Here is a 72,089-nt window from a genome sequence, read left to right on the forward strand (position 1 = left end):
TGCAAAACACTATCAATTGAAGCTCAAACATAAATAAAGTGTAGTGAATTAGAGTGCAATAAGTGACTAAAACACGGGATTATAGCCTACTATCAACACCCCAAACTTAAACCATTGCTAGTCCTCGAGCAATAAAACTACACTTCACATAGACACGACCTTTTTAAACAACTCTCATAACTCATCACACCAAGAATATCTAAAACAGATTAAGCACAATACCGTAACATCCTCGCCTCAAGATTTGACTCACAAGCACCACACATTATTATTAACCTGCTTACTTACTCTAACACAGAGGTCAAGCATTACCTTTCCTTCATGAATCATGTGCCCTCACACAACAATAGAAAGAATTCACGCACTCTTAGAAACAACATTCATGTGCCACAAAAGATGTATCATAGGCTTGCCCTGTCACGCCCCAAAACTGAGGAGCGCGGCCATCGCTCAACTGAGAGAACCCGGCCGAGCAAGCCTGTTAGATTACCTTCTACCTAAACTCATCCATGAATAAATAGGAGATGTACTCCATTAATCAACACTAAAAAGATTTCATTAATAACTCTCATTCCATTCCCATTAGCAGCTTCATTCATAATTTCCAAAATATTACGTGTTTATAGAATTAATGAAAAACATGATTTCCAAATACCAACATTTCTAGTTCAATTCCCAACATCAACCACAACCCATAACCTGTCTACGGAGCCTCTAAGTACAATAGAAGAGTAATATGGAAATGCCGGCAACAAGGCCCCGGTTATACCTCAAAACACAGTACATGAGAAACAAAAGATACATGACCCCGAAATGAAGTGGGGCTCACCAAATCAGCTGAAAAGAGTGTACTGCTATCACTGATCAATGTCGCCTATTGTAGAACCTCTTGCATCCATTAAAGATGCAGTGCGCCCAGCAAAAAAGACGTTAGCACTGTTGAATAGCACTAGTATGTATAGCTAAAAGTCCTCTTTCAAAATAGAATATCTCATGTTCATGATTCTGGGATTTAAAAGAAATGAGTCATTTAGACATGTGACATATGAGAGGCATGGTCGGGAAGATAAAGACATTAGCGTCAGTTATTCTTGGAAGACTATGAGTCATGAAAAGGACAACAACAATTGTTTCATTCCATATGTGCCTTGTTTGTCAATAGTAGGCTAGGGAAAATCAGTTCAACTCGAAATGAGAATATTTTGGCACCCCGAATGTGATATGGGTTTCAAAATGCATGAAATTACATTATGGTCTTAACATTAACTGACACAAGGAATCTATGTCACAAGCTCATGGGGATGAAAAAGAAGTTGAATACTTGTGAGATTATTATCATTCTCACAACTTAACCTTTGCCAATAGTTGGTCCTATATGAGAGGACTAGAGATACGACAAATTTGTCTTTCAATTCAATATGCTCATCATAAGACTGCTTAAGTTTCAACCTCACACAAGTGAAATCATGTAGCTAGGACATCTTAATATTGGGATGAAATCATGTATTGGTTAGAGAGAATGAATACTTTGTTGTGAGCTAGACATGTTTTTGCCATAACAACCCTTAAGATGCAATACTATGCCACTTCATGGGCAACTACAATGCTAGGAACAATGTGAGTTACTCTCTAAGGCATGATCTAGGTGGACACGAAAGTCATACTAAGATGGGCGAACCATAAGATCTTCCTATGACGAATTTGTGAAAATTTCAAATTTCCTAGAAACTTTATGCAAAGAAGTGACCCCTTTCAATTTACATGTACACACGTGATAGGTGTTGAGATATGCTCTCATGTTACTAGACAGTGGAAAGGTTCCATGATATTACTCACAAAGGAGTAAAATGATTGTTCAAACCATAGGAGCCACATACTCCGGAGACAAAAAGAGTGGCTCAAGAAGGATCTCAACACTATGCTGCTTTACATTGGATTTGATACCATATAGGCAAACATTATGACCGTGCATGCATAAGCACAAGTGAGCAAAAGTTAACCATTTGAATCAAAAGGTTCTGTAAGAAATTCATCAAGTATAGTCCCTTGTTGAGAATATAGGAAAGCAAGTAGGAAGTATTAATCCTAGAGTTTTAACTCAATTCAAGGAAATCATTATAGAATTCAATTCCTCGCGATATTGTAAATATAAGGAATTGTGATAAAGAGGCTTCACGAATATTACGTCTCATTCAAAGAGTAGAAAAAGAGAACGACTCATAAAGTTGTTCCGGTTATATCCCAACTTCCATAGTAACATAAGGAGTGACATATGACAAAGTGGAACCGGAATCAATAAGAGCATACACATCATGAGATTAGACAGTCATTATACCTGTAACCACATTTAGAGAAGCCTCAAACCTTTGACTCCTCCTCATAGCATAAAACCTGTTGGGCCCTCCCGAGCTCTAAATACCACCCCTAGCTGTACCACACCATGCGAGCGGTATAGTGCCTCTAGCTGGGGGAGGCGTTGTGGATGTAGTAGCTACAAAACTGTCTGGATGGGCCATACCCCTACCCACGCTCTGGCGAGACGAATGACAATCTCTCTGAATGTGACCCCTCATATCACACTTGTAACATACATATGTACCATAGTGACATACTCCCGGATGACATCTCCCACACTTCACACAACGTGGATGAGGTCCACTAAACTGACTCGTCCCACTGACCTGATATTTATCCTTTTTGCATACATTATAAGCATCTCCCTTATCCTACCTCCAAGCTTCCAATGCGGGAGTAACAATTTCAGCATCGTTTTGCTGTGTAGGCATTTGGAATCTCCCAAACCTGTCACCCCTATCATGCTGCTTAGCTTACTCACCACACGATGCCAAATGTTCCTTCCCGCACATCGGGTAGACCGGGATGGGTGTACCCAACATAGGGCATTTGTTCTTCTTGTGCCCCCTCTTTCCACAGCCATAACATATTTCAAGGGTCATCCAACATGTTCCCAAGTGGCACTTGCTGCAAATCACACAATATGGTTTATTAGCACCAACAACCCTCTTTCGTTACTTAGATTCTCTTTCGACACGATCCAGTGGTGCGGTGACATTGGTAGGAATAAGGACACTTCCCTTAGCAACAATCTCTTCCAAACCCTCCACGGCTCGATGCATTCTCCCAACGAACTCTTGTGTAATCTCCCCCAGATTCAATGGTGCGGTCATTCTCTCCTCGCTACTTCGAACTCGTGGATTACTCATCTAGAAAATGAGACATGGCGAGGAAATTAGCTTCCTATTTTGAACTCTATCGCGCGATATGGAGTATCAAAGAAGTGTGATAATTCCTAAATGTCCATGTAGCCTCCTCATTATAGATGTGGTCGACAACACACCGATAAGAAGGACTCTACTAGACATGGCTCCGAGATATCCTAGGACACTTTAAAACCTTAGGCTCTGATACCAAGTTTGTCACGCCCCAAAACCGAGGAGCACGACCGGTGCTCAACCAAGAGAATTCGGCCGAGCAAGCCTGTTAGATTACCTTCTACCCAAACTCATCCATGAATAAATAGGAGATGTACTCCATTAATCAACAATGAAAAGATTTCATTAATAACTCTCATTTCATTCCCATTAGCAGCTTCATTCATATTTTCCAAAATATTACGCGTTTATAGAATTAATGATAAACATGATTTCTAAATACCAACATTTCTAGTTCAATTCCCAACATCAACCACAACCCATAACCTGTCTACGGAGCCTCTAAGTACAATAGAAGAGTAATATAGAAATGCCGGCAACAAGACCCCGGCTATACCTCAAAACACAATACATGAGAAACAAAAGATACATGACCCCAAAATGAAGTGGGGCTCACCAAATCAGCTGAAAAGAGTGTACTGCTATCACTGATCAGTGTCGCCTGCTGTAGAACCACCTGCATCCATTAAAGATGCAACACCCCCGGCAAAAGGGACGTTAGCACAGTCGAATAGCACTAGTATGTATAGCTAAAAGTCCTCTTTCAAAATAGAATATCCATATAAGAAAAGGCAGCACATAGAGACAGCAAGTCACAATCAACAATATCCAGATGTCCAGTTAAAACATAAAAATTTTTAAAATACGAACTTCATATAAAATTTTGGTCAGGAGATCATTAGCACCGATATTCCACCGTCTTTGGTAGCACGGAGTCCGATCACGCCCGATCGGCTAGGCCATCTCCCCACGGACAATGTGGTTTGACAGGTGATGTGAAAGAAAGTTGTTACCAAGAGTAGTACTACCATGTGCGCAACATGGAGTCCGATCTCCACCCGATCAGCTAGGACATCTTCCCACATATGCTGTGTGGGTTGACTTTTCTATTCCACAATTATTACTAGCTCATCCTAATTAAGGGGAATAATATCACAATTTCATCCCAAATAAGGGGAATAATCACAATCCACTCCTACACTGGCACATGTAGTTTCAGGTGTGAGCCTTATGACCCACCCTTCCTCTGTTTTACTAATGATGCCCCCAAAAATATTTTTTTTAATTTGATTTGCACACAGAGGTAAGATAATTACAATTGTACTCACCTCAACATCTTTCATATTGTCCAAATTCTCATTAGTATTTCCAGTCATTCATAAAGACAATATTTCCTTGGCTCATTTGGCCATTCAAAAGATTCTTTATTCCTGGCACGATGGCCGTATTTGATATTCCACACTTTCACCTTTTTCAATTTCAAAGATCATCATCAATATCAACATATAGAAAATTTCAGAAATCATATACTTCAAATCCATTTGAAATGGGAACTTCAAACACAAATGGTTTCTTCCCAAAGAATGAGGCATACCAACCAACAGTAGAAACACACATAAAAAATCATAAACAAACACACCATTTACTCTTGCAATACTCTTCCCAAAAAAGGACAATACACAATTTCAACATATGAGTATATAGAACTAGAATCACACTGGATATACTTACAAAGAATAACATTAGTTAAAGCAGCCACTAATGGGCATGAATTGAGTACAAAAGCTCTTAGGAAAATTCTATTTTCCAAATCACTTTTAACACCAGCCCGATTCTCTATAACATGGACGTCTTTGATTGGATTGAGATAGATATATAGAAAGTGTGCAGTGAGGGTGCTTGTAAATCACTAGGTAGCCATACAACACTCGCCCCAAGCAATGGCCAAAAGTCCCATGCCTTTCTTGGTCGGACCAACCCAACCGGCGATTTTCGACAAGTCTTTCTGAATTGGAAGAGCAAGAAGCGGAACTAGAAGAAAACTTTCTTTCTCTTTATGGATAACCAATTCATTTTCAAATATAGTTGGGAGACTTTACCCAAGAAATGGGTCCAAAAAATGGAAAGATCGGAACATGGGAATAGATCTGATACCTATACGGACTACCTATTTTAATTTTTGTGCTTTCTGAAATTGCATACCTATACAAGGGTTCAAGTTTCGATCGATATTTGTGGAGTTGATTATCCCTCTGGAAAATAAAGATTTGAAGTGGTCTATAATTTACTGAGTATTCGGTATAACTCACGCATTCGTGTACAAACCAGTGCAGACGAAGTAATACGAATATCTCCGGTAGTCAGTCTATTTCCATCAGTCGGCCGGTGGGAGCGAGAAATTTGGGATATGTTTGGTGTTTCTTACATCAATCATCCAGATCTACGCCGTATATTAATAGATTATGGTTTTGAGGGTCATCCATTACGAAAAGGCGTTCCTCTGAGTGGATATGTGGAAGTACGCTATGATGATCCAGAGAAACGTATGGTTTCTGAACCCATTGAGATGACCCAAGAATTTTGCTATTTCAATTTTGCTAGTCCTTGGGAACAACGTAGCGACGGATAATTCAGAATCAGAATAGGTCCAGTCCAAGGGACAAATCAATAGGAAATGCTATTTGCTTCGTAAGAATAAGAATTCACGTCTATGAAATGAAAGAGTTTCACGGGAATTGTCTTTATCATCGGATATCATTGAGAAAGAAATAGAAAGAAGTATTATTAAACGATTTCCTGCAATTCTTCCCAGTATGGAATGAGTAAAGAATCAAGCAGAAAGTCTCAATCTATACGAAATGCACTGGTTTTTTTCTTTCGGTTTCATTGATAAAAAAAAAAGACTTACTCTAAAGGGGCGCTAGCGCTTGACTAATAACATATCAAAGGGGCCTGAAAAAACATAATAGGCTGCTACTCTAGGCGCTTCGCTTCTTCAAGCTCCGCCCCTTCTTTCAAAAATCAAAAAATAGCGCTAAAGAGCAAGAAAACGGATGCACTAAGGCGCAACTTTGCGCAGCTGCTACGCCCTTTCTTCTTGCCTTATCTTACTTAGTAAAGCAATCTTTTGCGCTAGGCGCTCACCTTTTTGTCTGGGTAGAAGCTGGCGGGCAGGGCTTGCTTAATCGGATACACGGAATTAGGATCTCTGTTGCATGCAAATCTTTCTATCGGGAAAGCCTCGCTTATTCAAAGGGCTTCTTATTTAGAACCCTTTTTTTTTTGCTTAGTTGTAAGTAAGCGTTGGTAGGAGCGACGGGATGATGATGAGTATATAAATCAATAAAGACCAAAAAATAATAAATGGCAAGATAAATTATATATCTATAGAAAAAATAACGATGTAGAGGGCGACTGAAAAGGAGGCTCGACCTATAGGGAGAGTGGTGGGCAGGGATTCTCTACAATGACATTGTTGTAGACAAGGGCTTCAGATGAGCCCCGAGCAATGCTCGCACTCGGAAGGCCGATAGAACAAACTCCGGTGGCCTTGGCTTTCAGCTGGCCAAGAACCAAAATTTTTAGAATAAAGTGAGTGATTGAGTGATAGTGATAATACAGTAGTTAAGTGGTAGTTGTTCTTGTAGTAGTTGTTCAGACTTAGAAGGGGAATGGGAAATGGGGTTTATATAGTAGTAGAAATTGAACGAACAAACAAGGCAATATAATCAATCAAACACAAATAAGGAAAGAGAAACATGCAAAATCAATTCAGAATCAGTTTAGGAGAAAAATCGGGTAAACCCTAGTTCAAGAAGGAGAACACAAATAACTAAAGAATCTCACTGAATCGGACCCATATAGTCTGGTAGTGAGTGTATCAAGGCAAGAACATGAAGATGGCACAGAATCGGAGTTGAACGAACACCCACTGACTCAGCTTCCATAAATAATCGAGTACCAAATACTGTAACGTTGAGGAAATGGTAAGAACCGTCATGTGTGCAAAAAAGGAAAGGGAATATGGAAGATTTTCCATGTGATTTCTGATTAGGGGTTGGGGTTTCAATGAAGGCGGCTAGGGTTTCTTTCAGAGATGAGTGGAATGTTCGAGAGGAAATGGGGGAGGCTGAAGTGGAGAATGGGTCTCTAGGGTTAGTGGGGAGGGATATAAAGAAAGGGGTCGGCTTAATTTGAGTCGTTGATCATTTAAGATCAACGACTGAGATCGAAAGAAGAGCGGGGCGGGTTAAAGTCGGGTTGTGATCGGGTTTTAAAGAGGGTTATTTGGTCTTGGGCTGCTGAAGGGTGAACTGGGAATGTGCCAAATATTTTGGGCTTGTTTTTGGTCCGAAAATTAGCTTGGAATTGGGCTATGAAATTAAATATGAGAAATAATTGTTAAAAATAATTTATAGAAATAATTAATAAATAATAAAAATACTACCTATGTAGTAAAACGATTGGAAATAATAGCTTAGCATTATAAAAATATTATTTTATTATACAATGTAAATAATGAGTTATGTATAGAATATAGGCTATTATTGCAAAATTATATAAATAGCTCAAAAATATAAATGTAATTATAAAAATAAAATTAAAAATATTATAAAGCATATATGTGGGTTTAAATAGTAAATTTGGATGATTAAGTCATCACAAAATAATTTAAAGGAGTAATTAATAAATATTTGAACAATTTAAATACAAAAAAATCAATTTTAATGCCTTAAAAATTATGAAAAAATATAGAAAATACTTATATGACTCTTGTAAATTGGTGATGATGCAAGAATGATATTTTCAAAGTATATATAATATTTAAAAAATATGAGAGAAAAATTGGGTATCAACAGGTAGAATGTTGTACTCAACTCAACTTGTGTACCTAACTCTCGCAACACTGCTCTAAAAAACTGCGATGTAAACTGTGTGCCCCGATCTGAAATGATGGATATTGGTACACCGTGAAGGCGAACAATCTCGCGGATGTAGATCTCAGCCAATCGCTCCGAAGAATAGGTAGTCCCAACTAGAATGAAATGCGCGGACTTGGTCAACCGATCCACAGTCACCCAAATAGCATCAAACTTTCTCGAAGTCCGTGGGAGCCCAACTATAAAGTCCATGGTGATACGCTCCCAACCTCTGAAGCAATCCGCCCGGTCTCTAATGCTCGTACTTAACCTGCTAACAATTTAGGCACCGAGCTACAAACCCCACTATATCCTTTTTCATCCTCCTCCACCAATAGTGCTGCCTCAAGTCCTGATACATCTTTGCGGCTGGGATGAATGGAATATCGAAAACTATGGGCCTCCTCAAGAATCAACTCACGTAGACCATCTACATTGGGCACACAAATCCGACCCTGCATCTGCAACACCCTATCATTCCCAATAGTAACCTCATTGGCATCATTGTGCTGAACCGTGTCCTTAAGGACAAGAAAATGGGGGTCATCATACTGACGCTCTCTGATGCGATCATATAAGGAAGACCGAGAAACCACACAAACTATAACCTGACTGGGCTCCGAAACATCTAACCTCATGAACTGATTGGCCAAGGCCTGAACATATAATGCAAGCGGTCTCTCACCTACCGGAATAAATTCAAGGTTACCCATACTCACCGCCTTTCTACTCAAGGCATTGACGACCACATTGGCCTAAACGGGATGATACAGAATGGTAATATCATAGTCCTTTAGCAGCTCCAACCATCTTTGCTGCCTCAAATTTAGATCCCTTTGTTTGAACAAGTGTTGGAGACTCTGATGCTCGGTAAATACCTCACAAGACACACCGTAGAGATAATGCCTCAAAATCTTCAATGCATGAACGATGCCTGCCAACTCCAAATCATGAACATGGTAGTTTTTCTCATGGAGCTTCCACTGGCCCGAAGCATAAGAAATCACTCTACCCTCTTGCATCAAGACACACCCAATACCAATCCGAGAAGCATCACAATACATAGTATAAGAACCCGATGCTGAAGGCAAAACTAGAACTAGAGTTCTGGTCAAGGCAGTCTTGAGCTTCTGAAAGCTCTCCTCACACTCATCCGACCACCTGAATGGCGCACCATTCTGGGTCAACCTAGTCAAAGGGACTGCAATGGACGAGAAACCCTCCACGAAGCGGCAATAATATCTGGCCAAGCAAAGAAAACTTTGAATTTCAGTAGCTAAAGACGGTCTGGGCCAACTCTGAACTGCCTCTATCTTCTTTGGATCCACCTTAATCCCCTCACTGGACACCACATGCCCCAAGAACGCCATCGAACTGAGCCAAAACTCATACTTGGAGAACTTGGCATAAAGCTTCTCCTCCCTCAACCACTGTAGTATAATCTCAAATGTTGTGCATGCTCCTCTTAGCTACGTGAGTACACCAGGATATCATCAATAAATACTATGACAAACGAATCAAGATACGGCTGGAATACACTGTTCATAAGATGCATGAATGTTGCTGGGCCGTTGGTCAGCCCAAAAGATATCACAAGGAACTCATAGTGACCATAGCTGGTCCTGAATGTCGACTTCAGAATATCCGAGTGAATCTTCTACTGGTGATACCCAAAGCTTAAATCAATCTTATAGAACACTTTCACTCCCTGAAGCTGGACAAATAGACCATCAATGCGCGGCAAAGGATACTTGTTCTTAATTGTAACTTTGTTCAACTGCCTATAGTCGATGCACATCCGTATAGTACCATCCTCCTTCTTCACAAATAGAACCGGTGCACCCCAAGGTGACACACTAGGCCTAACAAACCCCTTATCAAGAAGCTCCTAAAGCTGCTCTTTCAAATCATTCAACTCTGCTGGTGTCATACAATACGGAGGAATAGAAATGGGTTGAGTGCCCTGCACCAAGTCAATACCAAAATCAATATCTCTGTCGGGTAGCATGCCCGATAGGTCTGCAGGAAACACAATCAGAAAGTCTCGTACTACCGGAACAGAATCAATAGTAGGAGTATCAGCACCAACGTCCCTCACAAAGTCCAAATATGTCAGACACCCCTTCCCAACCATCCGTTGGGCCTTCAGATAAGAAATCACCCTGCTAGAAACATAATCTAGAGAACCTCTCCACTCTATCCTTGGCAATCCCGACATCACCAACGTCACGGTCTTAGCGTGACAATCCAGAATAGCATGACATGGGGACAACCAATCCATACCCAAAATCACGTTGAAATCATCCATACTAAGCAATAAGAGATCAACTCTAGTCTCCAATCCCCCAATAGTCACCACACACGACCGATACACACGGTCCACAATAATAGTATCACCCACCGGCGTAGATACACGAACAAGTAAAACTAAGGACTCACGGGGCATATCCAAATAACGAGCAAAATATGATGATAGATACGAATAAGTGGAACCAGGGTCAAATAATATAGAAGCATCTCTGTGGCATACTGAGACAATACCTGTGATCACTATGTCTGAAGCAACGGCCTTTGGCCTGGCAGGAATAGCATAGAATCGAGTCTGACCGCCACCTGATCGGCCTTCCCCTCTAGGGTAACCTCTAGCTGCCTGAGCCCCACCCCGAGCTAGCTGAGCGAGGTGAAGTAACTGGTGCGGAAGTCACCGCCTGATTTCTCTGCTGAACTGGACCTCCCAAAAGGCGGGGACAATGCCTCTTCACATGACCAAACTCTCCACAATCAAAGCAACCCCGCTCTAACAATGACGACAAGTACTAAAGAGGACCCCGAGAACCAGAATAACTACTAGAGGGGCTTGGAACAGATGAATCCTAAACTGATAGAGCACGAGATGAACTCTGAGCTGGGAGGGCACTGAGAGATGACTAACTCGGACAAGCACTGTATGAACCATGGCTAACTGATGCACCACGATGAACCGGATGAGCCATCTGAGCGGGCCTATAAGGACGACCCCTGCTGTGGTGGGATTGCCCCCATAAGAAACACCGCTAACCAGCTCTAGTCGCTGAGCAATATCAACCACCTTGTCAAACCTAGCACCTGATACATTCTCTCGAGTCATAACAAAGTGCAGTCCACATTTGAGGCCATTAATGAACCTCCTAATCCTCTCCTTCTCCGTGGGAACCAACCAGATCGCGTGACAAACCAACTCTGAAAATCTCATCTCATACTGGGTCACAGACATACCCTCCTAGCGTAGCTGCTCAAGCTGTCTATGCAACTCCTCCCTGTGGGTCGGTGGCACAAACTTCTCCAAAAAAAAAACGGAGAACTCGTTCCATGAAAGTGGTGCAGTATCAGCTGGCCTACTCCGCTAATAGGCCTCCCAGCATAAACACTCGTGATGCACACATGAGCCGAACTGTATACCTAGATGTTCAGGCTTGGATCTTACCACTGAGATAGAATCCTCTGTGCACCTCTTAGATATAGATAAACAATAACTTTTGTCGTGGTAGAAACTTAAGTAAATGCATTTGCTTGATACAAGTCAAGAGAAAGAAAAGGAAAATGAATATTAAACCAATAATAATTCACAAAGTTCATTGATCTCATAATAGCATTCTCATTACCATGTTACAATTGTCAATGGTTCAAACATGAAAAAAGAAAAGGGAAAATATCTTGGTAAAAAATTAGAGCCTCTAGAAAGTTGGATAATAATTGGTTTTCCCCGATCATCTTTCAATTAGTGGTAGCTCTTAGTTGAAACCCTGGCTTGGGCACCTCCTTGAACATATACAAAAATGAGTTCTGAACCAGGTGATAGTATTTTAATCCACTGAGGAAGCTCGTAGGTGTTCTTCTCTAGGCATGGACTGAGCCCCCACAATGATCCTGAAAGGTTTTCAACCGTTAACTTGAGATTTGTGATTGGCTTTTGAGATATGTTCTTCACCACCACCTTGTGCTTGTAGTAAGTTGTTGGTCCTATTGTCCATGTTGAAATTATTGAGTGCAAAAACTTGATCGGGTCACCTGCAAGAAATGTTACTTTTTTATTTTCTAAATAATGTATATAAACATTCATTGCGATGTGAATTTCTAGTACAAGAAGAAACATGAAAGTGCAATGTCAAATTATTGTTGGAACAAACCTGGAGCTTTATTGTAGGGGTTTGATGATTCTGGAGCTTTATGGTAGGGAGCTGCTGTTTGTGGGTGATAGAAAACTGCGGAATACGAAGGCCAAATTGTTTTAAGTTTTCAATAGTTGTGTGAAACTTCATTTCAGTTTTTCAAATGCTGTAAAGAATAATTACAAACCTGGAGGCTTCTGGTAAGGTGTTGGTAATCTATGATGATAAGAACCTGAAATTTAAAGCCGAAACTACTAATTAGATGGCAAGACATTATTGAAAATCTTAAATAGAGCTTGCAATTTTATAAAGGTTTACCTGCAGAGAGGGACTGCAATTTGCAGAAGAGTCCTACAAGAGGAGCTGAACCGGATAATGTTGGCTCGGTTTGTTCGTAGTTGGACCTGTCATCACTGAAGTCGTCGATTTTGCTTGGACCTCCCACAAGGCCACCATATATAATGTTGGGATTTGCCTGAGGGCGGCGATACCAAGTCTCAAATCCTTCTATACAACTAACAGCAGAATGAAGGACTGAGACAGGGGCAATGGAGGCGCCTCTGTGGTGAACATGGATTGGGTAGTTTTGTCCATAACCAACCAAGTAGCTAATAGCCTTGGAATTTTTACCAAGAATGTAATCAGCCTGCAACATGCCGGATAACAAAATAGGTTAAATTAGTGAGAACCATCAAATCAAAAATCTCTTGTCATCACAACTATCACTATCACATTATCAACACCCTTGAAATAGTTCCTTTTTCTTTTTTAAAAATAGTAGAGGGCCAGCTGATGAAATGTACATACCTGTGATTTAGCAAAGGAAAGGACATCTGATGGCCGAACTTGACCTTCCGGACATGTTAATACAGCCTTTCTCTCAGAAAGATAATCGGAGTACACGGCAAGTAGGAAAGCAGCTGATGAAGCGTATTGCAGATTATTCCATTCGCGAACATAAATCAGGCCTCCTGGAAAACATTATCGGGACAAACAAATGTTTACTAACTAATCAACATTTAGACATAATTTTAAAGTACAGTTTTGGGGAAATTCTATCAAGGTGTACTGACCAGGAGTCAGGACTACATTATACCCATCATTTTTCTGCAAACAAGCACAGGTAAAGTAATCTGCTTTAGCCTTGTACTGTTTTAGTGTTGGAGTGTATGATCCACCATCTCCTTCTAGGAGAATCTACAAAGTAATCAAACCAACATCTCATCAGACATTCCACATGCAAAATTGCAAGACCTAATACTCGAATAACTAAATTCTCTGTTACAACAAATTCTAAAAGTATATTTGTTTTTGTTCTTGAAATTAGGACATCTCTAACTATTTTAATTACCTTGGTAAGAAGGATTTGAACACCAGCATATTTATTGTCCCAAGAAAATTCCCTGACTGCCCATCCAGTTCCACCCAAAGATACCGCATTTTCCACCACATATTTTAAATAGTACACATCCTTAGTTGCTCGATAGAGCCAGGCAGCAGCCCAAAGAAGCTCATCCTACACCATGAAGAAAGTTGATTTAAGCAAACTAAGCCAAAACTAGTGGCAGGGAATTGTCTCCGAGTAACATGTAACAAAAATGATCACTAACCGAATAACCAGATGATGTGTAGAATGCTTGAGCATTTGGGATGGAATCATCATACAAACCTCTGAAGGTATCCGCAAATGAGAATAGCTGCAACATTTTCAAAATTTCCAGTTAAATTTAGCCTTGCTAAAACAAGAATGCAAGAGATCCTCTCTTTATACACACACAAGGGCAAAGCTATTAGCCGGCAAAGGTTGGTCAAATATTACTTTTTACAAATATATTATTTAATCTTGAAGACCTTTGGCAAAATTTCTGACATTTACCGCTAACACACATAGGATGTTACCTGTTTCGCGTGCACTAAAAGGAGGGCAGAGTAGGAAGAGTCATAAGGCTTGAATGCAAGAGCGGCAACAGCCAAAGCAGCAGCAGTTTCAGCAGCAAGGTCAGAACCAGGGTGGTTGGGATCAAGTTTATAAGCAGTTCTTGGGGTTGTCATGTCTTCTGCTCTCTCCCAACAATAATGATCAGATTCTCCATCTCCCACCTGAAATTTTGGCCAAGGAAACTAATACTTTAACATCTCATTATTCGAGGATTTTACAGTTTACCTATTACCCTCTTAATGAAAGTGGACTACAAAATTTTTAAACATTCATCTCTTCTTTAAATACAAAAGAAAGTCAATTAATAATAAGCTATAAGGCATCTTGAGACATTCAGATCATTTAGAGAAGTTTCAAATAATATGGATTTGAAAAAAAAAAAATTCTAAAGACGTTTTGTGATACATAGTTGTGGTTTAACAAATTCGTCCTTATTTCTCTTCCTGAAGTTAATCTTTACCTGCCAAGAATATGAAAACTTGCAATGTCAAATAAGATACGCCTCGGTCAAATGAACATGATGTTATGTGTAGGTGATGTACAATTGAATGCCAAAAATTAAAATTCCCTTGATTAGGTGATAGGCGTAACCATTTTTTTTTAATAATTTCATAAGTGATATCGGAGTCAACTTGTACACACCTCAATAGAAAGAGATCAATAGCATTTTTTTTATATCTTTGTTAGGATTTGAATCTTAATCTCCCATGATTTTTCATCCACTTCATCAATTAACCGTTTGGCCATGGTAGCATGTTATTGCTAATTAGCTATAGAAAGTCCAGTTCTTCATGATGCAGGTGACCAAACTATTGCAACTAACTCTATCTACCAACATAGAGAACAAGCAATTGAATGTAGTTGACGTAGAGAAGAAGAGTTCATGCAATTACCTGAGCCCAGAGAACATTTGGCTGAGTATGTGCTTTGATGAAATAATCAGTACCCCACTTAATGGCAGCCAAGGTATTGCCCATCTGATTAAGTTTTACAATTTCCTTGCTGTAGTCAACAGCACTCCATGCTAGCATTGTCAAACTGAATGCCATTGGCAATCCAAACTTTACATGATCTCCTGCATCATAGTACCCTCCTACCAAGTTCACCTGCATGCATTCCCATTTCAACCATCAGCGGTATACAGTGTACTACAAACTTTTTGTAAGCGATGTTATTTGAAAAAGTAAAAAAATGAATATAACAACAAGTGGTGTTATTTGCTATATTTATACGCAATATTTTAGTTATGTCATGTGACATCGCTTGTGTCAAGGTATATCCGCCCCTTGACACCCATAAATATTACTACAATATTGACAAATTTCGCCCATCATATACTCAATTTCTTCCAAATCTTTATCTAATTTCTAGCTATGCATGCTTCCCTCTAAAATATAGAAAGAAATCCATAACCTATATTCATCATTTAAAAATACTTCGGGTTCACTATTAATAAACATTAGAGCGACTGTAAGCTTTGGCAAAGTCAACTTTGTTGACACCCCTTAACCGAAAAATTATATTATCTAGCTAGATGAAAGAATTATGTGTATGTACTACATGTTGAATCTTATTTATTTCTTCATGTGTTTACTTTTTTATATTTTGACTCTCCTTAATAAAATATTTGGCTCCACCACTAGCTCTAAGTACTTGTTCGTTCCTACGAAAAACACCATAAAAGCAAAGAGAGAAAGATGGACTTGCCCCTTGGAGAAAACCATCCTTGAGTCCAGAATCGCCGCGCCATTTGACACGTTGATGTGGAGGCAATTTTCCAGACCTCTGTGCCTCAAAGAAGAGCAAAGTCTTGTCCATGGCATCTCCATAATCAAAATTAGCCCCTGCCTGCAAAGCCAGTAGGCCAACTAACAACAAACCAATAACTTGTAACTTTGATGATATTCCCATTCTTCTTCTTCTTTTTCTTATTTCTTCTTTCTCTAAGAAAGGAATTAGAACAAAGAAGATAATATAGAAAGAAGTATGTGCATGGATATATATATATATAGAAATGGGGTTTCGTTTCTATAATTATTAATGTGCATTAAGGTGGTAGCCTACACGTTCGTAGACTAATATCGAGGTTTAAGCTCCCCACGTCTTCTTGCCTTATACCCTCATTACATGATTGACGCCTTGTGAGGATTTGTACGCGCGTCTCACCTCTATCAAAGATAATGTGGAATCTTTTTAAACGATTATTTGTATTTGACTTTATTTTTGTGCTTTACTTACCTTATAAAGCTGACATTTTGAGGATTGTTAGGTGGGAGCGGCTCCGCTCCATTAGTGCTTGCTCCAGTAGTTATCAATGCATGTTTAGATTAATTACACGTGTCCATGTGAATCTTCAAAGGATGAGATTGTTTTTGTTAAGTCACTATTATTATACTTATATTTCCGTTGATAATAAGAATTGAAAAAAAAAAACCTAAAATCTATGAAAGATGATACCCACTAGCTACATTATATCTGTTAAATTGCTTATTTATTTCATAATCGGGTGAATATATTTTATTTATTCAGAAAATAGAGTAATTATTACATAGTTTTTGAGCTTGGTTTTATTTGTCAATGTTATCTTTATATATGTTTAATTGCTTATTATATTGATACTGTAAAGTACTAGTATTAATCGACTTTTTGGGTTATAACTTACTACCAACGGAAATATAAGCATAATAATAGAGAATTGACAAAAACAACCTCATCCTTTGAAGATTCATATGGACACGTGTAATTAATCTAAACATACATTGATAACCACTGGAGCAAGCGCTGATGGAGCGGAGCTCGCGGACTCTTTCATCAAGGCCCATGCCGGGTCCACTGTCGACATATTCACCATTGCGCAAGGAGAGTCTGAATTGCTGCGAGAGTTCGTGACCAGGTTTCAGAAGGAAAGGATGCTACTACCGGTCGTGCTAGATGAATGGGCAGATGAGGCATTTACGAAGGGGTTGAAGCCGAGGAGCTCCGATGCTTTCCGGAAACTGAAAGAAAGCTTGCTCGAGTTCTAGCCAACTACATAGGCAGATGTCCACAACCGCTACGAATCAAAGATAAGAATAGAAGATGACCAGCTCGATTTCCTAGCATCAACCAAGGGTCGGGATCGAGAAAAGAACAAGGATAAGTCGAAGGACGATTTTGACACAGATCTCTGATCTTCTAAGGGCTGGTTTTTACTCTACAAAAGGGGCGAAGGACGCGACAGAGATTTTCGGTTAGCGGACAGGTTCGCTACCGATAGGAGAATTGACCGTGGCCGGAATAATAGATCATTGCAGGACAAAGAGATATCAGGCTCCCGGGATTCCACATATCCCAGATTGCCCGAGTATAATTTCAATGTCAGCATGGTGGAGCTGGTATCGACGATGAGGAATATTAAGGAAGCACGAATCCCGAGGCCGATGAGATCCGATCCCAGTAAGAGGGATCCTAATCTATGGTGCGAGTATAATGGGACTAACGGCCATCGGACTGGGGACTGCCGGCACCTGCGCGAGGAGGTGGAGACATTGCTGAAAAATGGCCATCTTAGAGAGTTCTTAAGGGACCGGGCTAAAAATAACTACGGCCGCAACTGGGATATTACAGAGCCCTTGAAGATAGGAGAAGATCCTCCTCGACTAACGATTAACATGATTTTCGGTGGGGGGAACGAGATTAATGGTGTAACCTTTTCAACAGCAAAAAAGACAAAGGTATCAGTGACTCATAGCAAGAGACTCCGGGAAGTCGCCGAGGGTGATATCACTTTCATAGAGGAGGACATTAATGGACTCCTACTACCGCACAATGATGCCCTGGTAATTTCTCTTAATATTTTAGATTTTAAAATTAAACATGTTTTGGTGGACCCAGCAAGTTCAGCCAATATCATTCAATGGAGAGTGCTGGAATAAGCCAAGCTAACCGGAAGCATTATTCCGGCCACAAAGCTCCTCGTTGGGTTCAACTTAATAAGTGTGACAACCTAAGGGGAGATCCTGCTGCTCACAAACGCCGAAGGGGTTATGAAGACTACCTTGTTTGAAGTAGTAGATGACAACATAGGCTACAAAATTATTCTTGGCAGACTGTGGCTACATAAGATGAAGGTTGTGCCATCAACATACCATCAACTTCTGAAATTTCCAACTCCAGAGGGAATTAAACAAATAAGAGGGGATCAACCGGTGGCAAGGGAGATGAATGTGATCTCCGTTTCCAGCAGTAAAGGGAAAGAACATGCGACATAGAAATTATAGGAACCGACGGCTCCTCCCCTTTGTCGATTTCGTTTGATTCAGGAGCAGGCATCGGTTCCTATAATTGCTATGTCACATGTTCCTTCCCTTTAAGGATGAGAAACACTCCCTGAGACCCTCTAGGGCCTACCTAGCAATATGATCCTCAATATTAAGGATCGGAACGACCCCACACTTAAGCTCAAGCATGCTCCTCAACTTCAACTTCGGGTACTCAAACTTCCCCTAATCTGCAAAACAAAATAAAAACAAAACGTGACACTATAAAAATAAAATAAAAAAATACAGACTGAGTTTTCTCCCAACAAGTGCCTGATTTTACATCGCGGCACGGCGTAGAGCCACGCTTACTCATCAGCGAGTATTACTTTGGACTTCTGACGATCAATGACACCTCCCCAATAGTGTTGGACTCTTTTCCCGTTCACCAAAAAAAATTCCTTATTTTACAGTGTACAACTCGATTGCACCATATGGGGTGACTCTCACCACCTCAAATGGACCTGACCACCTTGATTTTAACTTCCTAGGAAATAGCTTGAGTCTGGAATTGAACAATAGTACCTTTTTGCCTGGTTCAAAGTGACGGGGCTTGATATGCCTGTTATGCCATCTTTTAGTTTTCTCCTTGCAAAGCTTAGCATTTTCATAGGAGTGCAGCATGAATTCATCTAACTCATTCAACTGCAAGAGCCTCTTCTCGCTCGCCACCTCCAAGTCCATATTCAACTTCTTGACCGCCCAACACGACTTATGTTTAAGTTCAACCGTCAAGTGACATGTCTTCCCATACACAAGCTTTTACAGAGACGCTCCAATTGGTGTTTTGTATGCAGTTCTATATGCCCACAAGGCATCATCTAGCTTTGCAGCCCTATCTTTCCTGTTCATACTCACTGTCTTCTCTAGTATCTGCTTTATTTCTCTGTTGGACACTTCATCTTGTCCACTTGTTTGTGGATGATATGTCGTGGCAACTCTATGGTGGACCCCATATTTGGCTAGAAGTTTATTCAACAACCTATTGCAGAAATGTGTCCCTTCATCACTAATCAAGGCACATGGGGTCCCAAACCTCGAGAATGTATTCTTCTTCACAAAAGCGGCTACCACCTTGGCATCAGTGGTTGGCAATGCAACAACCTCCACCTATTTTGATACATAGTCCATCGCTAGCAAAATATACTTATTTTCTATAGACAATGGGAATGGTCCCATGAAGTCTATGCCCCACACATCAAAAATCTCTACCTTATTGTTCAAAGGCATCTCATGCCTCCTCGTGATTGTTCCTGTTCTCTGACACTAGTCATACTTCTTAACAAATGCATGGGCATCCTTGAACAATATTGGCCAATAGAACCTCGACTCCAAGACCTTTGCAGCAATCCTATCGCATCCATGATGTCCCCCATAAGGCAAGGCATGACAATATATAACACTAGTTCCACCTCTTTTTTCGGAATGCACCTCCTCATCAACTGATCAGCACACTGTATGTACAAGAATGGCTCATCCCAGTAGTAAAAGTTTACATCATGCAAAAACCTCTTACTAGCCTCAGATTGGATTTCAATAAGAAGAACCCCACTCACAATATAATTCACATAGTATGCGTACCATGGGGCAGGGTCATGGGTGATGGCAAAAAGTTGTTCATTTGGAAATGTCTCCTTAATTTGTCCACCTTCCTCCACGTGCTCATGATTTTCCAGCCGCGACAGGTGGTCAACCACTTAGTTTTCTGTGCCCTTCCGATCTCGTATTTCTACATCAAATTCCTGCAACAACAAAACCCAGCGCATCAATCTAGCCTTGGATTCTTTTTTCAAAAATAGATACCTGATGGCTGCATGATCGGTGTGGACTATGACTTTTGTTCCCACCAAGTAAGCCTGAAATTTCTCAAAGGCCCATACAACTGCCAACAACTCCTTCTCAGTGGTGATGTAATTGAGTTGCACATCATTAAGAGTCTTACTTGCATAGTATATGGAGAAAAACATCTTGTCCTTCCTCTGGCCTAGCACTGCTGCAATAGCATGGTCACTTGCATCACACATGACCAATCTAGTGCCACAATGATGGGGGCAGCGACCAACTTCTCCTTGAGCTCCTCGAATACCTTCAGGCAGGCTTCATCAAAATTGAAAGTCACATCCTTTTCGAGCAACCTGCATAATGGAGTAGCAATTTTAGGAAAAACATTAATAAAGCGTCTATTAAAACATGTGTGTTCTAAGAAACTCCGGACACCCTTCACATAGATGGGTGGAGGTAATTTTGCAACTGCCACCACCTTCGCCTTATCAACTTCAATTCCGCTCTTCGATATTCTATGACCCAAAATGATGCCCTCTTGAACCATAAGGCACTTTTCCCAATTTAGCACCAAATTTGTTTCTTCACAATGTGCCAACACCTTGCCCAGATTCTTCAAACAATCATCATAAGAAGACCCGAAGATTGAAAAATCATCTATGAAGATTTCTACAAATGTTTCCACCATATCAGTGAAAATAGCCATCATGCACATCTGGAAAGTGGCCAATGCATTACAAAGACAAATGCCATTTTCTTGAAAGCAAAGGTTGTCACGCCCCAAACTTGAAGAGGTGTGGCCGGCACCCGATGCCATACTCGGCCCGAGCGTATCACTCTGTAACTGTGAACTCTGGAGGGGTAACCCTCAACTTAGGCCGATGAGGCCATATTCTAAATCATCTCAAAATAACGTCTCTCTCATCTGAGGGGTAAACATACTCAAAATCTCAAATACATAACTATGCAGGCCGACGAGGCCGCTATGAACGTTTACAACCAGCAATACCAAACTGAACATGCACACAGGGCTAGCAAGGCCACAATACTAACATACAAAATATACAGGACTCGTCTACAAGCCTCTAGAGATAACAAAATTGTATTGTGGTCGGGATAGGGCCTTGACCTACCCATCAAACCTGTATATATAAAATAGACTCCGAGGTCTAGACCTGGTAACTCCGAGGAAGTGGAGCTTACCAACCGAGCTGATGTTTGACTCTGTCTACTGGGAAGGTCTATCCAGTTGTCTATCAAGACCTACACGCATGAAATGCTGCGTCCCCAGCTGTTGATACCCAATTTTGCCCTCATATTTTTATATATACTTTCAAAATATCATTCTTGCATCATCACTAATTTCCAAGAGTCATATAAGTACTTTCTGTAATTTTTTATAATTTTTAAGGCTTTAAAATTGATTTTCTTGCATTTAAATTATTCAAATATTTATTTTAATTATCCTTTCAAATTATTTGTGATGACCTAATCATCCAAATATATTATTTATACTCACATACCTATTTTATAATATTTTTACTTTATTTCATATAATTACATCTGTTTCTTTGAGCTATTTACGCAACTTTGCAATAATAGCAAATATTCTATACATAATTACATTATTTACACCAAAATAGCATTTTATATTTTTTATAATGTTAAGCTATTATTTTCAATCATTTTACTGCATAAGGCATATTTTTATTATTTATAAATTATTTTTATAAATTATTTTAAATAATTTTCGTGTATTTAATTCTTAGCTCAATATAAGGCTAATTTTCGGACCAAAATCAGGCCCAAACAACTAGCCCACTCCATTTTAACTCTTCAGCGGCCCCAACCAAACGACTCCATTAACCCAACCCGGATGCAACCCGTTCATTTGACCCGCCCTGCTTCTCCTCTAATCTTGGCCGTTGATCTCAAATGAACAACGACCCATAACCCCATTCCCCCGTTTTAATTACACTCACCCAAACCCTAACGCCCATTCCTGAGACAGTTGTCCCCAAATCCCCTCATTCTCTCCCCTTTCTCTGAGAAACCCTATCCACCCTCATTCAAACCCCAGCCCTAATCCGATATCACATGAAAAATCTTCCATATCCCATTTTCTTTTTTGCTCACACGATGGTTCTTACCATTTTCTCAACGTTACAGTATTTTGTACTCGATTATTCATAGAAGATGAGTCATTAGGTGTTCGTTCAATTTTGATTTTGTACTATCTTTATGTTTCTAACTCGATACACTCACTACCAGGCCATATGGGTCCGATTTAGTTAGATCTTTTACTATTTTTATTCTCCGTCTTAAACTAGTGTTCGCCTGATTTCTCTTAAATTGATTATGAATCAATTTCACTTGCTTTTTTTTCCCTTTTTTTATGTTTAATTGATTGTTTTCCTTGTTTATGTGTTTAATTTTGCTACTATATAAACCCCCTTATATGTTCCCCTTTGAGGTAAAATTGTTTTTCATTACTTAACTACTGTTACCACTACTCTAATTCTTCTATACTTTCTGCACTCTTGGCTCTTGGTCGGCTGAAAGCCAAGGCCACCGGATTTTGATTAACTGGCCTTCTTAGTGCGAGCACTGCCTGGGGTTTATCTGATACCCTTGGGAACACTGACATACTGAGTCTTGGGTTCTACGGTTCTTGCTACTGTTAACGATTGAAGTATTGTTGGACTTATTCTTCTTGTTTACCCGTTTGTTAATTTGCAACTGGTATGTGTCTTTGGCTCTGTCAATTTCATTCCCTCTCGTTGTGTTCGTGTTTTATACATCTATATCACTTAAACTTTGTGAATCTATATGCTACTGTGTTACCCTTGTCATTTTATGACTCAAAACTTTTCTAGCATCTGAACTTGTCCAACTTCTAACTCTGATATATGCCTAGTGTATGTGTTCAGCATGAATGATTATCACTACCTTAAGCATGCCCAGCCTAGTATGTTTTGTGTATTTGAATGTTTATACCTGCCATTGAATGTTTATACTTGCCACTCACCCTGAGTTTATCTCCCTGCCTTGTTCTGTATCTTTGTGATAAATCAACTCATTTGTGAATGATCCAATAGTAATTAGAACACAAAGATAAACTCACAAATATGTGTACTTAATACCCTACTAGAGTTAGTTCTTAGCCAAACGTATTGCCCTGCTAATTGTGAACTTTAAGGTGTGTTCCCTGCCTGACTTAATCCCATGCTGTCTAGTACTACCTATGGTTTACAAGGTGAAAGTGCAACATCCAGCTTTTCTCTTATGTGTAATCTGATAGTCTAGTTTTTTATGTATCCTTGCCTACTAAGTTCTGGTGTTGCTTAAGCCTCTTGTGCTATGACTGGTACTTAACATATTCAAATTAACGTTTGTTTGTAGACCCTGTCCACCAATTTGTTTGGTTATGCTATTTTCATTAGTTTCTGATGTTATACATCCTTATGTGAGGGCTATACTCTGTTGGCTTTCTGTCCATGATTCTATTAGACTCTCATGTTAAAATCTCATGACTAAGTTCTTTATGCTAATTCTGGACCATGTTTGCTTTGAAACTCTACTTGAAGTAGTATGCTATCTCGTGTTGTCAATCCTGTCACTTTAGCTTTGTTCTCAAAGAATGCAAGCATGAACCTGCCTTATGTATGCCTTATGAACTTATCAATACGCTTTAGTGAAAACTGCTGTTAGATACAGCTTTGAGAATTCAGTGTGTAGACTTCAAAAGGCTATTTAATTAATCTAATATGTAGTTTGTTACTTGTATGGTTAAGCTTGGCATCCGGATGGATAAGTAAGTCATCCATTTGGGCCTGGTTTTGATCCATGTGTGTCGTTGGATTTATACCTTGTAACTGGCACACTTTGATGCCTTGGGTGAGCCTGGGATTTGAGTCTGCTGTTTGTGCAATGCATGGGGCTGCTAAAGACCCAGAAGTGTCACTGGGTTATTTTCTTTGGGCCTGTAACTGCTTATTGGGTCTGTATTTGTTTCAGCTTATAATTTGGTCATATTTGAAGCATGTATTCTTCCACTTGGTCCTGTAATAACTTGTAATAAATAACAACTGGAGATTAGTGAAAGCTGGGGGATGGGATGCTCTATCTTCGCATGAATGGGTAGAAAGCATGTCTATAGGGCTTTAATTGTTTATTTGCTTTCCATATCCCACCTTTGGGAATTATCTGCACAACGTGTCGATTAACTTGTCTATTTACTTAGAAAGCATGACCTAGGGTTAATATAAATCTTTAACTTGCTTTAGTAAGTATGCCTATAAGGTCTGAAATTGGACTTGTTGCGCTTAGATATCATGCCTATAGGAGCTCAATGCAATGACTGGAAATGCATGCTTTATTGTACTTCTTTCAATCATGTGACTCATCTAGATACCATATCTATAGGATCTCGAATTGATTAATTAAAAACTGATGTTGTTGTTGTTCTCTTCTTATTGCATAGTTCGTCTAAAAAGCATGCCTATAGGGACAAAAATGAGTAATTCTACGTTTCTAATGCCTCACTACCCAAACATAAAATGTGTAGAGATCATGTCTATAGGGTGCTGTCACTCGCCTAAAAATTATGCCTATATGATATTTAATTGAATTATATGTTAAAATCAACCGCTTTGTCAAGATGATCTGCCTCGAAATACTTCTTATAGGACTCGTCAACTTTCGAAATGTTCAATCGCATAGAAATCATGCCTATAGGTCTTGAACGATTTAATATACCTTGACTCCACGCCTGCCTATATATTGTTGCCTGCCTAATAATCTGAACGCCGTTAGCATAAGTTCATAACTGCCTGTGTGTATTTGTGTCTATATGAGGAGGCAAACTTGAGCCCTTATGTGTTAATTATGTGTAGTCTTATATGTTTTGAATGTGCATTAGTTTTATCACTTTTGAGCTTCTTAAGTAGAGTCTAGAATCACCTAATAGTAGGTCCAAAGCCTCCTGGACCATAGGCATGGGACGGGTAGTGCACGCATAGGACACGGCTTATAAATGAATTAGAGCACCTTTAAGTAAACAACTTTAACATAATAATCGGGTAGCAGGAGATGATAGTCTGTGCCCGCTGAATAATATGAGCAACCCCTACCTTAAGGGAGTTACGAAGTATTATTTATGTTGCACGGGGTGATTCTTTAGGCTAAAAAACCTAGGATCCCCCCTCCTCGGTCCCCTTTTATATGTTTGTTGTTCACACTTAGTCATCAACTATAGAATAGTTGTACCTTGTAACCTCTAAAGACTTGTATTGATATAGTCTAATTATTGCCCTATTTTCTTTGCATGTGTTCATAATAGAACCTTTGAATTCCATGTCTTCCTTCACTTATATGATCGCTTAGGACAATTGTAATTCGATAATCCGCATAGTGTAAACTTCAGCCGGGACCCATAGTTATGGACCTCGAAGAGTGCCTAACACCTTGTCTTTGAGGTAACTTGAGCCCTTACCCGATATTTGGTGGCACAGATTAGTCAAATCAGAATTATTTGCAAATAGGTTCCCTAATGCACCTTTAAAATCGTTAGGGGGCGACTCTTCTTTTCTAATACCCATTTAAGAGAGTTGTCACACGTTAAAGCCTGCTTTCGTGAGAAAACGGGGCGCGACACCAGCAAAAGGGACGTCAGTACGAAATAATGTACCGAGTATGTAAGGCAACAGAATAATTGAAAGCTAAAATTGAACTGATAATATAATAATTGAAAGTAACTAGAAGTCAGAGATGATCTGAAGATATACTTACCTGCTGATACCGATTCAACTCTCTCAATATAGTAAGTAAAATAGATGTACGGCCCTATAAGGCTCGATATGTATAACTGCTCTGCCGTAGTAGGCTCGCTCATAGGCGCTCCGCCATACTAGGCTCTGTATCTTGGCCATTCTGGGCTCGCTCATAGGCGCTCGGCCATAGTAGGCTCGGTATGTAACTTACCATCTGATCAGAGGTTGCCCAATAGGGGCCTGCTAACCGATTATAGCTCGATGGTGGTGAAAATACTGTAATACATATATATATATATATATATATATATATATATATATATATATATATATATATATATACCCTTTGCTTTATTAACTGGAAGAAGTCAATACTTAACATAATATAAAGTCCCGATAAGGGAGAATATGATAACTTGTGAGATTAGGATAATGTACATAAATTCAGGAATATGAACTTCTCTTTATGTCTTGTTATCAAACACATGTGGTTACGGGATCATGCCAAAATAAAGGAAAGGTTTAGCCTTAACATACCTTAACCCTGTTGAGTCCTTAATACCTTCCAAGCAATTCTTCAAACAACTCAACAGAATCTACCATAGCATAAGGAGATTCAAAATCAGTGCTAAGTAAAGGCTAAGTCCGCAACTTAAACTAGTAGCTCGTTTATGTAAATTTGGGCAGCATCTCCCCTGTAACAAGGTCCTACTCTAATACCATATACCAACAACAACAACCAGAGTTATACAATAAGAACAACATGTAACACCCCGGAAAATTTCGAAGTACTTAGGTATAAAGCCCGGTAAAATTTGCAAAGAAAATAATGTTTCATGTTGCCGGACTAGGCTTACGTGTTGAGGATTATAGAAATTAAAGCTCTCCGCGGATCGGATTTTTTGGGTTGAACAATATACCGGAAAGTAAAGAAAAATTTTTGGCGGAAAAGCGCGTTTATGCGGTCCATTATGCGACCGCATAATCACTCTATGGGGCGTATAATAGCCGCAGAAGTGAGCAGGAGAGGGCCAAATCTGGCAGCAGCTATGCGGTCGACTATGAGACCGCATAACTGTTATGCGATGCATTATGCGACCGCATAACAGTTATGCGGACCGCATAACAGTTATGCGGACCGTATAGTGATCGCATACACAGACAGATTTTTGATCATTTTGTCAGCAATTATGCGACCGATATACGGTCCGCATAACCACTATGTGGTCGCATATGCGACTGCAAAACCGTTCCGGAACTCCATTTTTGGGTTTTTAAAACCCGACCCTACTTCGTTAAAAATACTCTTTGGGTCTTTTTTGAACTATAATCTGACATTTTAGAGTGAGAGAGAGAGCCCTAGAGTGAGAAGGTGTTCTTCAATAATTGTTCTTCAATTCTTGCTCAAGTTTTGGAAGATTAAGAAGGGAAGCTCACTAGGTCTTCATTCTAGAGGTAAGATTCTACACCCTAAACCCTAATTTCAAAATTTTCTGAAAATGGGTAATTAGCAAGATAAGTTTTGGGCGTGAGAGTTATTTATCTTACATGCATGTGTTATCAAAGGGTGTAGGAAGATTGTTGAGCTAGGAATGGTAAAGATTGGATTGTGGGATGATGGAATCCTCCATAAAAGGGCTTTGAAACATTAATGCACACCTAGTATTTGATAAAATGCTCAAACGAGCTAGAACCATAATCATCTTCCTAATTTTGGTTCCATTTGTTATATTTCTAAAATTGATTGAAGTTGCTAAGAATTCCGGAACGTTTTAGAGTTTAAGGAAGCTCAATTGAGGTATGTTGGCTAAACTCTTCTTTAAGAATTGGAATTCCCATTATCCTTGTAAGTTCCAAGATGTTGATTACAAACCGAGTATTCCGATAAGTTTTGTGATAAAGATATATGTTCAATTTGTGTTTCAAATGCTCTTATCATATTGCATTATAAATTGAGTATGTGTTTCAAACTATGGATTGTGTATCCACATGTTATAATTTCAAGTCGTGATTTATGTGAAAGTTATTATGCCAAGTTGTGTAGAGATTTGGATTTTGATACACCTCCACCCGCATATATTGGGGTGAGACGGCATGACCGCTTTGTGTAGGGATTATGGTATTGTGGGACTGCACCTCCACCCGCATATATTGGGGTGAGGCGGTACGACTACTTTGTGTATAGTTTGGTATTGTTGTGGCACCACCACTCACATATATATATATATATATATATATATATATATATATATATATATATATATATTGGGGTGAGGCGGCATAGTCGCTTTGTGTTGGTATTGGTATCGTTGATGCATTTCCACCCGCATATATTGGGGTAAGGCGGCATAGTCGCTTTGTGTTGGTATTGGTATCGTTGATGCATTTCTACCCGCATACATTAGGGTGAGGCGGCATAGCCGCTTTGTGTTGGTATTGGTATCGTTGATGCATTTCCACCTGCAAACATTGGGGTGAGGCGACATAGCCACTTGTGTAGGTTCTTGGTACTGTGGTTATACATCCACCCACACACATTGGGGTGAGGCGGCAGGCTGCTTGAATAGAGTTGTGGTATTGTACATACACCTCCACCTGCATATATCGGGTGAGGCGGCGGGGCCGCTTTGTGTGAAGATGGTTACAGAGGATCTCATCTTAAATCCTATAAATGTTATTGATAGCTCTTAATAAACTTGCTCTGGTTTAAATGGTTATCTATATTATACTATTGCCGCACCGGTTTATCATATTCATCTTGTATTTCTGAATACTTAAATTGGTATTTAGTTTTCATACTAGTACTATTCGACGGTACTAACGTCCCTTTTGTCGGGGGCGCTGCATCTTTAAATGGATGCGAGTGATTTCACAGCAGGAGATATTGATCAGTGATAGCAGTACACCTTCTTCCCAACTGACTTGGTGAGCCCCACTTTATCCCGGGGTCATGTATCTTTTGTTCTTTGTGTATTAAGTTTGAGGTATAGCCAGGGCCTTGTTGCTGGCATTATCATTGTACTCATCTTTATCTATAGAGGCTCCGTAGACATAGTGTGGGTTGTATAATGGTGCTGGGGAAGTCAAACTCGTGTGTTGTGCTTGAATTACTATTTCCACTTCAGATTATGAAAAATGTGTTTGGAATTGAGACTTCAAAATAAAGTAACTGATGGTAAGAAATTGGTATTGTAGACATGATCACTTTATTTGTTGATTAACGAAAACATATATATTCTCACTATTCATGAATGAGTTTGGGTAGAAGAAAATCTAATAAGCTTGCTCGGCCGGGTTCACATGGTTGAGTGCCGGTTGCACTCCTCGGTTTTGGGGCGTGACACAACATCAACAATAGGGTACAAAAAATTTCATTAACAAGTCATAAACATATCACGACGAGCGGCAAGGTCGGATTGAATCCCTTTAGCACCCTTCAACCCCATTATCATTCATTCTTGAACTTAGAAATATATCCAGTATAATAACTAATACCTTTTAAAGGATTTCCAACATTGTACTCAATTTCAAAGTTATCTAAAATAGCCCAACACAAGATAATATCACTGTCGACAACTTCCAAGTGCTTTATAGCAATTTTCTTTTCTAGTTACCAATTTCCTCAACAAGATTGATATGTAAACTAACATAATCATACTAAAAATATCATAGCCAACTTATGTTCCATAATTCCCATCCACTTAAAGTTCATAAGAGCAATTTTCAAATTATTCCATCAAGAACAACAACATCTCAAGCTAATCCAAGTATTATCTTGTAGTTTATGCTCCTAACAACTTAACCAACATACAAGAAAGCTTAAGCACAATTAGTAGGATGTTATGCTCACCTTAGCCAGTAGAAACAACTTGAAATTTCAGCAAAACATAGCCCACCATTATCCTCAATGACAACACAACCTCAAAGAGGTGTTGTTCTTCACTAGAACTAACTTTTGATATTGAAATATGGTGTAATCACTTTGGAATCACTTCAAACCCTTATGATATCTGTGTATAAGGGTTAGGAGGAGTGTAGGGACGAGATTGGGTCGAAAATGAGAAATAAAGGTCGTCCAAATCATTTTTAAAGTGAAGTAAGTCGACCACCGCGTAAGTGGGTCCCATTTGGAGCTGCTTGCACAGTCTTGCAAAAACGTGAATATCTCTCTACTCTAATACTATATTGATGAACAGTTTAATAATTTAGAAACTAGACTCATAGATATTCAATTTGATAGGTAGATCATCCTGTAACACCAAATACATTGGGAGAAATGATCAGCTACATTTGACCTAAATTTCAGCATATTTATGAATGTAACTTGTGATGACCTTTGCCAACTTTTCTTCCACAACTTGCTTGACTTCAAACATAATACCTGGCTATCATATGACTAAAATAACTCATAAAATAACCTCCTTGTCATGTAAAACACCCTAGTATCACCCCAAAAGTACATGTTATAACATCCCCAACTTGTCAACTTTCGACGAAACTTATCTTCTTCAATTTGTTTAGCTTCTAGGTCTTCCAACCCTCTTGGTACTTGTTATCCATGATCTTAAATATTTGTAACCTCCATGGTAACATTATTAACTTACTTTATGTACTTTCAAAGACGATCTCATTTTTGAGCTTACATTAATTGACTTACGATATACTCTCACGTATGGAAACATGGGGTGTAACAAAAGTACCATAAGGGCACGTGAAAGTCATTTTCTCCTGATCCTCTGAGCATATGACAGTCTGGTTGTACCCCGAATAACCATCAAGGAAGCAATAATACTCATGCCTAGCCAACCTGTCCAAGATTTGGTCAATGAATGGAAGTGGAAAATGGTCCTTGCGGGTTGCTTTGTTGAGCCTTCTATAGTCAATGCAGACTCTCCACCCCATCATGGTGCGAATAGAAATTAGCTCATTTTGCTTGTTTTCCACCACAGTCATCCCGCCCTTTTTAGGCACACATTGCACTGGGCTTAGCCAATTGCTGTTAGAAATAGGGAAGATAATACCTGCATCAAGCCACTTAATTACTTCCTTCGTCACAACCTCCTTCATAATAGGATTAAACCTCCTTTGTTTCTCAACACTGGGGCAGTGTCTATCTTCCAGAAAAATTTTATGCATACAGAATGATGGACTGAATTCCTTGATATCATTAATTATCCAACCAATAGCTTTTTTGTGCTCAGGAAACACTCTTAGCAGCTTTTCTTCTTGCACATTGGTTAAGCTGGTTGAAATAATCACTGGCAAAGTTTCAGAACTCCCCAAGTAGGCATAGCGCAGGTGCGCTGGAAGAGGCTTGAGATCTAGCTTTGGAGCATCTTTAACAGATGGTTTAGGAGGGGTCAGAGTAACATGTATGTCCAACTCCTCAAATCTCCCAAGCCCATGGACATACTTGCAAGCCATGTTAAGGACTTGCTCAAATTCTTCCACCATCTCATCTTCACTTTCTTCTTCATCCCCCATCAAAACTCGTTCAAGGGGGTCTGTGGGGCTCATATACGGCACCAATAAAGTCACATAACTTTTCACCACAAAAATCATGGATAACGCTTCATAGTGGGCTGGCAATTTAATTTCTTTATAAACATTGGATACCTCCACTCAATCACCCACTCTCATTGTGATCTAGCCTCCACACACATCAATAATAGCTCGACTTGTGTCTAAGAATGGACGCCCCAAAATAAATGGGACTTCCTGATTAGGCTCATAGTCTAAGATAATGAAGTCAGCAGGGAATATGAAAGAACCCACTTGGACTAACAAATCTTCAATTACCCCTTCTGAATTAGCAAGGGAGCGATCAACCAACTGTAAAATCATCATAGTTGGGCGCGGCTCACCCAACCCTAACTGCTTAAAAACAGATAGCGACATCAAATTGATGCTCTCTCCAAGATCACACAAAGCTCGCCCAACTGTGTGCTTACCAATCGAGATCTGAATAGTGAAACTGCCTGGATCCTTAAATTTTTGAGGTAGCTTGCTTTGAATTCTTGAGCTATATTCTTCAGTGAGTGCTAGTCTCGAACTCGGCCAACCTCCTTTTACTTACCACTATGTCTTTGATATATTTTGCGTATTTGGGCACTTCTTACAAGATGTCTACCAGCGGAATATTAATTTGCACCTGCTTTAAAATATCAAGAAATTTCTTATAAGCAGCATTATCCTTCACTTTCTGCAATCTTTGAGGGAACGGAGGTGGTGGCCTCAGAACTATTCGTTGAGGTTTCTTTGTCCCCATCTCTTCCACTGGCTTCTCTGACACCTTTGCATTTACTTATTCCACTTCTATGGTGGCCTATTTTTTATTAAAAATTACTTATTTTCTTTGTTTCGATGGGACTTCTTCTAACTGTCTCCCATTCCTCAATGACACAACATTAATAGACGCCTTGGGATTAGCCTCAGTGTTGCTTGGAAGAGCCCTAGCTGGTCGAGTATTTTGGGCACTAGCCTGATTATGATTATCAGTTATAATTTTCTTGAGCATCTCCTAAATATAACCCATTGGATTTGCGAACTGATCAGCTTGCGGTGGTCTATATTGCTGCTGAGGAGCTTGTGGCCTATACTAATTCTAAGCACCTTGATTTCCACCCCAAGAAACGTTTGTGTGGTTCCTCCAGCTGGGATTATAAGTGTTCCCATACTGATTTGTCTGGCCCCGATTTGCATTACCCACAAAACATATAGACTCCGAATTTGCTGGGCATAGATCACTCGTGTGGCCCTCTCCACACACTTCACAAAATAACTGAACATGTTGCACTGACTGAGCTTGTTGCTTATTAATAACCAAGGTCATCTTATTGACTTGGTTGGCTAATATGGAAAACTACACTGATAATGCAGAAACAGCGTCTAACCCGAGGACCCCTGCAGATTTTTGAACTATGTGTCCATCTCTCCTTGCCAGTCAGGATTACTTTTGGAGAATTTGTTCAATAATGCATAAATTTTATCAAAGCTTTTCTCCAACACTTGACATCCAGGTACAGCGTCCACCATAATTTGTTTCTCTAGATGTAGCCCTTCTGTGAAGTTATGAGCCAACTCTTCATTTGTCTGGTTGTGATGAGGACAATCTCTAAGCAGCCCCTTGAACCTCTCCCAAGCTGAATATAAAGACTCACCCAATTTTTGTTTAAAAACGACTATATCACTTTTGATCTTTGCAGTTTTGCCTGAAGGTAAAAGAATTAGTCGGTCCGCCTTCAACCACTGCTTTGCTTCGCCTAACTGAGAAAACAGGAACAATGTGAGCCTCACATAGTCTGGAGTGACTCCGTTAGTGATATAAGTATCACTAATCTCCAAGAAATTGAGAATGTGTTGTTGTGGATCCTCGTGTGGAAGACCCATAAACTGCCCATTTGCATGTAGCAACTGGATCATGCTCTGTTTTAGCTCAAAGTGCCCGGTGATTCTGGGCCTCACAATACTAGAGGTGATATTAGCAATGCTAGGCATCGCCACCTCCTGAATAGCCATATGTTGCTCATCTACCATGTTCATAGGTAATTGAACAAGTGTCTGAAGATTATATGTGTCCCTTGCTTCTCTCAACCTGCTTTGAAATGTTCTCTCAGGTTTTGGGTCAAAGCCTTGAAGTCTATCTTGGCTCCTGACCATTTGCATTCAATTGAAGTTCCTAAGAGTAGAGCAACCAATAAGAAACGTTAGACTTGACAAAATAAACAACTAAGGTAAAAGCTAGTAAAGTAGTCAATATTCAAGTTCCCGGCAACGCCGCCAAAAAATTATTGCTCCCAAAGGCACATGCAAGCATACGTGGTCGTACAAGTAATATAATGATAAGAAGAGTATCGAACCCATAGAGACTTGTGTTAACTACCTACTAATTTCACCAAAATTATTATTCAATCGAGTCAACAAGAGTTGAATTATGTGATTATAACTAAGCCATGAATGTCACAAGTAATTAGTTAATCAAGCAGAAAATGGTTATTGAGAATTCAATAGAAATAAACATTCCAGGGTTGTGATCGATTTACCAATCCTATTGTGTTCTAATTAACTCTCCCTTTCATACAATTCGCTCATGGTTGCTAAATAATTGAGTAATTGCTCTCGTAGCATTCTCCCGAGTTACTACTCGCCTATTCAAAATAGATTAATGCCTATTTTCCTAGGGAATCAATCTATTAAGAATGCATTAAGATTATGATATTTAATTAAGCACGGTGACTAGGTATATTCCTATCCTAACCACAAATCTCCCACCCCTCCCCCCCATAGTTAAGATCATGCCCTCTTCAATTCTTCTCTAATCTAGACGTAGCTTTCCCAAGCATAGCATAGATAGTAAATAAAACCTAACTATTGGCCAGACAACTAAGCAATTAATCACAGAATTGAAGAAACAACCATATATTAGCGAACTATAATCAATGTAAAGTCAACTTCGAAGAACAATATTCATGGCTAAATCACAACCGCAGAACTTATGGGTTTTAGCCACTTATAATAAAGTTAAACAATTTCACAAGTGTTTGAATAATTGAAAATACTGAAAGATGAAGAAAAACTGAGAATCCTTGCCCTGAGTGTTCTGTGTAATGTTCTCTCCTCCAAATAATGTCCCCCCCCCCCCAAAGAAAAATAGGTTTAGAACCCCTTTTATACATGTTGGGGACGTGTAGGGTTGAAATAATCAAGTCCCAGTCGAATTAGGACAAACTTCGCCCTTGGGCGTCACGCTTTGCGCCTTGCACGAAGCTGGACACTGAACTTCTTAGCCTGCTGTCAATGGCGTTTTGGTTGGTTCCTGGGCACCAAACTTTTTTCACTTTTGTGCTCTGCTGCCCTTGGCATTTTGGTTGGTGTCTGGCGCGAACCTGGGCACCAAACTCGTACTTCCTCCAAATTCTTCTGTTTTTACTTCAATTTGCATGCAAACTTTTCAAATCACTTCTAATTGACTCCTACATATAAAAATACCACATTATAATAAATAATTACATTACACATACTAAACCCATAAAATATGAGTCAAATGAGATGCGATATGCACATAAATATACATACTTTAGGCCGAATATCATTGGACTTGTCAGATAGTTCTCTCACGTGTTTATCTTTCCATCTTCAGATATGTTCGAGTTGTGCTTGCTGGGTACGGATTGCGACTATGTGACTAGGTGGTGCACGGTGTGGCTGGTTGGTCAAATAGCTTATACTGGATGAGATGAGATGAGATAAGATCATTGGACCTAGAATTAGTGCGATTGGACTTGGATAATGTATGTCTGGACAAGAATGTTGTTGATCAGCTTAGAGCTGGGGGTTGGTTCTTGTCGGGAGAGAGAACTCCATGGCTTATTGCTTAGGTGAGTGGTTATGAGTTTCCACACGTTTCTTGCATCATTAGCAGTGTTGTGAAGGTTTAGAATAAGGTTTTATTTGATATGAGGTTATTTACCGGTACCAAATTTGGTAATGGGCAGCTATTGTGGTCGGAGATGTTGCTATGGGCATATGAACGATAGGTTACGTTGTGTTGCTATACCTTGTAAATGTATAGAATCGAGTCTTAGGAGGAGTCCTGGATATTGAAATTTAGTTCTAAGGCTTATTAATTAAGGTTGAAGGAATAATCTTCAGTCGAGATAGTGTTGACGGGATTACGTGGATTGAGGTGACGTGGGATCACCCCTGGGTATGTGCATGATGAGTTTATTCAGTGATTTGTTGGCTCTAGAGCGACTCTTGGTGCATTCGAGGACGGACATTTGTTTAAGAGGGGGAGAATGTAACAACCCGACTGGTCGTTGTGAGCTTTAGCGTTCCGTTCGGTATTTTGAGATATTGAGTAGCTTTATATGATGTATCATGAATTGCGTGTATGGTTGTTTTGGAGTTCGAGAGGTTCAGAGTTTATTTGGAAAAGAAATTCTCAATTTGGACGTTTTAAGTTGGAAGAGTTGACCGAGATTTGATTTTTGTGAAAACGACCCCGGAACAGTATTTTGATGGTTCCATTAGGTTCATATGGTGATTTTGGATTTAGCATATGCCTAGAATCAGCTTCAGAGGTTCCTAGGTTGATTTCGATCGTTTTGCCGAAAGTTAGCAATTTGGAGGTTTAAAATTTTTCTAAGTTTAACCATGGGTTGACTTTATGGCCATCGGATTCAGATATTGGTTTTGGGACTTGAAATAGGTACGTTTCTTCATTTGGAATTTGTGTGCAAAGTTTGGTATCATTCTGAGCTGGTTTGGTAGGAATCAGACGCTTGGTTGTGATTTTAGAAGTTCTTGAGTTTCAATGCGATTTTTATGTGTTTTGGTGTTCAATTCATGGTTTCGGATATTATTTTGGTGTTTTAAGCTCGCGGGCGAGTTCATATGATATTTATAGACTTGTGTGGATGTTTAGTGTGAAGCCCCGGGGGTTCGGGTGAGTTTCGAACACGTTTCGGAGTGATTTGAGTGAGTTTCACATTTGCTGGTTTTGGGCTGATGCTGCAGGTCTCGCAAATGCAAGATCATGTTCGCATTTGCGAGGTTGGCTGGTGCTGGGGTGTTCTATTTTGCAAACATTTTGATCGCATTTGTGATGGGGCTATTGGGCAGGGGTGACCGCAATTGCAGGGGTCGTTTTGCGAAGGGGCTTGTCTTCACATTTACGAAGATTGTGTCACTTTTGCAACATTCCCTAGGCTACTGAGGCGTCGCTTTTGCGATGCTTTTGTCGCATTTGCGTACCCCTGGTTGCAAATGCGACATCTGCATTTGGTTTAAAGGGTGGGATTTCGGGACTTAGTTTTATTTTATCACATTTTGATCCCTAGACTCGATGGGAGGCGATCTTAGGAGGGAACTACAATGCTATTGGGTAAGTGATTTTGCAATTTTGATATTATAACATGATTATTTATGAATTTTAACATATAATCCATGAGATTTGAAGAGAATTTTTGGGGAGTTTTGACTATGTGTTGAAAAATAAAAATTTGGGATTTGAGAATCGATTTGGATTCGGATTTGAAAACCAAACACATATTTGGACTCATGGGGTTATGAATAATCAAGATCTACCCTTCGACTCGAATTTTGACCGAGCGGGTCTGGGATTGACTTTTATTGAATTTTTGGGAAAAGTGTAAAGATCTTAACTTTATTAATTAAAATTAATTTCTCTCGCAATGCTTGATATTATTAAGTTATTTTGGCTAGATTTGAGCCGAGCGGAGGTGAATTTTAAAGGAAAAGCATTTTTGGAGTACTGATTGGGGGCTTTTGAGGTAAGTATCTTGCCTAATCTTGTGTGAGAAAAATTACCCCTTAGGAATTTGGCTTAATTGCTTATTTGCAATATGTTTGAACGACGTGTACACGAGGTGACGAGTGTGTACACGATCGTATGTATGATTTATGATCGGATGTGACCCGAGGTTGTTCTTATTGCCTTGTTTGGATTGAGAGATCTCTGCATTACGCGTATTAACTTGGTTGATTACTTGAGCTTATCTTCCATGCTAGAGATCATGTTTTGGTTTTATATTTTCTTAATTGGCCAAGTTGGGCGTTTGTGAGATTGTTGCTATTTGGGTTAGCCGAATTCATGTTTATATGTTGAACACCCATTCACATTCCCTTATTGATTTTTCCTTGTGCACTTCATTGGCAGATTGTGAGTTTTTGTCTTAATGACAATTGTGGCATATTGTGTTATTATGATTATGGCACATGTAGACTTGTTGGGCGGATTGTTCGAGTATTTGCACGGAGTTTCTGTCGTGCTATTGTTATTGTTGATATTGCACATATGGCGAGACAAGACGGGTTATATCGGATGTAGTAAGACAAGGTGGGATAATTGTTAATACAGGTGTGGCGAGACAAGGAAGGCATTTACTTTATTGTTGCGCACGCGGTGAGATAAGGATGGTATTGTAGGATGTTGTATGATTGCATGGGGTCGTTGTATTGATTATGTTTGTGTGGTGGTGAAAAGGGGGTATTCTCGATTGTGCTTATAACTTCTTTATGTGTGACATGAATTTTTACGTGCTTCTATGTGTGGTTTCTAACCTGCCAATCTATGTTTCTGTTGTTACTTGATGATTTGATTGTCAAAATAGATTTACCTATGTGGAGTAGATATCTCATATTCTATTGAGTTGTTGGAAGCGTAACGGATTGAAATAAAAAGAAAGTTGTTATCATCTATTACTTTATTTGATTCTTGATAAATTCCTCTTGAACATGTTATTGGTAACTGATACGGGTATGATACACATTGTGGCACGAGGTCTTTGTCATGCGGGTATGGTATATGTTGTGGCACGGGGTCTTTGTCGTGCGAAGTTGATTGATAACGTGGGTACGAGGTACCCTATGTGTGCGATTCTATTAAATGACTTGTTGTTGGAACTGAGTCTTTACTTGTATTAAGTTGTTATCGCCTATTTTGACGAGTTTACATTAATTGCCTTATTTATACTTTATGTTGTTAGCTATTGATATATTGCACAGGTTTTGTCTAATGAGTGTCTTGACTACTCCACCGAGGTTAGTCTTGATACTTATTGGGTACCGATTGTTGTGTACTCATACTACGCTTTTGCACATTCTTTGTGCAAAATCCAGGTTCTTCGGATCGGGTTGATCGTTAGGTGACGTACGAGCACCAGTTGGAGACTTCAAGGTATCCATGTTGTCCCATTCGCAGGCCTCAAAATCACAATCTTTACTTTATTCTCTACTGTTTATGTATTCCAAACAATATTGTCCTATTCGAGACTTGTTATGTATTCATGAAGAGCTTATGACTCAGTATTACCGGGTTTTGAGAAATTGCTTATTGTATCCACATTTGGCAGTTTTAATATATTTCTCAGTTTTTATTAAGTTAATAGTTGTTGTAATCTGATTAACATCGTTATGTGATAGGCTTACCTAGTCTTAGAAACTAGGTGTCATCACGACCCCTACGGTGAAATTTTGGATCGTGACAAGATGTGTGTTCAAATTCTGATGTTTTAATCTTAATTAAGATGTTCAAATGTATATTCAGAATCAGTGTCTTAATCTTTAAAAAAAACAAATGAGGTCATTTTACCACTGCGATATCCATCATAGTGTTTTCACTAGCATGCAAAATTCTTAGTTACTTAAAAAAATTAAACATTTTCAAATTTAATTCTAAAAGATGCATTTGTTATACAAAAATTAAGCTAAGTTCAACGCATAGTACTGTAAAAGTAATTCAAGTAAAGCTCAAGATCAGATCGAAACTCGTTTAATACGAGTCATACTCAAATGTTGTTTCACATTTACAATACATGCATGCATAGGACATAGGGACATGCTTAAATCATCAAAAGGAATAGAGGCCAGACTTCCATTTGTTCAATATTATCACCTTCCGGTTCAAGTGCTGCCTGTTCCGATGAGGCTGAAAGGTACGATAAGGGTCGAGTATCTTGGTTTCATGAGTGATCTCTCCTACCTGTATACCAAGCTTATCAACGGAGACAAGACATAGCTAGCTAGAGAGGAAGGAAACAAAAGCGCAGCTTTTTAAAATTAAAACTGAGTATACAAAAGGTTTGTGTGCCATATCCTCAGAGTTATGTTCTGGAAGGTCGGGGTGGTAGCTCATTTTCAAATCTCAGCGTCTTTCTTTGCTTGTTCTCAGCAGTTCTTCCCTCGAGCTAGTTAATTGAATGGACTAGGTCAGCCACGGCCATCTACTGACAGGGTTGTCAAGAGATAGGCCTTCCGAGGTGCTTGCACGAATAATATGAGTCTTAACTGATGTGCGAAAACAGTTCACATCTTCCACTCCTAAACGGGTTTTATATTTTAATTTTATTAATTTTATTTTTTGCTGCTATTTTATATTTTGTTGTTAAGACGTATAGATTTTTACATCTAGCTGTAAATATTTTACTTTCTGATGTTAATTCTATTCCTGACATTTTCCAGTATAATACTAATGATTTATCTATATTCCTATCATTTATTGCTATTGAATAATTGGCACTTATTATGAATTTGAATTTTTGATATATGAGATTTTCTTTTATTGCACTTATTATGCTTTTCATCCTTATCTACATCTCCTGTATTTATTTCTACATTTTTTATTTTTTCTATATTTTCTAAGAGTTCTGTATACGTTTCACTTATTTCACTTGATTCTGACTTTTAGTCATTTATATTGTTATCTATTTCTTCAATTCTATCTATTTCATCAATTCTGGGAATTTCTTCTGGTTGTAATATTTGTTTAAATTTATTTATCTCATCTGTTAATTCTATTTCTTTATTTTTCTCTCTTTGCTTGTTTTCATATAGTGCTTTTAACATGTTTAATTCTTTTTCTAATGCTATAATTTTTGTGTTTTTAGTTTCTTCTAATTGTTGTATTTCCCAGTTTGCTTGATTTTTAATAATTTCTATTTCTTTTTTCTTATCAATTTCTTCATTTTCTTTACTTATTCTCGTCATAGCTGTTAAGCTATCTTCTAATCTTGCTGTTTCTTTTTCTATCATTAGGTATAATTGGTCTCTTATCTTTTTATATCTTCTGCCTAAATTTGAAAATATTATTTTTATTTTCAATCCATCTTGATTTTCATATGTTTTTTCGTCTATGGCAAATTCTTCTTTGTTCATTTTTAATCTATAGCTCTGATACCATTTTTAGTATCCTTTCTATTTTTATTTAATTTCATTTATAATTTAGTCAAATGTAAAAGCTTTTTCATAATATTCTCTTTGTAGTGGAATTAGTCTAATTATTTCTTTTAAGCTTTCTAATATATATTCTATATATTCTATATCTTGGGTTCTTTGATATTCTTCTATATTAGTTTTTACTAGATTTGTTAGTAATTTTATACTGTCGGTAGTTTGTTTCACGAATGATCTAGCTGTACAATTGTAGTGTTGCTGATTTGCAACCAGACAAGATCAGTAGAGAAGGAGAGAGTAGGGGTGGAAAGAATAAAAAGGACAGGAAAAAGAAGGCTGGCAGATAGAAGAAGTCAAGGCTGAGACTAGGACAAAAGTACATCAACCGTATCAAGTACCAAGTAGAAGAAAAAAATTAGAGCAGGATTATACCTTGGCAGAAGATTTTGTCCTCTGTTAGTTCTTTCACCTCTTTCATTAGTTCGTTCAGTTCTTTCACCTCTTTCATTAGTTCGTTTGCAAGAGGCACTGAACTAGTCCCATGTTGGCTGAGCACATATATACAGATTGAAGATCCTCGACAGAAAAAAGAATGAGAAAAGGCATAGAGGAAATGTGAAGAAGAGAATTCGCAGCAGCAGCAGCAGAAACTGAGTTCGCGGAACCAATAGAACAAGAAGTGGTAAGACACATTCAAAAAGTACCTTTGACGATTTAGAAAAAGGGGTAAATTAAAGTTTTCAGGAGAAAAGAAACAAATTACGAGAGCGCTCCACTGTGAAATATAAATACATTAATTTTAGTATGAAGCTTCATTTCTTATGTGTCTTAACTCAAATTTCAAAGTGAGATGGTTTTTGTTCTTTCTTCTTTTTTTTCCTTCATCATAATACAGAAAAAGCGAATGAAAAATCAAGAAAACATCCAGCAGAGAAATAACACATGCAGAAGATGGGATATGCAGATCTGAGTACTAATAACCCACCAGAACCATGGTATGCATTAGCAGATAGATAGAAGGGACCAAAACTAACTGTATCGTTACATGCATTCTGACCTTGTGCTTGGCTTTTAGTCCACTTGTATGAACCATCTTTTTTTTGCTAAAGTTTCTTTTATAAGTTATCTGAAAAAGGAAAGGAACTAACTGCACCCAAAAGAGGTAAATATAGTTAGAGAAACCAAGTTAAGCAGCAATAAAGAGAAGCTAAGAGTTGTATTATACTCTATACCTTTTCTACACTCTAGTATTTTACGAGGACTGGCCTTATTTTCCCAACTTAAAGTTTGCTAAGCGCTCCGAATACGTCTCACTGATGAAGTCCTTATCTGGAAATCTTTTCTGCTCTGAAGCAGTTCAAGGCACTTTGATATTCTGACTCTAAATCTCAGATTTGGGAATTGCAATCATAATCAGGAATAATCAAAGATTCAATACAGATGGTTTCTTAATCAGACAAGGGCTCCCTCACCATAAGATTTATTTTCAGCTGAAGGAATTCAAGTACATCTTCTCTCCCTTCCTTGAGAAGTAACTGTCTTAATTTTTCAAATGTCATCCTACCAGGACGCATTCCTTTCTCTATCATCTCTTCCATCAACACACAGGCCTTAGAAACATCAGCATTGTCGCACAGCCCATTAATAAATGCAGAAAAGGTGTGCATGCCTGGAACAAATTGCTTGCGTTTCATATATTTCCACACTTTATGAGCCATCTTCAGCTCATTCCTCTCGCAAAACATCTTAATCATCATAGTGTACGTGTCTGCATCAGGATCGAAAATTTTGAGCATCCTACGGAAAACCTTAAAAGCATCATCAGTCTCACCTCGAGCAATCAAGCCACTCAGAATGATATTGCAAGTCCTTGCGTTCGGGGTCACCCCCTTCAATTGCATGTCATTTAGAACCCTATAGATATTTTTGAATTTATTTACCTTACAGAAAGCACTAATTAGAGAATTATATACTGCTACATCAGCCTCAACTCCATTTTTTTCCATCTCAAGGAATGTATCTATCGCATCTTCAATCCGATTTTCCAGCCCATATGTATGAACTAAAACACTATAAATGAAAGATGTTGGCCTGCAACCGCTGAACTCCATCTCCTTGACAATTTCAACGGCCTTGTCGACCCTACCAGCCTTGCAAAGGATGTCAACCATGATCCCATAAGTCACAATATCAGCATTACAGCCCACCTCAATCATTTCCCTGTAAACTTCCCTTGCCTTAGGCAGATTGGGAGCCCTTCCCCACCCCTCAATCAATATGCTATAAGTTTTTGTATCAGGAACAAATTCATGTTTCTTACTATCGAAAATCTCCTGAGCTTTTCGCACATTTTTTGATTTACATAGAGCACTCAATAAGCCATTAAAAGCGGCCAGGTTAGAGGGCACATCGAACTTGTTCATGATATTGAAAGTGTAAACAGCTTCCTCTACTTTTTGCGCCCTAGCATATTTTCTCATGATTATGCAAAAAGTCTCAATATTAAGCATTCCCTTGGTTTTCATCTTATTTACAAGATCCCACATAATCTGATATTGCCTTATCTTGGCAAGAGATTCAATCATGATGTGGTAGGATCTCGTGCTATGTTCATAATTATGTTGCTTCCCAGCCCATTCAAATAAACGATACGCAAGCATTCCAGCATTCTCAAATCTCTTAAGGGCATCGTCAAGCATCTCTGATGAAATCCTAATCCCACTTTGGTCAAGCTCTGTGTCAAGGCCCAATTTTGGACAAGACATCATAATTTTACAAAGCCTATTCAGCGGATCGAGTTTGTCTTCCATTGATTCTTTAGAACTATACATTCGGGTAACAATCACCTTTCTACCCCACAATTTCTGATGAAGTTGGCGTAGCATGGTCCTCCTGTGAAAAGCAGATCACACTTTTACAGTATCTGGAAAAGTAGAAAGCAATGAGTAACTCATCTGATCTTTTGGGTTATTGGTATGTGAAAGTGTAACATCATTCTTTTGTTCACTTTCAGATCGAAGTAATACAATCAAGCCAATGATCTTCACACATGTCAAGAGAAGAAGAATAGAATTTCAACTATTTACAACTCAAATATGGACTACCTATTCGACTTAGGTATTTCTACGAGCAACGGGCAGTAGCAAACACCAGAAACTGTAATAATCCTTTTTTCCTCATTTGGCGCAGACTTGAGGGGAATGCTTACATTTAGAAAAGAAAAGAAAAATGTAAGTATTCCGCATAAGTGAGTAAGATTAGGCGATACTTCCTGGTACATGAAGGAGCATGCCATGCTCGAAAATCAAGTGAATATTCTTTAAAGGAATAAAATAAAAACAGTTTCTCACATCACTAAATACCCGGATTCCATACCAAAAACCTTCACCTTAATCTCAACAACTTGACTCTCTAGCTTATGATTTACAACATGTAAATTCAAGAAAACCCATTGAGACAACAGAAAGATCTATCAAATTTCCTTTCAAAGGACTCATCAAATCAAATTTCACAGAACAAAAGAATTCCTTCAAATTACAAAAACGGGTTGCAAGAACTGAATCAAAATTCATGTAAACCATATGGATAAATGTAGATACACACATGAATGCAACTTACCCATCAATTTCGCCGGAGAAAGAGGAAGCTAGGAGTTCGCCAGAGGAAGATGCAGGTAGGCTAAACTATACCCTAAGCTTAAATTTTCATAATTTGAATATCCAATAACCGTTAAAATAAAATAAAAATCCCTAAACATTTACAAAATGAGCAGGCGACCAGTGATTTCTACAGTGATAAAGAAGTTTGGCAAGGTCTAAAACTTGATTTCTATGTCGACCCACCAAAAAAAAAAAAATCAAATACCCACATCCCCCACTGCCGTAGGTATCTAGAAAAAAGTTATGCTGTAATAAATTGAAATACTAAAGAACCTCAAAAGGGGTTATCATTGTAAAAAGAGAACAAACATTCCAAGGTGAAAGAAAATATGGGCGAACGAATGAGTTCAACTGAAGTGGGGTGGACAGGGGAGTGAAAGAAAAAGGAAAAGATAGAAGAAAAAGATGAAACAAACTGGTGGGAGAAGGGCTTACGTGTCTCATAGCGTTGCCCATGAATCTCCTGTCAATAAATATAAATTTACTAAAATAATATACTCCCTTTGTTATAAAATATTAAATTATAATGGATGTTAAAAACCACTAAAAGAGAAATACTCACTACTCTTCTTCATTATCTTCATAACTTTCACTACTCTAATACTTATGGAGTTATGATTGTAACTCTCATACATCCATAACCTCGCCATGATATTCCTCCATGATCTCAAATGTTTAATGTCATGTTTATGGCTTTTTTTGTATACTTCTATATAATACTATAAATAAAGGATGAGAAGTGATATTGTAGAGACTTAGAAAAATATTTGATGAAATAAGAAAATTCTCTCTTTCTCCTTTATATCTCTTGTCTATTTTTTTATTTTATATTGTTATTTTTAACTTAGTTTTTTAACACGTTATCGGCACGAGTCAGGTTGTTGCCTTCAAATTGAATTTGATTTTCTCCTTAAGGTTGAACCGTTTGATGGTGCGGCTAATTGAAGTAAATCCGGTGATATATTCCAATATTACTTTATCCCCTTTTTGGTTTGCTAACTCTTTCTAAAAAAAATTCTTTGGAATAAGGTGCATGTGTTTAAAGTTATGCATTTTTATGTGAAATCTGCTTTAAGTTTTATTTGTAATTATAATCACTTCTATCTAATCATACAAAGCAGAGTGATCACTTCTCATATATAAAGCAGAATCCATTTATAATATTTGGTTGATGCCTTGATGGTTCTAATTTATCAAACAGATAGTGACCACACTTACCAGACTAATATGTTTAAAGAATGTATAATTGTTTAACTTTTCTCTTTTTACATGGCTCTCAGCCCAATAAAATTTTATATATTGCCTACATTTTTTGTTCTTAACCTTCTCTAAGCATTCGTTCCAGAATGTTTAATTATTTGCAAAGAAATTTGTTAATACAGTAGTTAATTCTAGTAGTTCACAAAAGATATTGCTAATATAGAGCTTAATAGCTATTGAAACAAGTTAACCAGTAACACTTAAGTCCAATTACAAAGTATTTTGTTACTTTTAGTTTGATGTAACATTCAGTGTGATGATTAGTGTTTATTGAAATTTATTTTCTAAATTGTTTTAAACGGTCAGAAATTTTTTTTACCCATTCTAATATTTTATTTAAGATTACTTGCCTTCCTAGCTTGAATGCAATGTCTATTACATACTTTCTTGTTCTGACATATATATCTCTTTTAATTATGTTATAACCTATTCATCTGCATTAATCTTTTTACTGCTTGTGAAGGAAAAAAGGAAAGAGTTTGATATCTTTCACGGGCCACGAATGAAGATAACATTTGGCTTTGAATGCTTTTATCAGTATTTTGTTACTAATGAAAATAGGTTTTCACCATATTAAGAGATCCAAATTAGAGAAAAAAAGTAACCTAATTTGACTCCACATTTAGTTCAAAATACTAAACTAGAGTTGACCCGTATGTGCTTATTATGTCAATATATTACATCTGTTCACTTTGGCACTATATTACTTGGGTTTTATGAATAATCATAAAGTGATAATATTTCTTAAGATAAAACCTAAGTCTTATTGTGCTTTGGCCTATTATGCCATTGATTAAGAAAAAAACGTATAACATGATTTTAATTGAGGGTAAGACGGTGGGTTCAAGTCCCAGCGCACCATGAGGGTAAAATATCGGGTTCAAATCCTGGTACATCATGATGATAAGAGTTGGGTTTGAGTCCCAACTCATTATGGCCTAACATGCCTTTATATGGGTAAGACATTGGGTATGAGTCTCAATGCACCACATTGATGATATAATGATGACTAAAGAAAAATAATGTATTTTTCATGAAAAAGCATGAAGCTTGTCCCACTTGATATGCTTCATTCAGTGAAGCGAGTGTGTTAACAGTATATGATAAGTCTGAAAGAAAACAAAGTAATTTTTCATGATTGTATGAATGTACGAGGGCATGGCAAGGGACGGAATAATAATTGTCATCTCTATGGTAACTATAAAAGGAGAACAATAAGGGTTCTCGAAGTAATCCTTCAAAGGGTGAAGAAAATATTTACCATCAAATTGGTATGAAAAATTTATAAAGCACGTCGCGATAGTTATACTCTAATCTTTGAAGAGAATGTGACTTGTGATAAGCATTGAGAATGCAATCTCATTCCTGAAGGTGAATGTAGCAATATGTGATAAAAGTAATGAATAAAGATGTGCAATGCATGATTGGATACATACCACAACTCACCTCTAAGGGAGGTTTGAGAGAAAGAAAGATAATGAATATTAATGTGTGGTTACATAAATATATCATTGGTCGCATACATGTGATATGCCAAAAATATTTTTCCGTGCCTTATAAAAGGTTATTAAAGATAAAATTAAAGCAAGAAATAATTTTGCTTATGATGATTTTGACCATGACAATTATTATGATATGATTTTCTCTATGAAGGAGACAATCACCATATCGATGGTGTGACAAAAGATCTTGTAGTACAAAAGCAGTTTAGAGCTCCGAAAGAACTAATTTGTTACTATCCGGATGAATAAAATTATTCATGACATTAATATTGTAGTAAGTCTCAAAAGAAACTTTTTGAGTTTCAAATGTATTAGCCAAAGTGGTTGGCATATTGAGACTATAAATGAAAGAAAAATTGAATATCTTCATATTACTATAATCATACTGGGTAAATATGAAAGGTTGTTACTCGGCTTTTCTTCTATTTGTACTACACAAGTATAAGCATGATGATGGAATCACATATCACAAGTAAACTGTCACGACCCGGAATCTCCACCTTCAGGACCGTGATGGCGCCTAACATTTCACTCGCTAGGCAAGCCAACGCTAGTGTAAATCGTATGCCATTTTAAACAATTCAAGTAATTAAAACTCATTTAAACTGAAACAAAACAAGAATGATGTGCGAAAAGGTAAAATAACCAAAAATATCTAAGTACAATCCCGGATCTGGAGTCACAAGTGCACGAGCTACTAGAAGTTTTACAAATAGAGTCTGAAATAAATACAACTGTTTCGAATGAAATGAACAGTAAATGAGGAAAGAGGAAGGGGACTTCAAGGTCTGCGGACGCTAGCAGATCTACCTCGAGCGCAGACACATGGAACACCGGATGGACTGCTGATAAACTAGGTGGCAATGCGAGCCTGTAGGACACCTCACCCACTCTCTCAAGAATCTCAAAAGGCCCGATATACCTAGGACTCAACTTGCTCTTCTTCCCGAACCTCATCACACCTTTCATGGGTGAAATCCAGAGCAATACTCTCTCTCCAACCATGAATACAATATCACGAACTATACGGTGGGCATAACTCTTCTGCCTAGACTGAGTTGTGCGAAGTCGATCCTGAATAATCTTGACCTTATCCAAGGCAACAACTGAACCTCCCCCGGCTCGAACCATCTAACTGGAGAACGACATCGCCTCCCGTATAATGCCTCATAGGAATCCATCTGAATGCTCGACTGGTAGCTGTTGTTGTAGGCAAACTCCGCAAGCGGCAAGAACTGATCCCAAAAATCCCTAAAATCCATAACACTAGCGCGAAGCATGTCCTCCAATATCTAAATAGTGCGCTTGGACTGTCCGTCCGTCTGGGGATGAAGTGTTATGCTCAACTCAAACTGCGTGCCTAACTCACGCTGTACCGCCCTCCAGAACTGCGAGGTGAACTGCGTACCTTGATCAGAAATGATAGACATGGGCACACCGTAAAGACGGACGATCTCGCAGATGTAGATTTCAGCCAACCGCTCTAAAGAATAGGTAACTGCCATAGGAATGAAATGTGCTGACTTGGTCAGCCTGTCCACAATGACCCATACAATGTCAAAATTCCTCTGAGTCTGTGGGAGTCCAACAACAAAATCCATAGTGATACGCTCCCACTTCCACTCAGGAATATCTAACTTCTGAAGCAAACCACCAGGTCACTGATGCTCGTACTTTACTTGCTGATAATTTAGACACCAAGCTACATATGCAACTATATCCTCCTTCATCCTTCTCCACCAATAATGTTGCCGCAAGTCCTGATACATCTAGGAGGCACCCGGATGAATAAAATACCGGGAACTGTGGGCCTCCTCAAGAATCAACTCACGAAGTCTATCTACATTGGGCATACAAATACGACCCTGCATCCTCAAAACCCCATCATCTCTAACAATAACCTGCTTGGCACCACCGTGCCACACTATGTCCCTAAGGACAAGCAAATGAGGGTCATCATACTACCGCTCTTTGATGTGCTCATACAAGGAAGACCAAGCGACTGCACAAGCTAGAACACAACTGGGCTCTAAAACGTCTAACCTCATGAACTGATTGGCCAAAGCCTGAACATATGATGCAAGCGGTCTCTCACAAACTGGAATGTACGCAAGGCTGCCCATACTCACTGCCTTTCTACTCAAGGCATCGGCCACCACATTGGCCTTCTCGGGGTGATACAAAATGGTGATATCATAGTCTTTCAATAGCTCCAACCACATCCTCTGCCTCAAGTTGAGATCCTTTTGCTTGAACAAATACTGTAGACTCCGATGATCCGTGAATACCTCGCACGACACGCCGTAAAGATAGTGCCTCCAAATCTTCAGCGCATGAACAATGGCTGCTAACTCTAAGACATGAACACGATAGTTCTTCTCATGAACCTTCAACTGCCGCAACATATATGCGATCACCCTGCTATCCTGCATTAATACTGCATCGAGCCCAATACAAGATACATCATAATACACCATGTAAGATCCTGAACCTGTGGGCAACACCAACACTAGCGTCGTAGTCAAAGCAGTCTTGAGCTTCTTAAAGCTCAACTCACACTCGTCCGACCATCTGAACGGGGCACCCTTTTGGGTCAATCTGGTCAATGGGGCTGCTATAGATGAAAACCCCTCCACGAACCGGCGGTAATACCCCGCCCAGGAAACTCTGGATCTGTGTAGCCGAAGTGGGTCTAGGCCAGTTCTGAACTGCCTCAATCTTCTTAGGATCCACCTTTATGCCTTCTGCCGATACGACGTGCCCTAATAAGGCAACGGAGTCTAACCAAAAGTCGCATTTTGAAAACTTGGCATATAACTGGCTATCTCTTAGAGTCTGAAGTACAATCCAAAGATGCTGCTCATGCTCCTCTCGACTGCGGGAGTAGATCAAGATATCGTCAATAAGTACAATCACAAAGGAATCTAGTTAGGGCTTGAACACCCGGTTCATCAAATCCATAAAGGTTGCTGGGGTGTTGGTCAACCCAAATGACATCACTAGAAACTTATAATGACCATACCGAGTTTGAAAAGCTGTCTTAGGGACATCAGATGCCCTAATCTTCAACTGATGGTAGCCAGACCTCAAATCAATCTTCAAAAACACCTTGGAATCCTGAATCTGATCAAATAAGTCATCAATCCTCTGCAATGGATACTTGTTCTTGATGGTGACTTTGTTCAACTGCCGATAATCTATGCACATCCTCATCGATCCATCTTTCTTCTTCACGAACAACACGGGCGCACCCTAGGGCGAGACACTAGGTCTAATAAAGCCCTTATCAAGCAAATCTTACAACTGCTCCTTCAATTCTTTCAACTCTGGCGGGGCCATACGGTATGACGGAATAGAAATGGGCTGAGTGCCCGGAGCCAAATCAATACAGAAGTCAATATCTCTTTCGGGTGGCATCATCAGCGGATCTGCAGGAAACACCTATGGAAACTCACTAACAACTGGTACTAAATACATGGAAGGAACGTCCACACTAGAATCGTGGATATAAGCCAAATAAGCTAGACACCCCTTCTCGACCATACGTTGAGCCTTCACATAAGATATAACCTTACTGGTAGAATGGCCAGGAGTCCCCCTCCACTCTAATCAAGGCAACCCCGGTAAGGCTAAGGTCACTGTCTTGGCATGGCAATCCAATATAGCATGATAAGGTGATAGCTAATCAATACCTAAGATGACATCAAAATCTATCATATCAAGAAGTAGGAGATCTACGCTACTCTCAAGACTCCTAATAGTAACCACGCACGAACGATAGACATGATCTACAATAATAGAATCTCCCACAGGTGTGGACACATACATAGGAGCACTCAAAGAATCACGAGGCACAACCAGATATGAAGCAAAATAGGATGACACGTAGGAATAAGTAGAGCCCGGATCAAATAGAACGGAAGCATCTCTATGAAAAACTGGAACAATACCTGTGATAATAGCGTCAGATGACTCGACCTCAGGCCTAGCTGGGAAAGCATAACATTGGGGCTGGGCCCCATCACTCTGAACCACATCCCTGGGACGACCTCTAATTGGCTGGCCTCCACCTCTAACGCCCTTACCTCCACCTCTGGCTGCCTGACCCCTGCCTCTAGCTAGCTGAGCGGGCGGTGGAGCAATCGGTGACAAAACCATGGCACGAGAACCCTGCTGTTGTGTGCTGCCCGGTGCCCTGGGGAAATATCTAGCAATGTGCCTCGGATCACCACAAGTATAATAGGCCCTCGGCTGCTGTGACTGCTGACCCTAGAACTGGCCCTGTCGACCTGGGTAACCACCTTGATAACTCTGGAGTGGAGGTGCACTAATAGGAGCTGGTGGTACACTGTAGGCTAGGTGGTCGGGATGAGACACACAAGGGCTGCAACTTCCTGAAGCACTATAAGATGCTTGGAGAGCTGACTGAAACGGCGTAGGAGGATCGCATCTACCAAAAGTACCCCTGCTCCAGACGAGGCACCACTGAACCCACCGAAATGACGAGGCCTCTTATTTGACCCTTGCCCCCTCTCTTGATCAAGAACCATCTCGATCCGCCTAGCAACATTTGCAGCCGTCTGAAAAGAAATATCACCCCCGATCTCCTTGGCTATCAGTAGCCTGATAGTGTAAGTGAGTCCATCAATAAATCTCCTCACCCTCTCCCTCTCAGTAAGAAACAAGATAAGGGCATAACGAGCTAGATCCACAAAACGGGTCTTGTACTGAGTAACAGTCATACTGCCATGCTGGAGATTCTCAAACTGCCTGCGGTAATCCTCTCTCAATGTGACAGGGAGGAACTTCTCTAGAAATAGCTGTAAGAACTGATCCCAAGTAAGTGAAGGCGACCCAGCTGGTCTGGTCAACATATAATCTCTCCACCACCTCTTGGCGGAACCCGTCATGTGAAACAAAGTAAAATAGACCCCATTGGTCTCAACTATACCCATGTTCCACAGCACCTCATGGCAGCGGTCAAGATAATCCTGTGGGTCCTCAGAAGGTGCACCACTGAAGTGAACTAGAAAGATCTTAGTAAACTTGTCCAATCTCAATAAAGCTTCAGAAGACATGGCGGGCCTATGTCGCAACAACTGGCTAAACTACCCCAACTGGCGGGGCTCCTGAAGTCTGATACTGGGGGAGCCATCTACTCCGGAGTGTGAGTAGCGGGAGTCTGTGCTCCTCCCCCAGCCTGAGAAACGGCTGGTGCCACCGGAAATATATCGACCTGGGCCACACTCTCCATAAGGCCCACCAAATAGACCAGAGCGTCCTGAAGCACTAGAGTGGCGATGAACCCCTCCGGGACCTGAGCTGGTCCAACAGGTACAGTCTGAGCTGGAACCTCCTCATCAAAATCTACCTGAGGCTCCACTACTGGTGCTTATGCTCGAGCTCTAGGCTAAGCCGTGCCTCTGCCTCGGCCTCTGGCGCGACCTCGGCCTCGACCTCTGCCCCTAGTAGGAGCTGCCACTGGGGGCTCCGGCTGCTGTCCAGTTGTAGATGCAATACGTAACTTTGCCATCTACGAGAAAACAATAATAGAAGAGTTCAATCATCAGTGATAGAATAAAATCGCAAGACATAGAAGAATAGAAGTGAAATTATTCCTAAACTCCATAGCCTCTAGAAGATAAGTACAGACGTCTCCGTACCAATCCTCCTGACTCTACTAAGCTTGCTCGTGACTCATGAGACCTAGGAAACCTAGTGCTCTGATACGAACTTGTCACGACCTAGAATCTCCACCTTCGAGACCGTGATGGCGCCTAACATTTCACTCGCTAGGCAAGACAATGCTAGAGTAAATTGTATGCCATTTTAAGCAATTCAAGTAATTAAAACTTATTTAAACTGAAATAAAACTAGAATGATGTGCGAAGAGATAAAATAACCAAAAATATCTAAGTACAATCCCGGATCTGGAGTCACAAGTGCACGAGCTACTAGAAGTTCTACAAATAGAGTCTGAAATAAATACAACTGTTTCGAGTGAAATGAATAGTAAATGAGGAAAGAGGAAGGGGACTTCAAGGTCTGTGGACGCCAACAGATCTACCTCGAGTCTCCAAATGTGATAATTCGAGCTGATGCACCTCACGTACTACTGGGACCAGTACCAAAATCTGCACAAGAAGTACAGAGTGTAGTATGAGTACAACCGACCCAATATACTCCATAAGTACCGAGCCTAACCTCGACGAGGTAGTAACGAGGCTATGACATGACACTCACGTAATTAAACTTGAACTAACGTAGATATATGTACAACATGGTAACAAATAGAGTTTTAATACATACAATTGGGAGGGGACATGAAAAAGGGGAACAAGATACGATAATACAACAGGAACGACAACAAAAAACAGTCAAATAAATCATCAACCAATGAAAACGGATAAACATAATGAATAAAGACGGCACGACATCACCCATCGTGATTTTACTCTCAACCTCACCATGAAACAATAACAATGGCATGGCATCACCCTTCGTACTTTTACCCTCAACCTCTCCATGAATCGATAAATATGGCACGACATCACCCTTCGTGCTTTTACTCTCTTCCTCACTATGTATTAATCAATAAATGAAATAATAAGCAGCATGGCATCACGCTTCGTGCTTTAACACTCTCCCTTACTACGTAGTAAAGAATAAAAAAAAATTGGGAGATAGATAATGCAAGAATAAACCTTACATCGATAATGTTTCCAAGATGCCAAACCTCAACTTCCGAAAATACTCAACCATCACAATTAATTCATAAACACGGAAAGAATGATCAAGTAAATAATAATCTAATCTAAGCATGGATGTCATAATTAAAGAGAGTAATAAATCACAAGGAAACAAGTTCCACCCGTATGCTTTTAACCTAACAACAACGCATAAGTGCTCGTCACCTCACATATACGTTGTACCCACACATTTAAACACATAGCAAATAGGCAAACAAGTCTTAATCCCTCAAGTCAAGGTTAACCATGATACTTACCTCACTCCGCAATCAACTCAAAGCTATATCAGGGCCTTTCCTCTAGAATCCGCCCCCAAACCAATCGTATCTAACCAAAATCGACTTTATATCGTCGAATAATACTAACAGAATCAATTACAATACATAAAGTTAGGATTTTTTTTACACTTTTCCCAAAAAGGCAAAAATGTCAACCACGGACCCGCTTGGTCAAAACCCGAGATTCGGATCAAAACCCATTTACCCATTCACCCCCGAGCCCGATTATGTAATTAGTTTTGAAATTCGACCCCAAATTGAGGTCTAAATCCCGAATTTGTAAAAATCCCCAATTCGTCCTAAATCCCTAGTTTTCTACCATGGAAGAACAAATATTAAGGCTAGAAATTAAAGAGTGATGTTAGAAATGGAAGAAAATGAGTTAAAGTATATTAACCTATGAATTGGTGATAAATTTTCTCTTCAAAATCGCCTCTAGGTCGAGCTCAAATGGAAAGATGGTGAAAAATAGGTGAAATCTCGTCTTTCCGAAATGAATGGGCGTCAGGTGTTCATCGTGTTCGCGAGACACCTGACGCGTTCGCGAAGGGCACTGCCAAGATGGCTTATGTGATCACGAATTACTCTACACATTCGCGTAGGCTTAGCCCCCCTAGCCTTCGCGTTCGCGATCCTGAGCTCGCGTTCGCGTAGAGTAAGTCCATTTCCCATCCCCCACCTATCTAACACTACACGTTCGCGATTGAGTGGTCATGTTCGCGAAGAGAAGACCCCCCACTACTCCGCATTTGCGACCAATGTCTCGTGTTCGCGATGAATTAAATCCTCCCCAGTCCCAGATTCCCCTTCGCGATCGCGAGAAACGCTTCGCGATCGCGAAGCACATGACACCAGATACAACAGAAGCTCAAGAAACCAGAATTTTCTAAGTCCGAAACACCCGTAGCCTATCCGAAACTCACCCTAGCCCTCCGGGGCTCCAAACCAACTATGCACACAAGTCCAAAAATATTTTACGACGTGCGATCAAAATACCAAAATAACACCTAGAACTACGAATCGGACACCAAAACGAATGAAATTTCAATAAAACTTAAGAACTTTCATTTTAGCAACGGGCGTCCGAATCATGTCAAATCAACTCCATTTCGTACCAAATTTTGTAGGCAAGTCATAAATACAGTAATGAACCTATACCAAGTTCCGAAACTGAAATCCAGACCCGGTAGCAACAAAGTCAATCATCGGTCAAACTTGAAATTTCTTTAAATATTTAAACTTCCAAATTTCAACAAATTGCAATAATTCGAGTTAGGGACTTCTGAATTCGATTCCGGACATACGCCCAAGTCATCAATAGCAATACGGATCCACCGGGACCGTCAAAACATGAATCCGAGTCTGTTTTCTCAAAATATTGACCGAAGTCAACTCAAATAAGTTTTAAAGCACGATTTCACATTTTAATCAATTTTTTTCACATAAAAGCCTTCAGGAACAAGACACGAACTGTGCACGCAAACTGTGGAAGGCTAAAAGAAGCTATTTGAGGTTTCAAAACACAGAACTATGGGTTAAAGCTCTAGATGACCTATCGGGTCATCACATAAACTAGAGGTTTACTGAAACAAATACTAATTGGCATGACCGGTTGGCCATCCCAGTTCAATTATGATGTAAAAAGTTAATTGAGAATTCACATTGGCATATATTGAAGATATAGAAGATTCTTCAAGAATTCTCTTGTGCTGCTTATTCTCAATATACCAGTTAAGGTTAGGATTGAATCCCTTGATTTCTAGAACGAATAAAAGGTGATAAATATATGGGCCCAGTCACCTGCCATGTGGAACGTTTACTATTATATGATTTTAATAGATGCATTTATTATATGGTCACATGTGCATTTGTTATCAACTTGCACTTTGGCTTTTGCAAGGTTGCTTGCTCAAATTATTAGAGCACAATTCCATAATGTAAATTATGATAATTTATCTTGATAATGCTGGTTTAAATTCAAGTTGGTTTAGCAGAAATTGTATGCCTTCAATTATAGCTTAACCATTGGTTATGAGAACAAAACTCCCAAAATAAAATTTGGTATGAGATGTATTATTTAATATACAACAACACTTGTATGCATCTAGTCAAGTTACGATAAATTCTACTTATCACAATTGGTTCAGGGTCAGGAACCAAATAATTTTCATCTAGAAATATTGATGTGCTATATGATTTAATTATGCCACCACAATGCATAAAAATAGGTTCCCAAAGAAGGTTGGGATATGTGTTGGTGATCCCAACATTAGGGGGAGAAAATGGGTAGCTAAAAAAGTGATACGTAGAATGAATTATTATGAGTACATCTAGATCCTCGTACAAGAAAATACGAACTTGAAGTTCAAGAAATAATTCATTTGTAAAATATTGCCAGGGACATTTGCTGACCTAAAGCTAAATATTATATTTCAGCTGCTAATGCTCCAAATAGTATAAAGTTCATGATGGATAGAGTCTATGGCACACATGAAGCGTAATAGACTAATCGGTTTCAAAGATAAAACTCCTTGAAAAAAGAGAGAAGCAAATGTTAAAGATGGTCATAATAAGGAGGCAAGTGCTCTAGAAGAGCACCATGACATAACACTTTATAAGACCTCACGGGAGAGGCTCAGGTACCTGAAAATAATGAGATAAATAGATCTGAATAAGTTATGTCTTTATTGAGTGATGATGGAACCGATTTAAAATGACCGTCGACGATATTGTTGATATAATGTAGTGCTCAATTTTATTAATATTGACGAGGATCTTGAGCTCAAATCTGTCATAGAATATGGACAGATAAATCATTGGTCAATGAAAAATATGCAATCAAGATTGACTTTGCTTGAAAAACGTAAAGTTTTGGACTAATAGTCCCAACACCTGAAAGTATAAAGCCAGTGGCGTGAGATAAGATTTTTCTTAAATGTCCTGGCATTGATTATATGAAAACATGTGCTCTTGTGGTGGATGCAGTTGCTTTAAGATTTTAGTCTGGCAATACCTGAAAAACTTGATATGCGTATATAAAAATTATTGAAGGATTTAAATTGTTCTGAAGCATACTAAGGTTCCCAAAATAATTATTAAATAAAGCTTCAGCAATTCCTTATGTGGATTAGAGCAATCATGGAGTACATGATTTATTCTTGTGTCTATTGCAATTGGTGCACTAATGTATCTTGGTAGAACCATGAGTATAACAATATGCTAGCGAGATATAGTTTTATTCCTATATGAATATATTGGAATACTCTTAGTATTATATTGCAAAAGGAATCCTTTATATAGATTTATTTATTCTAACAAATATTATCAAGGTTTTGTTGGTTATACAAATGCAAGTATTTTCTGAAGTTCGTTTTTCAAACAATCTATTTGTATGCGAGGGTACTACCATATTATTATTTCGCAAGGCAGGTAATTGTTGATGCTTATTCAAGTCATGTCAATATACTAGCAACTGATAAAGCAAGTGACTCAACACACAACAAATGACTTTTTTTGAAGAGAAGATTCCAATAATAGTGAAGATGATGATGTTTACTTATCTCAATTGAAAGAAGGATATATTGAAGAAGATAGGATAAATAATATATTTAATCAAAGTTCTTTATCACACACAATGTTCACCGAACGGTGAAATAGATGTTCAACAAATTTATTCGCTTGATAATTCGGTGGTTCTGTTCAATGAAGCATGAGCAACCTCAACATTTGAGAAGTTGATATACAGGATCGAAACACGTCATCTCGGAGAAATAATGTCACGACCCGAAATCCCAACCTCGGGGTCATGATGGCACCTAATATCCACTTGCTAGGAAAGCCGACGTGAAACAGAAAATTAACCGATTTTAACAGTTGAAAACTAAATATTAATAACGATAATGATATAAATATGAAGTAGAGAAATATAATATAGAACAACAAAATCTAAACATATCCCAGAACCTAGAGTCACGAATACATGAGCATATAAAGTGCTACAAACAAGGTCCGAATAAAATACAACTGTTTTGAAACTCAATAAAATAGTAAGATAGAAGGGAAGGGGACTTCAGGGCTGCGGACGCCGTGCATCTATACCTCAAGTCTCCGACTGAATCCTAGCTGAAAGCTACTGAGCACTGCTAGGACAAATACCAGTATTTGCACAAAAAGTGCAGAAGTATAGTATGAGTACAACTGATCCAATATACTCCGTAAGTATCGAGCCTAACCACGACGAAGTAGTGACAAGGTTATGATAGGACACCTACATAAATAAACCTATACAAGTGTATATAAAGCAGCAATAAAGATAAAATGATAACGTACAAACTGGGAGGGGACATGTGAAAAAGGGAAGATATAACAACTACAAAAGATATGAAATCACGAGATAACCAAGTAAATCACCAAAATCAAGAAAATCGGTCAAACCAATAATATGAAAATGACACGGCATCACCCTTCGTGCTTTTACTCTCGTCCTCACCATGCAATAATATGAATATAACGGCATGGAATCTCCCTTCGTGCTTTTACTCTCATCCTCACCATGTAATAATAAAATGAATGAAATGACACGGCATCATCCTTCGTGCTTTTACTCTCTTCCTCGCCATGTAATAATGATAATGTAAATACAACGGCACGACATCACCCTTTATGTTTTTACTCTCTTCCTCACCGAATAATAATGATAATATGAATTCGAATAATTAATAATATAGAGAATAACTTTAACTTCAAATATAGTGCCATGATACCAAGCTTCAACTTCCAAAAATATTCAACAACTTTGAAATAAGCAATAATTACAAAATGAATTGTCAAAGAAGTAATAATTTAACCTAAGCATGAATATCATAATTAACAAAGCAATAAAATACAAAGAAACAAGTTCCACCCGCATGCTTTAACCCAATAATAATGCATAAGTATTTGTCACCTCACATATACGTTGTTTCCACACATAAAAATACGTAGCAAATAGACCAACAAGTCCTAATCCCTCAAGTTAAGGTTAATCACGACATTTACCTCACTCTGCAACTAAATCAATGCTCAACCCCGGCTTTTTCTCTAGAATTAGCCTCCAAACCAATCAAACCTAACCAAATATAGTTCAAATAATTCAAAATACGCTTTAGAAACTAACCACGAGTGAAAAAGATTCAATCTTTAAAGTTTTTAGAAAAAGTCAACAAAAGTCAACCCCGGGCCCGCTTGGTCAAAACCCGAGATTCTGACCAAAATTCGATTATCCATTCACCCCCGAGCCCGGTTATGTGATTAGTTTCGAAATCTGATTTCAATTTGAGGTCTAAATCTCAATTTCTCAAATTTTCCAATTTCTACCTAAATCCCTAATTTCTACCATGAAAAAGCATAGATTAAAGGTTAAAATCAATATGGGTGTTTATGGAAATGTAAGGAAACAAGTTAAAATCTACTAATTTATGTAGTTAGAATGAAAAACCTCTTCAAAATCGCCTCTAGACCGAGCTCAAACATGAAAATGGTGAGGAGTGGGATAAATCCTAACTTTTGGGTCTGTTTTAATCACTAGTGTCAGGTCTTCTTCGCATTCGCGAAGGACCTGACGCGATCGTGAAGCAGCAGCGGCCCAAGGCCTTTGCGTTCGCGAGCCAATCTTCACGTTCGCAAGCCAATCTTCGCGTTCGCGAAGACTTTCTCCCACCTGCCTTTGCGTTCACAGACCAAACATCGTATTCACGAAGAGTATTGGCAAGCTCCCTTCCCAGGCCCCATAACCCTACGTGTTCGCGAGAGGCTGGTCGCGTTCGAAGGGTAAACCTCCCAGTGCTTCACGTTCGTGACCAAGCCATCGCGTTCGCGATGAAGGAGTTTCTCCCCTATCCCAGTTTTCCCTTCGCGATCTTTGTAGTACCTTCGGGATCGCGAAGCACAAAATCTCAGACACCAGAAATCAGCAAAACCAGCAGATCCTCTAAGTCCAAAATCGATCTATAGCCTATCCGAAACTCACCCGAGCCCTTCGGGCTCAAAACCAAACATGCACACAAGTGTAATAATATCATACGAACTTGCTCGCGTGATCAAAACACCAAAATAACACCTAGAACTATGAATTGGACATCAAAATGCATGAAATTTTCAAAGAAACTTAAGAACTTCAAATTCACAACCGAGCGTTCGAATCATATCAAATCAACTCCGTTTTGCACCAAATTTTATAGACAAGTATTAAATAGTAAAATGAACCTATACTAAGTTCTTGAACCAAAATCCGAACCCGAAAGCTATAAAGTCAACCTAAGGTCAAACTTCAGAATTCCTTAAACCTTCAAATTACTAGTTTTCAACAAATCTTGTCAAAATAAGTTAGGGACTTCCGAATTCAATTCTGCGTACACGCCCAAGTCCAAAATCATGATACAGACCCACATGGACTGTCAAAATACCGATCCAGGTCTGTTTACATAGAAGCTTGACCATAGTCAACTCAAATTATTTTTAAGCCTAAAATTCATATTTTTTCAATTTTTCATATAAAAAGTTTTCGGAATAAGACACAAACTGTAGACGCAAATCGAAAAATGCTAAATAGAGCTAATTGAGGTCTCAGAACACGTAAGTAAAGGCTAGAACTCTAAGTAATGGGACGGATCACCGTGATACTTCCGGAGCATGGAGACATGAACACCGGGTGAACTGCTGATAAGCTAGGTGGCAATATAAGCTTGTAGGCTACCTCACCAACTCTCTCAAGAATCTCAAAGGGTCTGATATACCTAGGGCTCAACTTACGCTTCTTTATAAACCTTATCACACCCTTCATGGGTGAAACTTTGAGAGAAACACTCTGTCCAACCATGAATGCAACATTACGATGTCTACGATCGGCATAACTCTTCTGCCTAGACTGAGCTGTGCGAAGTCGATCCTGAATCATCTTGACCTTTTCAAAGGCATCCTAAACCAAATCGGTACCCAACAACCGAACCTCTCCCGGCTCCAACCAACCAACTGGCGAACAACATTGTCTCCCATATAATGCCTCATAGGGAGCTATCAAAATACTCGATTGGTAGCTGTTGTTGTAGGAAAACTTTGCAAGTGGCAAGAACTGATCTCAAGAACCCCTGAAATCCATAACATAGGCGCAAAGCATATCCTCTAATATCTGAATGGTGCGCTCGGACTGTCCGTCCGTCTGGGGGTGAAATGCTGTACTCAACTTAACCCGTGTGCCTAACTCACGCTGTACGGCCCTTCAGAAGTGTAATGAGAACTGCGTAGCCTGATCAAAAATAATGGACACCGGCACACCGTGAAGACGAACAATCTCGCGGATATAGATCTCAGCCAACTACTCTGAAGAATAGGTAACTGCCACTGGAATGAAATGGGCCGACTTGGTCAACCTGTCCACAATGACTCATACTGCATCAAATTTCTTCGAAGTCAGTGGGATCCCAACAACAAAATCCATGGTAATACGCTCCACTCCTACTTTCACTCGGGAATCTCAAGTCTTTAAAATAAACCGCCAGGCCTCTGATGCTCATACTTTACCTGTTGACAATTCAATCACCGAGCCACATATGTAACTATATCTTTCTTCATTCTTCTCCACCAATAATGTTGCCTCAAATCTTGATACATCTTGGCGGCAACTGGATGAATGGAATACCACGAACTGTAGGCCTCCTCAAGAATCAACTCATGAAGCCCATCCACATTGGGCACACAAATCCGACCCTGCATCCGCAACACCCCATCATCTCCAATAGTAACCTGCTTGGCATCACTGTGCGGCACCGTGTCCTTAAGGACAAGCAAATGGGGGTCGTCATACTGACGCTCTCTAATGCACTCATACAAAGAAGACCGAGAGACCGTGCAAGCTAGGACTCGACTAGGCTCCGAGACATCTAACCTCACGAACTGATTGGCCAAGGCTTGAACATCTGATGCTAGCGGTCTCTCACCAACTGGAACATATGCAAGGATACCCATACTCATAACCTTTCTACTCAAGGCATCGGCCACCACATTGGCCTTCATAGGATGATACAAAATGGTGATATCATAGTCTTTCAACAACTCCAACCACCTCCGCTGCCTCAAGTTGAGATACTTTTGCTTGAACAAATACTGAAGACTCCGATGATCCGTGAATACCTCACACGAAATGCCATAGAGGTAATGCCTCCAAATCTTCAATGCATGAACAATGGCTGCCAACTCTAAGTCATGAACAAGGTAATTCATCTCATGAACCTTTAACTATCATGACACGCATGCAATCACCCTACCATCCTGCATCAATACTGCACCGAGACCAATATGCGATGCATCACAATACACTGTGTAGGATCCTGAACCTATGGGCAATACCAACACTTGGGCTGTAGTCAAAGAGATCTTGTTCTTTTGAAAGCTCAACTCACACTCATCGGACCACCTGAATGGGGCACCCTTCTGGATCAATCTAGTCAATGGGGCTGCTATGGATGAAAACCCCTCCACGAACCAACGATAATAACCCGCCAAACCCAGGAAACTCCGAATCTCTATAGCTGAAGTAGGTCTAGGCTAGTTTTGAACTACCTCAATCTTCTTAGGATCCACTTTAATGCCCTCGGCCGATACAACATACCCCAAAAAGGCAACCGAGTCTAACCAAAACTCACACATCGAAAACTTGGCATATAACTGACTATCTCTCAGAGTTTGAAGTACGACTCGAAGATGCTGCTCATGCTCCTCTTGATTGCGGGAGTAGATCAAGACATCATCAATGAATACAATCACAAGAGAATCCAAATAGGGCTTAAATACCCGATTCATCAAATCCATAAATGCTGCCTAGGCATTTGTCAACCCAAATGACATAACTAGAAACTCATAATGCCCTTACCGAGTCCGAAAAGTTGTCTTAGGGACATCCAATGCCCTAATCTTCAACTGATGGTAGCCAGACCTCAAATCAATCTTCGAAAATACTTTGACACCCTGAAGCTGATCAAATAAGTCCTCAATCCTCGGCATAGGATACTTGTTCTTGATAGTGACTTTGTTCAAGTGCAGATAGTCTATACACATCCTCATCGAACCATCCTTCTTCTTCACGAACAACACGAGCGCACCCCAAGGCGAGACGCTAGGTATAATGAATCCCTTATCAAGCAAATCCTACAACTGCTCCTTTAGTTCCTTCAACTCAGGCGGGGCCATACGGTATGATGGAATAGAAATGGGCTGAGTGCCAAGAGCCAAGTCAATATAGAAGTCAATATCTTTGTCGGGTGGCTGGCATCCCCGGTAGATCTGCTAGAAACACCTCTGGAAACTGACGCACAACTGGTGCTGAATCCATGAAAGGACCTCCGCACTAGAATCGCGAATATAATCTAAGTAAGCTAGACATCCTTTCTCGACCATATGCGGGGACTTCACATAAGAAATAACCCTATTGGTAGAACGGCCAGGAGTCCCCTTCCACTCTAATCGAGGTAACCCCGACATGGCAAAGGTCACCGTCTTGGTGTGACAATCCAGTATAGAGTGATAAGGTGACAACCAATCCATGCCAAAAATAACATCAAAGTCCACCATATCAAGAAGTAGGAGATCTACACTAGTCTTAAGGCTCCCGATAGAAACTACACATGAGCGATAAACACGATCTACAATAATAGAATCTCCCACGAGTGTGGACACATATACATGAGCAATCAAAGAATCATGAGGCATAACCAGATATGAAGCAATATAGGATGACACATAAGAATAAGTAGATCTAGGATCAAATAGGACTGAAACATCTCTATGGCAAACTGGAACAATACCTGTGATGACGGCGTCAGATGACTCTACCTCAGGTCTAGCTGGAAATGCATAAAAACGGGGTTGGGCTCTACCACTCTGACCTCCACCTCTCGGACGGCCTCCAGCTGGTTGGCCTCCACCTCTAACGGCCTGACCTCCACCTCTAATGGCCTGACCTCCACCTCTAGTAGCCTGACCCCCGCCTCTAGCTGGCTGAGCGGGAGGTGAAGCAACCTGTGCCGGAACTATGGCACGAGAACCTTGTTGTGGTATGCTACCCTGTGAACTTGGGCAAAATCTAGAGAGGTGCCTCGGATCTCCACAAGTATAACAAGCCCTCGGCTGCTGTGACTGCTGACCCTGGAACTGGCCCTGTTGACATGAATAACCACTCTGATAACTCTGGATCGGAGGTGCACTAATAGGAGCTAATGGTGCACTGTAGGATAACTACTCAGGATGAGATACATAAGGACCATGACTACCCGAAGCACCGTGGGATGCCTGAAGCGCTGACTAAAATGGCTTAGGAGGATGGCCTCTATAAAAAGTACCCCTGCCTCCAGATGAGGCACCACTGAAACCACCAAAATGATGAGGCCTCTTATCAGACACCGGCCCCCTCTCCTGCCCATGAACCATCTTGATCTGTCTCGCAATCTCTACGGTCCTCTAGAAAGAAATATCATCTCCGTTCTCCTTGGCCATCTGTAGCCTGATACTGAAAGTGAGTCCATCAATGACTCTCCTCACTCTCTCAGTATCAGTAGGGAGTAAGATAACTACATGGCGATCTAGGTCCACAAATCAGGTCTCATACTGGGTGACAGTCATGCTACCCTGCTGAAGACGTTGTGATACTCCTCTCTCAGAGTGAAAAGTATGAACTTCTCTAGAAATAGCTGTGAAAACTGATCCCAGGTAAGTGAAGGTGAACCAGTTGGTCTGGTCAACACATAATCTCTCCACCATCTCTTGGCGGAACCGGTCATCTGGAATACTGCAAAGTCTACCCCATTGGTCTCAACAATAACTATGTTGTGCAATACCTCATGGCAACAGTCCAAGTAATCCTGTGGGCCCTCAGAAGGTGCACCACTAAAGTGAATAGGGAAGAACTTTATGAACTTGTCCAATCTCATCAATCCCTCAGTAGACATCGCGGGCCTTTCCCTGGTCTGTGCCGCAACAACTGGCTGAACTACCCCAACTGACTGGCTACTGGAGTTTGATATAGGGGAGCCATCTGCTCCAGAGTGTGAGTAGTGGGAGTCTGTGATCCTCTCCCAGCCTGAGAGATGGTAGGTGCCACCGGAGATGCACCGGTCTGGTCCACACTCTCCATAAGCCCCATCAAGCGGACTAGAGCGTCCTAATGCACTAGAGTGGCTATAAATCCCTCTGAGACCTGAGTTGGTCCAACTGGTACAGTCTGAACTGGGATCTCCTCCTCATGATCAATTTAAGGTTCTACTATGGGTGCTGCTGCTTGAGCTCTAGGCTGAGCTCTGCCTCTGGCTCGACCTCGCCCTCTTCCCCTGGTAGTAGCTGCAATAAGGGGATCCGGCTCCAGCCTGGCTGTAGATGTTGTGCGCGTTCTCACCATCTGCGAGAGAACAAGAATGGAATGATTCAAACATCAATGATAGAACAAAATTGCATAATAAGGAAAGAAAGAAGTGAAATTTTTCCTAAAACTCCATACCCTATAGAAGATAAGTACAGACGTCTCTGTACCGATCCTCCAGACTCTACTTAGATTGCTCATGACTCGTGAGACCTAAGCAACCTAGTGCCCTGATACTAACTAATCATGACCCGAAATCCCAACCTCGGGGTCATGATTGTGCCTAACATCCACTTGCTAGGCAAGCCGACGTAAAACAGATAATTAACCAATTTTAACAGTTGAAAATCAAATATTAACAATGTAGTGATGAGGCTATGACAAGACACCTACGTAAATAAACTTGTACAAGTGTATATAAAGCAACAATAAAGTCAGAGAATGATAACGTACAAACTAGGTGAGGACATTTTAAAAAGGGAAGATATAATAACTACAACAGATATGAAATCACGAGATAACCAAGTAAACACCAAAACCAGGAAAATTGGTCAAACCGATGATATGAAAGTGGCACGGCATCACCCTTCGTGCTTTTACTCTCATCCTCACCATGCAATAATATTAATATAATGGTACGACATCACCCTTTATGATTTTACCCTCTTCCTCGCCATGTAATAATGATAATATAAATGCAATGGCATAACATCACTCTTTGTGCTTTTACTCTGTTTCTCACTATATAATAATGATAATATGAATTCAAATAATAAACAATACGGAGAATAAATTTAACTTCAAATATGGTGCCATGATACCAAACTTCAACTTTAAAAAATATTCAACAACTTTGAAATAAGCAATAATTACGAAATGAATAGTCAAAGAAGTAACAATCTAACCTAAGCATGGATATCATAATTAACAAAGCAATAAAATACAAAGAAACAAGTTCAACCCGCATGCTTTAACCCAATAACAATGCATAAGTATTCGTCATATCACATATACGATGTTTCCACACATAAAAACATATAGAAAGTAGACCAACAAGTCCTAATCTCTCAAGTCAGGGTTAACCACGACACTTACCTCACTCCGCAACCAAATCAATGCTCAACCGCAACTTTTCCTCTAGAATTAGCCTCCAAATAATCAAATCTAACAGAATATAGTTCAAATAATTCAACGTAAGCTTTTGAAACTACCCACGAGTAAAAATGATTCAAATGTCGCGTTCGCAAAGAGTATTGGCAAGCTCCCTTCCTAGGCCCTATAACCCTACGCATTCGCGAGAGGCTGGTCGCGTTCGCAAAGGCTAAACCCCAGTGCTTTGCGTTTGCGACCAAGCCATCGCGTTCGCGATGAAGTAGTTCCTCCCCTGTCCAAGTCTCCCCTTCACGATCGCGGGAGTACCTTCGCGATCGCGAAGCACAAAATCTTAGACACCAGAAATCAGCAAAACCAGCAGATCCTCTAAGTCCAAAATCGATCTGTAGCCTATCCGAAACTCACCCGAACCTCTCAGGCTCCAAACCAAACATGCACACAAGTATAATAACATCATACAAACTCGCTCGCGTGATACAAAATACCAAAATAATACCTAGAGCTATGAATCGGACATCAAAATGCATGAAATCTTCATAGAAATTTAAGAACTTTCAAATTTATAACTGCGTCCGAATCATATCAAATCAACTCCGTTTTGCACCAAATTTTGCAAACAAGTCTTAAATAGTAAAATGAACATATACCATATTCCGGAACTAAAATCCGAACCCGGTAGCTATAAAGTCAACCTACGGTCAAACTTCAAAATTCCTTGAACCTTCAAATTACTAGTTTTCAACAAATCTCGTCAACAAGTTAGGGACTTTCGACTTTAATTTCGAGCATACGCCCAAGTCCAAAATTACGATACGGACCCATCAGGACCATCAAAATATCGATCCAGGTCCGTTTGCATAAAATGTTGACCGTAGTCAAGTCAAATTATTTTTAAGTTTAAAATTCATACTTTCTTTAGTTTTTCACATAAAAAATTTTTGGAATAAGATACGGTCTGCGCACGTAAATTGAGAAATGCTAAATGGAGCTAATTGAGGTCTTGAAATACGAAAGTAAAGGCTAAAACTCAAAATAACCTATCGGGTCATCACAAATAAAGTGATATTTTCATCAGGGGGAGGCAAATACGCGTTGTACTCTTTTTCCCTTAGTTAAGGTTTTATCCCACTGGGTTTTCTTGGTAAGGTTCTTAATGAGGCAGTAAGCAATGTGTATTACTAGATATGTGTACTCTTTTTGCTTCACTAGAATTGTTTTACCGCAAGGGTTTTTTCTAGTAAGGTTTTAACGAGGCACATTATATATGGATATCCAAGGGGGAGTGTTATAAAATATTAAATTATGGTGGATGTCCATAACCGTCAAAGGACTAATACCCACTACTCTTCTCCATTATTTCCATAACTCCCACTACTCTAATACTTATGGAGTTATGATTATAACTCCCATATCTCCATAACCTCCCCCATGATCTTCCTCCATGATCTCAAATGTTTAATGTCATATTTATGGTATTCTTTTGTATACCTCTATATAATACTATAAATAGAGGATGAGAAGTGATATTATAGGGACTTGGAAAAACACCTGATGAAATAAGAAGTTATCTCTTTACCCTCTATATCTCTTATCTATTTTCTTGTTTTATATTGTTACTTTGAGCTTAGTTTTTTAACACCTCTATTTCAAAAGATTGTCTTAGTTTGACTTGACACCAAAAAAGGAAGACTTTTAAGATACGCGGTCTTAAATAAGCCATAGTATTTGTATGGCTATAAAACTTTTGAAATTTGTGGGTTGAAACTTTTCATAGCATTTGTGTGGCTAAAAATACTTTCTATTAAAGAAATTTGAAAGATGCCAATCTTTTTGGAACAGACTAATAAGAAAATAGTGCCAATATTTTTGAAACTTAGGGTGTAGATGTTATTCACAAAAGCGTCTGAATAATTAACTCATATTTTAAGCATTCAAGTTCACTACAAAAGTCCTCACACATCTTATTATTTGGACTTTTATTAAGGAAAGATTTAGGTTCTCACGCCATCCTTTATAGGCATTTTTGATTATTTTTATGATAAAGAGATTATACATGCTTATAAGTGATCTTACTTTCTTTAGCTTAATTTAGTTGTGCTTTAGCTAGATGAATTTATCGACACCTGGACAAACTACGAAACATTACGACAATACTTTTGAAAAGTATTTTATTAACATTTTCTTTAAAAAAATAAAGAGAGAGTCACTTGAGATGGAAATATATATTAAAATTAGCAACCTAAAAATCTTTAATCTTTTAGCAATCTGAAAATAATAGTGATATCTTTAGTATGATTTCTGTGCAATTTGCTTTAAGATTTCCTCTGTTCCTCTTGTAGAAGATCAACTCAAAAATTTCTTGGTATCATGTAATGGAAGACTTCTAATATCACATGGATTCTTGTTGTTCCAATGAAATAACCAATTCCTAAAATTATGAATTCTTGTGAAAATTAACTTACTCGACTTTTATAAGTGATTTCACTGTATTAGATTCCTAAATATTATGAATTTCTACATAGTTCAAATAATTATTTTTAATAAACGTCTTAAATATTAGGTAATGCTAATTAAGTAATAATTTTATCCAATATAATATTTATTTTTAGATGATGAAAAGGTCGAACAGTTTCAATAGTATAGATAGATCGAAGGCGACAAAACTAAAAGAAAAATGAGACATCATTTTCCTTTATATTTAGTATTTTTTTAATTGGCATCTTAAGTTGTAGCGACCCGACCGGTCATTTTGTGTAATTACTTCCCATTACCCCTTTTTATGCTTCACACATGGGAGTTTATGATTTTACGACTTGCGGGGTCGTTTAGTTTCGTTCCGCAAAGCTTTCGGGTTGATTTGGACCATTTGATTCTTGACTTAGAAGCCTAAATTAGAAATGTTGACCAAACTTTGACCTTTATGAAAACGACCACGAAATGGTGTTTTGATGGCTCCGATAGATTCGTACCGTAATTTCGGACTTGGGCATATGCCCAGAATTGATTTTGGAAGTCCGTAGATTGATGTCGCAATTTGAAGTTGAAAAGTTTAACCGTAAGTTGACTTTTAGCTATCAAGATCGGGATTTGATTTTGGCGCTTGGAATAGGTCCGTTATGGTATTTCAAACTTGTCTGCAAAATTTGGTGTCACTTGGAGTTGATTTGATAGGATTCAAACGTTTAGTTATAATTCTAAAAATTCTTGAACTTTACTTTGAAATTCATGCATTTTAGTGTTCGATCGTAGTTTTAGATTTTATTTTTATGTTTTGATTGCGCGAGCGAGTTAGTATGATATTTTTAGACTTGTGTGAATGTTTGGTTTGGAGCTCGAGGGCTCAGATGAGTTTCATAAGGTTTTGAACTGAAAATGAGTAACTGGTGCCCAGTTATCGCAATAGCGAGCACCAGCCTCGCAATTGCGAAGGTGACAATGAGGGCTCAAATGTCGCAATTGCGACTTCCCCTTCGCATTTGCGAAGTCTGCCGGCTTTTGACTTAGTTCGTATTTGCGAACATTTGTTCTCTTTTGCGAGGTTTCCAGCTCGCAATTGGGAAGCCTTTCGTCGCAATTATGATGATAAATGAGACTGTCAGGGTTTGCAAATGCGAGCCCTGGTCCGCAATTGTGAATCCTGTGTTGCAAATGTGACAACCACAGCTGGTACAAAGGGCTGGGAGATGGGAGTTTTTAAAATATTCTCTCATTTTTGAACCCTAGATTCGGTTGGAGGCGATTTGGAGAGGGGATTTTCACCTACAAACTTTGGGTAAGTGATTCTAATCTATTTCTAATCGTATTCCATTAATATATCTTAGATTTTAACATCAAAATCATGTGAATCAAAGTGCAAAATTATGAAACCTTGTCATATTTTTGAAAAATAATAGAATTCAAGTTTTTAGAGTCGATTTGGACTCGAATTTTGAAACTAATCACATATATGAACTCATGGGATCATGGGTAGTCTGAATCTACTATTTGACCCGGGTTTTGACGGGGCGAGCCTCGAGTTGACTTTGTTGACTTTTTGGGAAAGGTGTAAAGATCTTCACTTTATCTATTGTAATTGATTTTCCTTGCATTGTTTGATGATATCAAGTCGATTTTGGTTTAGATTTGAGCGGTGTGGAGGTGAATTTTAGAGAAAAAGCTATGTCCGAGAGTTGAATTGGCCTAGTTGAGGTAAGTATCTTGCCTAACTTTGTGTGGGGGAACTACCCCTTAGGATTGGTATTGATTGATTCATTTGTACTATGTGAAAGTCGTGTACGCAAGGTGACGAGTGGGTGCATGGGTTGTACGTGGTATTTGACCAGTTTAGGCTAGTTAGACTCTTTCCATGCTTTAATTGAAATGTCATATCATGTTCTAAATTCTCATAGTCAATCTATTCTTACTTGTGTTAGTCTATCTTTACATGCCTTAAATGACTTGTTTAACACTTGTTATACATCCTATTTGATAAACTGCTCCCATACTTTAGTTGAACTTGTTGCCCCTTTTATTGTTACATGTTATCTCTTTCATTGTTGATTATCATTAGTTGAAGTCGTTGTTACAAGTTATCTCTTTCGTTGCTATTATTCTTATTTGAAGACATGTAATCTCTTCCATTGCGAGTGATTTGTATTTAGTTCGTGGTTACACATTATCTTTCTCATTGTTGAGTTATTGGTGTTGAAGTCGTGAAAGCCGTATCACTTTGGGGCCAAGTTGATAATTGTTGAGATATCTTTCTTGTTGAGAATTTTACATTCATTGTATTGTTGATATTCTTGTACACGTTGTGATGGAGCCATGGGCTATTGTTATGGAAACATTGATATTGTTGATGTTGGCAAGTTGTGGTATATGGGCACTTGTGGTGAGAGTTGTTATTGTGATGTGATATTAACGTGCATGTAGCGGTATAAGGCTAGGGGTTAATATGCATGCGGTGGCATAAAGTGGAACTTATGTGCGTATTGCTTGTAAGGGAATTACGTGAAGCCACGTGGCATCATAAGGTGGGCTAAATTGCGTGTAGCTATTTCGAGAAAACTGTTTTCAAAACATATTTAAATGTAAGGCTCACGCGGCGGTATAAGGAATGAGTGTGATTGAGATTGTGAATTGTGAATACGAAGCGGTACCTCGGTTGTGATTCTTGATATATGCATGAGGCGATACCTCGGTTGTGATTCTTATTGTACACGAGGCGGTACCTCGTTGTGATTCTTGTTGTTTATCTCATGTTGCAAAGAGTTTTTGTGGGAACACTCCTTGTTGTTTTGTTCTTCCTTGTTCTATCAGTTGTTGTCAGTACGTGCTCATTGTTGTTCTCTTTACTTGCTTCCTTTATGTTATTCCCATGCT

At 39.2% G+C, this 72,089-nt stretch overlaps 3 protein-coding genes and 1 non-coding gene across 6 annotated transcripts; 2 read left to right on the forward strand and 2 right to left on the reverse strand.

The window, feature by feature from the left end:
• Positions 1-11,717: 11,717 nt before the first annotated feature.
• LOC104110780 (endoglucanase 5) lies at positions 11,718-16,391 on the reverse strand. Its single transcript, XM_009620328.4, has 11 exons — positions 15,947-16,391; positions 15,133-15,345; positions 14,200-14,400; positions 13,911-13,997; positions 13,652-13,816; positions 13,374-13,497; positions 13,108-13,271; positions 12,619-12,946; positions 12,488-12,532; positions 12,319-12,393; positions 11,718-12,199 (listed from the first exon to the last, which is right to left on the reverse strand). Exons 1-11 carry the CDS (start codon positions 16,148-16,150, stop codon positions 11,910-11,912), a joined length of 1,896 nt encoding a protein of 631 aa, XP_009618623.1. The 5' UTR covers positions 16,151-16,391; the 3' UTR covers positions 11,718-11,909.
• A 1,210-nt stretch (positions 16,392-17,601) lies between these two features.
• Positions 17,602-18,153, forward strand: LOC138909769 (uncharacterized). The gene has a single exon (XM_070200981.1). The coding sequence runs from the start codon at positions 17,602-17,604 to the stop codon at positions 18,151-18,153; it is 552 nt and encodes a 183-aa protein (XP_070057082.1).
• A 15,030-nt stretch (positions 18,154-33,183) lies between these two features.
• LOC117280192 (small nucleolar RNA R71) lies at positions 33,184-33,290 on the forward strand. The gene has a single exon (XR_004510678.1). It is a non-coding gene; the product is annotated as a small nucleolar RNA R71 (small nucleolar RNA).
• Positions 33,291-41,562: 8,272 nt separating this feature from the next.
• LOC104110779 (pentatricopeptide repeat-containing protein At1g77360, mitochondrial) lies at positions 41,563-44,881 on the reverse strand. 3 transcript variants are annotated; one of them, XR_001972157.3, is made up of 3 exons: positions 44,403-44,881; positions 42,017-43,676; positions 41,563-41,931 (listed from the first exon to the last, which is right to left on the reverse strand). XR_001972157.3 is itself a non-coding variant. In XM_018775821.3 (2 exons), the coding sequence occupies exon 2, from the start codon at positions 43,667-43,669 to the stop codon at positions 42,233-42,235; it is 1,437 nt and encodes a 478-aa protein (XP_018631337.1). In that variant the 5' UTR covers positions 43,670-43,707; positions 44,403-44,880; the 3' UTR covers positions 41,563-42,232. The 3 variants fall into 3 exon arrangements, 1 of the variants encoding a protein (XP_018631337.1); XR_001972156.3 differs by having other exon boundaries at positions 42,017-43,707; XM_018775821.3 differs by having other exon boundaries at positions 41,563-43,707; positions 44,403-44,880.
• Between the last annotated feature and the right edge of the window lie 27,208 nt (positions 44,882-72,089).

The sequence above is a fragment of the Nicotiana tomentosiformis genome, chromosome 4 (genome assembly GCF_000390325.3).
Source record: "Nicotiana tomentosiformis chromosome 4, ASM39032v3, whole genome shotgun sequence".
In the NCBI taxonomy this organism is placed as follows: Eukaryota; Viridiplantae; Streptophyta; class Magnoliopsida; order Solanales; family Solanaceae; genus Nicotiana; species Nicotiana tomentosiformis.

Coding starts and splice junctions, on each gene's coding strand:
- LOC138909769 (XM_070200981.1), top strand. CDS start 17,602: ATGGTGGAGCTGGTATCGACGATGAGGAATATTAAGGAAGCACGAATC.
- LOC104110780 (XM_009620328.4), bottom strand. CDS start 16,150: ATGGGAATATCATCAAAGTTACAAGTTATTGGTTTGTTGTTAGTTGGC. Junction 15,346..15,946: donor AGGATGGTTTTCTCCAAGGG/GCAAGTCCATCT, acceptor GAATGCATGCAG/GTGAACTTGGTAGGAGGGTA. Junction 13,272..13,373: donor TAATGTAGTCCTGACTCCTG/GTCAGTACACCT, acceptor AATGTTTTCCAG/GAGGCCTGATTTATGTTCGC.
- LOC104110779 (XM_018775821.3), bottom strand. CDS start 43,669: ATGCTACGCCAACTTCATCAGAAATTGTGGGGTAGAAAGGTGATTGTT.